The sequence below is a fragment of the Babylonia areolata genome, chromosome 12 (assembly GCF_041734735.1).
Source record: "Babylonia areolata isolate BAREFJ2019XMU chromosome 12, ASM4173473v1, whole genome shotgun sequence".
Lineage (NCBI taxonomy): Eukaryota > Metazoa > Mollusca > Gastropoda > Neogastropoda > Buccinidae > Babylonia > Babylonia areolata.
In genome coordinates this window covers 13,717,579-13,789,667 of record NC_134887.1, presented here as the reverse complement: position 1 = coordinate 13,789,667, position 72,089 = coordinate 13,717,579, and the positions used below count along the sequence as shown (strand labels likewise).

The window sequence follows — 72,089 nt, the reverse complement described above, 5'->3', positions numbered from 1 at the left end:
GCCAATCATGGAAATCTGGAGGAAAAACAGGAACAACTACAATTATCATAAATCATATCACAACAAATATCAGTAACATGCTGGAGTTAGTTATCTACTGCTGCTCACTCAGTAGTAACATGCTGGCACTGGAGAAATTTTCAGTTCTGTAATTACCGCTCACTAAATACTACACTTCTACCACAAAGATAGAAAATACACTGCTCTGCTAACATGTAAAATATATTCAATGCTGTGTCAAGCATATAAAGATAAGTATACTTGATCCTTGATACAAAGCTCTACCCGTAGAATTTGGCAAATCAAAATATAGAAGTATCTAAAAAAAAAAAAATCATATAGTATCATTTGCAGACACCCTGCCATTAACGCAAACAACAGACCTAGAGGAATCTGGTGATCACTTCGTTTGTGTGGTACCCCAGTGACTCTTTACACAGTAAAGACAGAAGAAGAAGGTATTCATTATCAATGTAAAAGGCTTCAAGTTCAGCAATGGCAAACAACTCACAATATTACGCACCAGCTCTGATCAGCGCCAACAATGGCTCTATTTGGGGACAGATAACTTAAGAAGATACTTATAATAAATCTGCAAGACTTCAGCTGCAGCAAACAACTCACCACATTCAAAGCAGCAGTTCTAAACAGTGCTTATATAAAACAACTCACCATACTCAAAACAGCAGTTCTGAGCAGTGCTCATAAAACAACTCACCATACTCAAAACAACAGTTACAAACAGTGCTTATATAAAACAACTCACCATACTCAAAACAACAGTTACAAACAGTGCTTATATAAAACAACTCACCATACTCAAAACAACAGTTACAAACAGTGCTTATATAAAACAACTCACCATACTCAAAACAGCAGTTTTTAACAGTGCTGATAAAACAACTCACCATACTCAAAGCAGTTCTTAACAGTGCTGATAAAACAACTCACTATACTCAAAGCAGCAGTTCTGAACAGTGCTCATATAAAACAACTCAACATACTCAAAACAGCAGTTCTGAACAGTGCTCATATAAAACAATTCACCATACTCAAAGCAGTAGTTCTGAACAGTGCCAATAAAACAACTCACCATACTCAAAACAGCAGTTCTGAACAGTGCTTATATAAAACAACTCACCATACTCAAAACAGCAGTTCTTAACAGTGCTGATAAAACTCACGATACTCAAAGCAGTAGTTCTTAACAGTGCTTATATAAAACAACTCACCATACTCAAAACAGCAGTTCTGAACAGTGCTCATATAAAACAACTCACCATACTCAAAGCAGCAGATCTGAACAGTGCTTATATAAAACAACTCACCATACTCAAAGCAGTAGTTCTGAACAGTGCTGATAAAACAACTCACCATACTCAAAACAGCAGTTCTGAACAGTGCTTATATAAAACAACTCACTGTACTCAAAGCAGCAGTTCTTAACAGTGTTTATATAAAACAACTCACCGTACTCAAAACAGCAGTTCTGAACAGTGCTTATATAAATTAACTCACCGTACTCAAAACAGCAGTTCTGAACAGTGCTGATAAAACAACTCACCATACTCAAAACAGCAGATCTGAACAGTGCTCATATAAAACAACTCACCACACTCCAAACAGCACTTCTGAACAGTGCTTATATAATACAACTCACCGAACTCAAAACAGCAGTTCTGAACAGTGCTCATATAAAACAACTCACCGTACTCAAAACAGCAGTTCTGAACTGTGCCGATAATGGCTTTGCAGGCGGACAGAGAGCTGGACACGGAGATGATGGGCAGCAGCTGCATGAGCAGCCGATCGGGCGGCACCATCAACCCTCGGCGCACGCATGGCACCTGCGTGAGGTTCATCAGCACGGTGGACACGGCGCTGAATGAGGGGCTCTTCTTGTTGTACAGGTCCCCCAGCCTCTGAACGAACTTGGCCAACCCTCCACGCTCCTCCTCTGACTCCATCACCACACGGGCCACAAACCTGGTTTTTTTTTTGTTTTTTTTTTTAAATAAACATTTTTTTATTCAAGTTTAAACATTAATAATTTATTAAGACATACAGACATACAAAAATAATATTTGTAATTATTATTGATGATATTACTTGTTATTATGCATAATTCAGGAAAACAACAACACAACATTGTTTCGATACATTTATACACAAAGAAAAACGAAAGAAAAAAGTCATACACACTGTATAAAAAAATGAATGAATAAATAAATGAAAAATGAAAATAAATAAAAGAACAAACGCTACATTTGTGGTTGTCTTTCCTCTCTGGTCTCTCTCTCTCCCCCTCTCTCTCATTTTACCCAGTATTGTGGGTATATATGAAAAACAACAACAACAACACATTCATCAAGACATCTGAGCAAATAAATCAAGTCTAGTGTCAAGATCAGTGTCCTGTGACACAGCCTTTAGCCAGTTTGTACAAGTATCTGAATGAGCATCATTAAATTTTGTGGGATCACGCATAGTTGGTATACAGCAAATACACTAAGTGGCACGTAACAAAGAGCAGACCACACCGATCCAGAACTTAACTTGCACAAAATACTAATGTGTTCAAAAATCTCCTTGACATGAACATCGATTTAAAAGAAAAATCTATTGACTTTGATGAATGAATTACAGTAAATGAAAACTTATGTGAATCCAACAAATAAATTAAGGAGACAGATATTGAAGGGGACATAAAAAAAGTCTGTGAGGCCTAGGCAGGCACTGCCAGTCCCTACACTACTACTACTACTACTACTACTACTACATACAACACTACCGTCAAAGCGGGCCACGTACCTGGCACAGTCGGCCACCCGGGTCAGGTTGGTCAGGACACAGCACAGCGACGTGTCCGTCGTCGCCGGGTCCAGGCACTGCTCCAACAAACGTGTCATCGCTTCTGTCATCGACAGCTCCAGTGACGGCTGCAGCAAAGCGAGCGCGGCACTCTCCTCCGCCGTCAGGTTGGTCATGATTTTGACTGCTTCCTTGGCAATGTGAGGGTTCTTGTCGGCCAGCAGCTGAAGCAGGCACTCCAGGAGTTTGCCGTGCTGAGTGATGAACGCACACCCTTCCTTGCTGCCTGTCATGCCCAGCACCTGCTGAACGGCCACCCCCCGAACGTCTGCCCGGGTTGAAGGGTTCAACAGTTCAAGGAGATCCGCTTCCAGGTTGTCTCCCATGATAGGTGTTTTTTTTTTTGTCAGGAAGCTTTCAAATCAAGAACTTCAGACCTGGTGACAGCAGGAAAACAAGATGATACCTTTACTCTGACTAGCCAAGAAATCAAACGTATTCATATATCAGTCATGGATTCAGTACAACTGTAGCAGTAAAGACTGAGAATCTAGACAAAACAAAATGTTATAAATGCCAAAGGTTAAATATATATAATATACAAACTAAAATAAACAGAAGTGCCTTACCCAAGTAAAACTATTTTCCAGTTTTTAAAAATGGAGATACAAAATCAACACCTGTATTTTGCCGATGAATTTTCATGTGGCTGGTGTAAGGGGCAGATACTTTGATAAAAAATTTAAGTACACACAAAAAACAAAAACAAAAACAAACAAAAAATCCTGAACAGAAATAACCATTAAGATTTGCATACATTGTTCATTATAAAAATCAAAATTGTATACTGTGTTTACTTTCACAGGTTTTAATATGTCAGAACGAACCATGCAGATTTCAATGTTGATGCAGTTTTTTGATGTCAGTCAATTTACTATTACTGTGTCAGACATGTTATCTGGGCATCCGGAGCAATCTGGGCATCTGGAGCAATCAGTATGAAAACCAAACTCCACATCTTCAACTCCAATGTGAAGTCAGTTCTGCTCTATGGATGCGAGACATGGCGGACAACACAGACGATGCAGCAGAAGATTCAGACATTATTCAACACCTGTCTGAGGCGCATCTACAAGATCCGATGGCAGGAGAAGATCTGAAACGAAGATCTGTGGGAGCGAGCGGGACAGGAACCAGTGGCCAAGCAGATATTGCGGAGGAAGTGGGGCTGGATCGGACACACCCTCAGGAAGCCAGCGTCCAGCATCACACGCCAAGCCCTGACCTGGAACCCGCAGGGAAAGAGGAAGAGAGGCCGGCCTCGAAACAGCTGGAGACGAGATACCGAGGCAGAGCTGAAGCAGCAAGGGACCAACTGGACTGGAATGGCCAGAACAGCCCAGAACAGAGTGCGATGGCGAGGGGTCGTCAATGGCCTATGCTCCACCAGGAGCGATGGGCAAAATGAATGATGAACGTGTCAGACATGTAATGATATTGTAGAACATGAAGAATTTGACATATCATTAATTGTACACAAGTAGAATGGTGGTTCAGTGGTAATACGGCTGAATAGGAAGCGAGGGAATATGTGCACACAGATTCTAATCCTACACTTGTATTTTCTTACCCTCCGCTGGACCTAACTTGAGTGGTGGTCTGGACGCTAGTCATCTGGGTGAGATGATAAACCGAGGTTCTGTGTACAGTATGCATTTAGTGCAAGCAAAAGAACTTACAACAACAAAAGGGTTGTCCCTGGCCAAATTCTGTAAAAGAAAATCCACTTTGATAGAAAAATATGTGTACACTTGCAGGCAGAAAGAAAGGCGGTGCTCTCAGTGTCTCAATGTAGTAATGTGCTCTCCCTGGAAAGAGCAGCCTGGATCTGTTGTGTCATGAGAATACAGTACATGTATCTGCCTGTATATACTGCAGTGACTGTTATAATCATAGCAGTGACACACACACACTGACACAGACATGCACACAAGAGTTTGCCAGTTTCGCCGCCAATGACTGTCATCCAGTATCTTGTGCTTCAATGTTGTTTTAGTGTTTAGTGTTAAGGTTAAGTAAACTCATTGTTCCCTGTGATTCATTTTTTATGTTCCTGCACAAAGAACAGTTCTATCTCCAAACTTGCTGACTACTGTTGTATCAGTAGACAATATTGACGAACTATATAAACACACACTGCCTGAGTGTGTATGTGTATATGCCTAAAATCTGACTGAATGACACAGGAAACAAATGATGAGCACGTAACAGCAGCCGTCAGTTGGCTCTACCCAGGTAGGCAGCCTGTTGTGCAAATGACCCCACATCTGTAAAGTGCTCAGAACTTGGTCTCCAACCAAGGATAGGGGCTATGATGATGGAGTCTCCCATCGGTCCGACGGATGAGTAGGCAGGCAGGCTTATCTGTCGTGTGTCCTCATATGGAAGAAGAGGCCGATTCTGGATGCGCAGCACTTCCCACAGGTGTTACAAAGGAAAACGTCTTCAGAAGTTGAGCCCTGCTTCCTTCGCTCACGGTTCTCCTTAATGGCCAGCATTCTCTTGTTTTCAAACGTCTTTATGCCACTAGAACACAGCATCCTCCAGCGACAGCGGTCAAGGGCATCAGTTTCCCAGGAAGCGATGTCTATGTCACAGGCTTTGAGGTTTGTCTTCAAGGTGTCCTTGAAGCACTTGCAGGGTCTTCCAAGTTCACGGTGGCCTTCCTTCAGCTGGCCATACAAAAGCATCTTCGGGATCCTGCTGTCTGTCATGCAGACAACATGTCCTGTCCAGCATAGCTGACACTTGATCAGAAGGCTTTTGATAGTGGGAGGGAGGGGGGGGGGGGATATATAAGTATCCATATCAATCAACATTTCACAAAAAAATCCTAATCAGATCCTTCACCATTCTAACCCCTTAACACTACAGCATATGGGTTATCGTGCTGTGTTGACATACACTGTTGTCCCAATACTACACACATTCTGTTTTGCCTAGTATATATATATATATAGCAGTAAAGTCATCTGCAAAGCAGGAACTGCAGAATTCATTACCTAGAACTCCTTGGTGTGGGATGGCAGGGAAGAGTGTGTTGGTGTGTGAAAATGGGTGAAAGAGGGGAAGGTGTACTGTGACCTGTATTCTGAGTGTGTGCGTGTGTTTGTGTGTGTGTATGAATGTGTGTGTACATATATGTGTGTGTATATCATATATGTGTGTGTCAATGTGTCTGTGTGTACATGTGTGTGTGTGTGTGTCTGTAACTGTGTGTGTGTGTGTGTCTGTCTGTAGCTCTGTGTGTGTGTGTTTTGTACTCAGAGAGTGTGTGTGTGTGTGTGTGTGTGTGTGTGTGTGCCTGTGTGTGTCTGTGTACATATTATGTTGTGTGTGTGTGTGTGTGTGTGTCTGTGGCTGTCTGCGTGTGTGTGTGTGTGTTGATGGCAGAAACCAATTATTTGGCATTGATTTCTTGCTAATGCTTTGTAATCATGTTTCATCAAAGTAACTGTGAGCGCATACATAATTATAGTAATCACACACACACACACACACACACACACACACACACACACACACGCATGCGCACTAGAGTTTTCCGGTTTCACAACCAACGGTTACTGTTTAGTCTCAAAAGTCTACTGTTTGGTAAAATTGTCCAGTTATCTTCATTACAACTGAGATCAGAACTCAACTGAATAAGCAGAAACTCTCTATTGTTACCGTAAGAAATCTGCAGAGGAAAGTCAACACAAGAATGTGTCGAACCTGTTCGTTTCAGTCTAATGAGACAACGCGATGTCAACACTTATGTTGAAGAATGCCTCTTTCCACGTGAAAACGACAAGCGGAAGCCACTGGAGCTACCGGAAGTTTTGTCTCAAAACTGAGAACGAAAGAAGAATACTCTTCCGGTCATTTACGGGTCTGCTAAAACGGCATCATGATATTTAAAATCCGCATTTCCGTGTCATTGCACCCTCGATCTATACATGGTTGAAAAGCTGCTTTTAACCAGACTAGTGGGAATTACTCTAATTCCTGTAGCTCCAGGAAAAGCGTACGTTATGTGATCGAGTACCAGCCCGGCGACCACACAGGTCCGTATCAGGACCGCTGGAAACACTGCATGTCAACGTAGAATTTGAAGAAAAAACAAATAAGGAAAAGAAAATTAGGTTTAAGTACAGCCATATTCACTAGTACACGTATAACCTGGAATGGAATGATATACTCTATACTGACATATTCCACGTCTTTTTTTTTCTGAAGCCACGGGAAAAAAAATCGTGATTGTGCATTATACATACACTAAACAAACAAAAAAGACACCGGGCAAGTCAGTCACACGGCTACGCGCTAATATGAACGGCACAGCATCACTCGTAAAAACGCCCTGTTATCAATTCAAGTAAAAGACAATTAACCAAAAATATCCAAGGCTTTCGGCAGACGGAGAAATGCCAGCGTATTGGTGAACGGGCGCAGTATGAAACAGTACGGGACGTATGGAACGACAGATTCAGAAGAAAACGAAAGAGCCAGACACAACTGAAGAGATCGATATATATATATATATATATAAAGCTGCATATTGTCATAACAGTTTTCACTGTATGAAGTCTGGGCTGTTCTCCCACGGGAGAGCGCGCTGCCACAGTGCAGCACCACCCTTTTTTCTTTTTCTTTTCTCTCTGTTTCAGAGTTTTTACTGATCATTTATCTGCCGTCTGCAAATGTATTTTACTTCCAACGTGGATTTTTCCACATAATCTGCCAGGGACAACCCGGCCTTTGTTGCCGTGGGTCTTTAACGTGCGCAAAATGCATGCTGCGTACGGGACCTCGGCTTATCGCCTCATCCGAACACAGACACTAATATCTAGTGTCCATGATCCGAATGACTAGCGTCCAGATCACCACTCAAGTAGGACGGTCTAGTTCGGCCAATAGCACCTTCTAACCGCGCCGGGTTCGGCCCTGACTGCTGAAGACAACTGAGATACCGGGATTTGTTTGCAAACAAGCAGTATGTTAATGTCCTAATTTCAGGTGCGCGGAAAAAGGAAGTTTTGACTTTCTGTGCTGTCGACAGTCGTCAACTGCTTGCGCGGTGGCACGCAAGGGACATCATGCTTTTCAAAAGGGGCTCATCACGAAGCAGTTACTACCCTTCCTGTAGAGCCAGTGCTTTGCAAAAATACCCTCCCATTCCCCCTCCAAGTAATCCAAGTGGAAGAGACTTGTACAGCTATTATGGCAAAAAGTGCAAGTAATAGGACTGTTTTGATGGCAATCGATGACAGCGAATTTTCGGAGTTTGCCTTTGACTGTAAGTTGATCGTGACGATTGTTAGCTTTATAAATGTCACTCACACATCAGCCTAGAATTTCTGAAGAAATTAAATTAATCAGTGTAAGCCCATCTCATTCCTAGCAACGGAGTGGGCTCGGTATGGTATAGATAGTTCAGGGCGCGCATTTGAATTGTGCAGGTTGTAATCTGCTTTGTACTGCTTTCTGTTTTTACTCAGTCAAACTAGTTAGTCATGAATATAAATAATGATAGTCGTATCCGACTATGACCATCAGAGCAGCAGAAGATGCTGCTGCTGTCCCGACGATCTGGGCTAGAATTTGGACAGAAAAGTGTTTTGCCCAAGGCACATCGCCACTCTCTCGGCTTAGAGGGCTTCGGGTTGTCGGTGTTGGGATGGTCCGCATAGTCCAAATAGCCCCCAATGCTGCTGCACTAAGAGCCAACCTTTGTGCATTCGTACTTCCTAGTTCATGAGTCACATTCTTTCAGAAAATTAAATTTCCGTTGCAGTGGAGAAACCAAAAACTTATCGCACAGCTCCCATTCTGTGGTGAATATCATTGCCAGTGTCAGACATATATCCAGATTATGCTGTCTTAATGCAAGATCATTTTGCAGGACTTGATAACCTATGTAATTAGTAAGTTGCTCCAAACAGTTGATTCGTAAGTGTTACAGAATGAATTTATCAACTCTTTGAAAATGGAAATGCTGTTTCATCTGATATGAATTTGATAAATTCATTGAAACAAACATGCGTTGATTTTTGCTTCCAGTCTATGCCCAGCATGTACGAAAGGACAGAGATGATCTTGTTCTGGTCCATGTATCTGAGTTTACTTCATTGGTGAATGCACGTAAGTTTCTTTCATTTTCTTAATATTTTCATATATATATATATATTTTTTTAAAATAAATTAAATATAATCAGTTAATCTACTGTATTGTATTGTGTTAGTCTTTTGTCACAACAGATTTCTCTGCAATTTGGGCTGCTCTGCTCTGCATGGGAGTGTATGTTGCTACTGTGCAGTGTTGTCCATATTTTTTTCTTTTTTCTTTTCTGCCTACGTGTGTATTTGTTTTCATATCATACAAATATATATATATATATATATATATATATATATATATTTGTATTTGTATTTCTTTTTATCACAACAGATTTCTCTGTGTGAAATTCGGGCTGCTCTCCCCACAGAGAGCGCATTGCTACACTACAGCGCCACCCATTTTTTTTAGTATTTTTCCTGCGTGCAGTTTTATTTGTTTTTCCTTTATGTTTGCCAGGGACAACACTTTTTATTTATTTTATTTTATTTTTAGGAGAAATCAGTGGATGCGTAAAATTTCTGCAAATGAGCAGGATAGTCTCAGCATCCTTGGAAGGTTCTTTCCCACTTTTTTTTTTTTTTTTTGTTGTTGTCCTCTCTGGGTTTTTTTTTCTTTTTTTTTCTTTCTTTTTATTCCTTGCCAGGGACAACACTTTCGTTGCCATGGGTTCTTTTTCATGTCAACATTGATTTTATTACTTGAGTATTTGTGTTGCATATTTTAATGAGTTTGCATATTTTAAAAGTGACTGTGCTTGACTGTTATATATATATAGAAGAAAAGAAATAGAAGCCAAAAGAAAAAGAAAAAAAGTGAAATTACAGACAGTAAAGTTGCTTTTGTCTTTATCACATACCATTTCCATTTTAAACTCATTTTTAAAGAGAGTTTTATTTCTTTTAAATGAAATTATGATTTTACTAAGGTACTCACTGTACTGTATTAAGATTTTATTATTTTATTTGTTTATTTTATGTCATATTTCATCTTTTACCTGCACATCTTCATAATGATTTGTTATGTGGTATTAGCTATTCATTTATTAATTTGATTAATGTGTTATATGACATGTTTTCTTCATATGTGGTCTACATTAATTTCTAAAAAGCAGTTGTACATTATTATCTTCGTTATATGTATATTTTTGAGCGAGTGCTCCGTACACATGCTTAGCTTCTGTTGTACTTTAGTGTCAGTAATATATGTGTTTTTCTTATCTAGTCAACATCAGACTCACCAGTTTCATTACATTAGTTATTGTGTTGCATATTTTGATGAATGTTCTTGTTCTACAAATGATTGTGCTTTGTGTGTTTAATGTTATATGTACTGGATCCAAAAGACAAATTTCTTTGTATAGACAAACAATAAGGTTGTATCTGATCTTAAATGCATACTAGTTTACTACACATTGGACCTTGGTTTATTGTCTCATTCCAAAAGCTAGCTTCCAGACCACGCCTCAAGGTCTAGTAGAGGGTAGAAAATACTGCTGAATGTGGGATTCGATCCTGTGTGCTTATATTCTCTTGCTTCCTAGGTGGACATGTTATCACTAGGCCACCACCATTTATGGCCAGAGGTGAATAAACTGAGATCGAAATATATATGTACACAACTGATCAAATGGTTGCACCGTTTTTTTTTTTTCTTCTTTGCAACAGAAAACATGTAGTAAAATGATGATAAAAATAATCTATGCTTTTTTTTGTGGTCAGAATTGAAATGGCTTTGTATTGCATGGCCAGGTGTGCGCACATGTATTGACTATGCAGTACACGCACACTCACACACACACACACACACACACACACACACACACATGTATTGACTATGCAGTACACACACACACACACACACACACACACACACACACACACACACACAATGGTCATGCAAATTCACACAACTGCATAAATTTAATTGGGAAATTGAGTGAGGTGAAGAAAAGCGAAAGCTACTTTTACTCTCAATGTTATAATTCAGTGGCACATAATTGGAACCATTGAACCATTGCAGTGGTTCCAGTTGAGTATCTTTGTCTTTTAAAATGGAAAAAAGTACTTTTTTGTTTAGTGGAAAACTCATTTTAAAAATAAACCTTACCAATGACAGTAGTATGCCCTTTCTGTATACTTTTTTTTGTGGGAAAAAACAAGAAGCCTTAGAGATGTCTAAATTCTAGCCATTTTCAGATTTTGTAAATACTGCTGAAAAGTATCCTGCATCATAATGTTATTATTGATAAATTAAAAATAAGTTTTTGTGAAGACTAGCCTCTGTTTAAGGATCTCACTGTCAGTAACTTAGTGAATGCATTGATGATCGTACGATGTGTTAAAAGAAAGGGGTATGTATGCTGTCGCACATGTGTTTGTGTGTGTGCGTATCTCTGTGTGTGTGTGTTTGTGTGTGTGTGTGTGTGTGTGTGTGTTTGTGTGTGTGTTTGTGTGTGTGTGTGTTGTAAATAAACTGTTATTATTTCTGAATTTTATTTTATTTTTTAAATTGAACTTACACATTTTATTTCACTCTTTCTTCAAGTTTAACTCACTCAGTACGGCCAGTCCTCTCTTCTCCTCTACACAGACCCCTCGGATGTCCAGTGGGTGTCTGAATGACCCAACCTTTAGCTTCCGTCATCAGAATTGTGGTATTCTCTGTCAACATTCACCTCTTCAGTATAGGAGCCTTCCGCTTGCAATATTTTGATGATGGTAATTGGGGTGAAATGCTGTTAATGTCGTCCCTTTCGCCGTTCGTATGGAGAGAGTTAAAGCATTAGGATGAGCTCTGTGTGTGCTTGTGTGTTACAGCAGCGTTGTTGACTGATCCAGTGGTGGTGAAGGAGCTGGTCAAAGAAGAAGAAGAAAACGTGAAATGCCTGGTTGACAAGTACAGCAAGAAACTGAAGCCTCTGCATGTATGTTTGCGTTTCCAAGATGTGTTGTTTATTTTGCGTGACCCAAGTGATGGTGTTGGTAGAAAAGCTTGAACAAATAGACCAGTTGAACTGGAAGCACTATTGTATTGTATCATACTCTATTGAATCGTATAATAATAATAATAATTGTATTTGTATTTCTCTTTTTATCACAATAGATTTCTCTGTGTGAAATTCGGGCTGCTCTTCCCAGGGAGAGCAAATACAAATACATGTCACTACCATGCAGCACCATTCATTTTGTTTTCTGTTGTCTACCTGCAAGTGTATTATTTTGTATCCCTATCACATTCGGGTATTTCTGCAGAATTTTGTCAGAGACAGCCCTTTTGTTTGTTGCCGTAGGTTCTTTTATATGTGCAAAGTGCATGCTACACCTTGGTTTATCGTCTCATATTGAATGATAAGCATTCAAACAACCACTCAAGGTCTAATGGAAGGGAAGCAGATGCTGGCGGGTGTGGGACTCGATCTGATGCCTTCAGATTCTCTCGCTTCCTAGGCAGCAGACGCTTTGCCACTAGGCTACCACTCATGCAGTTGTTTTGACCAGCAAAAGAATAATTCCACCAATATTACGATAAGCGGTTAGCATTATGGAGGGTTTGGAGAGTGAAGGTTCGAACCCCCGTCAGATTCTGGTGTTGGGTCTCGTGGGTCTGTTTGACCCATAGGAATTCAGTGTGGCAGAATCGGTGAGGTGTTTTGGTCCAGTGCTCAACGGGCGCACAACCAAGTGGTTAAAGCATTGGACTTTCAGTCTGAGGGTCCCGGGTTTGAACCACGGTGACAGCGCCTGGTGGGTAAAGGGTGGACATTTTTACGATCTCCCAGGTCAATATATGTGCAGACCTGCTAGTGTCTGAACCCCCTTAGTGTGTATACGCAAGCAGAAGACCAAATACGCACGTTAAAGATCCTGTAATCCACGTCAGCGTTTGGTGGGTTATGGAAACAAGAACATACCCAGCATGCACACCCCCGAAAGCGGAGTATGGCTGCCTACATGGTGGGGTAAAAACGGTCATACATGTAAAAGCATACTCATATATATATACGAGTGAACGTGGGAGTTGTAGCCCAGAAACGCAGAAGAAGAAGGAGGTCCAGTGCTCACCAGTGATTAGGGTTCGAGGCCCTGTTTTGCCCTGGTGTTGTGTTCTTTGGAAAGGCACTTGATGTGTTTTTTTTAATTCTGATTTTTCTCACGGAGCGGGTACCTGACTTTGGTTGGGGTAAGTTAACTCACTCTGGACTAGTTCTCTCCCTTGCGTTTCCCTACAGACGACCCATTTGTTAGGGTTAGGGAAAAAACCCAAAAAAAACCAAAACATAAAGTAACTGAATGAAACTCACTGTACTTGACCCACTGACCCCTCCCCTCACGTCGTGTGAATGCCTACCCCCCTCCCTCTTCACTGCTCTCAGAAGCTGAATCACTATCAGTACCTACTTGCTGGTAGCTTTTTTAACTACAGATACTTTATTCAAAGTCTTCATCATCCTCGTTGATGTCGAAACCTTTAGTTTGAAGCATTTCAGTCACTTCAGCCGTGGTAAAAGCCACTGTCGTAATCTAGTTTGCTCCAAAAATTTCCACTTGTATTGCCTGCGACACCATTTTCGATACATATGCAGAAGAGCTTTCTCTTGTGGGGTCCTGAACTCGCTGGCTTGCTGCGGAGTTTGTTGTTATGGAATCTCATGAAGAAACTTTCCATTCGACCCTTGACACGTTCACAATGCCCGGTGTATCTGCGATTTTTATGCTACCCCATGAGGAAAACGTGGACACATTTTTAATTGTCGAAACCGCTGTAGTGTTCCGTCATCCGGAATGCTACCTTACGTCAGGAACGCTATAGCGTTCCATTGTCCGGAGTGAGTTAAAAATGTCAGAAGGAGAAGATTTTGGCCTGGCCACCTTCTTATGCAGAGTTTTATACACAGTTGGATATGAAATCATTGTCGTGTTGGTCGCAAAAGGCTGTGAGACTTTTAACCTATTTACCTTAAATCATAGTAAAGGTGACACAGGAATCAGTTTAAAAAAAATAATATTTCATTGCATGCAGCAAAATAAGGCCAAATGAATACGCTTAATAGCCAAAAAAAGCGTAAGACGAGACAGAGCGTAAACCTGACAAAATGGCGTGGAGAGCCTTGGCCAAAGGAATGATTCAGCGCTTATAGCTTTTAGAGGCGTTTGATTGGCTGAGAAGCGGACCGGGGCAAGACGGCTCGTCTTTTCACTGTTAGCCGCGCAAAATTTGGCCAAGCAGAGCAAACCGATAGGCCTAGTTTGCATCAGTTTGACATGGTAAGTATATGTAACACCAAACATGGAGTATAATACAAACTCCTCCTTTTCATTGACATGTCAAGAGTGGTGGTCTTTTGGATGCGGTGATAAACATTGGTTCAGTGTGCAGTGACATTCTCAGAGCACAGAAAAGAACCCATGGCACCTGTCATACAAATACACACTGGCAGACAGACAGACAGACAGACAGACAAACACACACACACTCACACACACACGCATATGCAAACATACAGATGCAGACACACAAGATACACAGGCAGATGCACACAAACATTCAGACACACAAGCACAGAGAAACAAACACACAGAGACAGAAACACTGTCATGCACACACACAACACAAACACAGACACACACACAGAGATAATGCAATAAAGTATGTGCATCACATTTACCAACTTTCTTTATCAGCAGGCAGACACTAGCACAAATATACACACACCAACACACACACACACAAACACACACATACAGACAACACACACACACACACACACACACACACACACACACACACACACACACACACACACACACACACACACATACAGACATACAGACAACACACACACACACACACACACACACATACATACAGACAACACACATACACACACACAGACATACATACACACACAGGCACACACAGACAACACACACACACACACACACACACACACACACACACACACACACACACACACACACACACAAGCACAGGCAGAAATAGCAGTTGGACACACACATCACATGCACAACAGGCTGTGTACCTGGGTAGAGCTGATTGACGGCTGCCATTGGACACTCTTCGTTTGTTTCCAGTGTCGTTCAATCAGATTCCAGGTACGCACACATACACACTCAGACATGTAACATTTTACTTGTATGACCGTTTTGTATATTTACCCCACCACATAGGCAGCCATACTCTGTTTTCGGGGGGGTGCATGCTGGGTGTGTTCTTGTTTCCATAACCCACTGAACGCTGACATGGGCTACAGGATCTTAAACATGCATATTTGATCTTATGGTTGCGTATACACATAAGGGGGTTCAGTCACAAGCAGGTCTGCACATATATGTTGACCTGGGAGACTGGAAAAATCTCCACCCTTTACCCACCAGGCGCTGTTGCCGAGATACAAACCCAGGATCCTCAGATTGAAAGTCCAGCGCTTTAACCACTTGGTTGAATGTGTGTCTTCATGTTTTACATTTATTTGCTTATTCATCATTGTTGTCTTATTTATTTATTATTATTATTTTTTTATTATTATCATTACTACTTCCCTTTTTTTTTATATCATAATTATTATTTATTTATTTATTTATTTATGTAAGCTTATCTATTATTTATTCACCTTTTTTTTTTTCTCAAGGCCTGACTAAGCGCGTTGGGTTACGCTGCTGGTCAGGCATCTGCTTGGCAGATGTGGTGTAGCGTATATGGATTTGTCCGAATGCAGTGACGCCTCCTTGAGCTACTGAAACTGAAACTGAACCACTTGGCTATTGTGTCCGTCAGGATTGTTGATCAAATGTTACTGTCAATTTGGGTTGTTGTTTTTTTTGTGTGTGTGGATTAAGTGTTACTATCATTGTTAGTGTGGAGCATGTTGTTTTATCATCGCCAGGCTGGAGCCAAGGTGAAGCAGATGGCGGGGAGGGTGGGGGAGGCCATTGTCCTGGCCGCCAAGGAGGAAGGAGCCTCGCTGGTCGTCATGGGAACGCGGGGCATGGGTCGAGTGCGGCGCACCCTGCTGGGCAGCGTCAGCGACTACGTCCTGCACCACTCCCACGTGCCCGTGCTCATCTGTCGGCACCAGGACCATCAGGTGGAGCACCTCCACTGAGACGACAGACAGACAAGGCTGGGCAGGGCAGGGCAGGGCAGGGCAGGGCAGGGCTCGAGTCACTCAGCCATGTTGCACATGAGTGATGATCTTTGCAGTGCTAAGTTAAGTTCGCTAAGTGCTATGCATGTTCCGCTTCTTCTCCGAGTTGTTCGGCCATGTTGCACATGAGTGATGATCTTTGCAGTGCTAAGTTAAGTTCGCTAAGCGCTATGCATGTTCCGCTTCTTCTCCGAGTTGTTCAGCCATGTTGCACATGATCGATGATCTATGCAATGCTAATTAGAATTTGCTGAGCGCTAAGCACTTTCCTCTTCTTCAACTTCTTCTTTGTGCTAAGTTTGCTGAGTGGTAAGCACGTTCCTCTTCTTCACCTACTTCTTTGCTTGTATTCATGAGTTGGCTTTTATTTGTATTCCTGTTTGTTTTTGTTTTTTTACCCATACCGTCTCTAGGCTGTCATACTCTGTTTTCGAGGGGATGCGTGCCAGGTATATTCTTGTTTGCATAACCCGCCGAATGCTGATGTGGATTACAGGGTCTTTAATGTATGTGTTTGATCTTCTCTGTGTGTGTATGCACATGAGGGGGGTTCAGGCACTGGCAGGTATGCACATCTGTTGACCTGGTAGATCGGAAAAATCTCCACCCTTTACCCATCAGGCGCCGAGACCGGGATTCGAACCTGGGACCCACAGATTGAAAGTCCGTTGCTTTAACCACTCGGCTGTAGCGCCTGTCAAGCACGTTCCTATCCCTTAGGCTAAATCCATAGGCTTGGGAACAGTCTTATCTCTAAAGCAAACTTAGCACTGCATAGATCATTCATGCACCCTAGCCCTGGTGTTGCAGAAATCTCCACGGGTACCGTGGCGGTGGTGCTGTATGTTCTGTAAAGAAAAAGATGATTTTGATGGAGTGCTTAAGACACAGGTTGGCTTGGGTCACTGGAGTGGAAAATTCTCCACAGGTACGCAGCACTGTATGTTCCATAGAGAGGAAATGGATGAGGTTGATTTAAAAAGAAAAGCAAACGATGAAGACCCACTTTTCTACTTGGTTGTGAAAATTTATTGCTGGTTGTTTTTTTTGGTTGTTTTTTTTTGCTGTAGCTTCTACAGTGACATATCAGTCATGCTGCACAGAAAAATAATAAGAAGAAAAAAACAAGGACAGTTTATTGCAGAGTAGCTTTAAGATAATTCCTCCATCCCAACCATCGAAAGGACAGTTTATGTGGAATAGCTTTGAGTAATTCCCTTTCAACCATCAAAGGAACAGTTTATTGCAGAGTAGCTTTGAATAATTCCCTCTTGACCATCGAAGAAACAGTTTATTGCAGAGTAGCTTTGAATAATTTACCTCCTAAAAACCATCCCATGGTGGTGTGGTGATATTATCGTAGGAATGAGTTGTTTTGCACGGCTACTGTTTCCCCTCTTCCTTTTCACGATAGGTCTTGTTATAGGAAGTTTGAGGACGTGTGTGTGTCGTGGGATTCTTCTTCTTCTTCTTCTGCGTTCGTAGGCTGCAACTCCCACATTCACTCGTGTGTACACGAGTGAGCTTTTACGTGTATGACTGTTTTTACCCCCACCATGTAGGCAGCCATACTCAGGATGTTTTCGGAGGTGTGCATGCTGGGTATGCTCTTGTTTCCATAACCCGCCGAACGCTGACATGGATTACAGGATCTTTAATGTGCGTGTTTGATCTTCTGCTTGCAGTAAACACACGAAGGGGGTTCAGGCACTAGCAGGTCTGCACATATGTTGACCTGGGAGATCGGAAAAATCTCCACTCATTACCCACCAGTAGCCATTACCGAGATTCGAACCTGGGACCGTCAGATTGAAAGTCCAGTGCTTTAACCATTCGGCTATTGCGCCCGTTGTGTCGTGGGATGAGTCAGGGTCTGTAACTTGGTAGCCGTTCCATGTAGTGTACTCATTGTTACTTTTTCTTGCTAACTTTAAAAAAAAAAAAAAAAAAAAAAAAAAAAAAAAAAAAATCCATTCCCACCTTATATTCTTAACAAGTTGATGATCCCAATGTTTTTTTCCCCCATCTATTTGTTGTTGCTTTTCTCTCTCTCTTTCTCTTAGCTTTTGTGTGTGTTTATGTGTGGTTGCCTGTCTGCATGCCACTTTCCATGGACTATATACAATAATCATTTAGTGTTTGTACGATCTGTATCCTTAGAATATACAACAATCATACTTTTGATATATAAAATACTGTCTGTAATCTCATTTGGTTTATTATGTGGCACAGCCCGATTTTTTTTGATTTTTTTTTTATACCCGAACCGGAATAATTTTTTGTGTCGACTGATTGTTTTACTATTTTGTTCTTTCTTGTTATTCTGTGTTCAACTTTACACATTATATTAGAAATGTAATTAATACTTTAATTATTTTATTTATTTTTTTTTTTTACTGTGTTGTGGAAAAGTACACCTTTCAGTGTTCAGATTCTTTCCTTTGCTATATGATACTGAATACAGGAAGAGTCTCAAAGAAGCAAAGCAACAGGGGGGGTAGTGGGGGGGAGGGGGGGTGTCGGTGGTAAGTAAGCAGGGGTTATTATTTCTTGCATTTGATTTGAAATTGCGAAGGTGTAAACAGAATGTATGTTGTAACCATTTGGTTTTTTTTCATTTTTTGAAAAGTTGGCAGTTGGCTGTGTTCTTTATTGTTTTATCTTTTTTTATATATTTTTTTTATGTGTTTTATGGTACAGCTTTACCAGTGCTTGCAGGTGCTTAAATATATTCTTGGAAATCATTTAGTTAAAAAAAAAAAGAAAAAGAAAAAAAAAGAGAAATGTTTTTTTCTGCTTATCACTATTTTGCTGGTGACAAGTTCAAGAGATTAGTTGTTGACAGTGGATGAAGTGATAAAACAAAAAAAAAACCTGCAGTTTTTCATGTTTGTGGCAAAAAGATATTGATAGACGTCTGTGATGTTGTTGGTGTTTATGGTAATTGAAATGGAAGTGTGTGCAATTGTTATTAAGTGTGTGTGTGTGTGTGTGTGTGTGTGTGTTTGCACAGTGAGGAAAATCTTTTATCATGGTTACAGATGTAATGGAGAGGTTTTGTTTCGGTAGACAGAGTTTTTAAGTTGACATGTTTGAATTTTCCTCATCAAGTCATTCTGTGATCTCGCTGAGAAACGTTCTGCAGCTTCCTGTTTGCTCTCTGATTTCCGTGTCTCTCTGTCTGTGGCTGTCTGTCTCTTCACGAAAAGAATTGTTCCCATTATATGGTTATATCCGTAAAGAGGGAGACACCCTCACAGTTATATTATTTTGCTATTTTTCAGTTCTATTACAGAGGGAGACACCCTTACAGTTATATTATTTTGCCATTTTTCAGTTCTATTACAGAGGGAGACACCCTCACACAGTTATATTATTTTGCCATTTTTAGTTCTATTACAGAGGGAGACACCCTTACAGTTATATTATTTTGCTATTTTTCAGTTCTATTACAGAGGGGACACCCTTACAGTTATATTATTTTGCTATTTTTCAGTTCTATAACAGAGGGAGACACCCTCACGGTTGATTTTATTTTGCCATTTTTAGTTCTATAACAGAGGGAGACACCCTCACGGTTGTATTATTTTGCCATTTTTAGTTCTATTACAGAGGGAGACACCCTCACATTTATATTATTCTGCTATTTTTAGTTCTATAACAGAGGGAGACACCCTCACACAGTTATATTATTTTGCTATTTTCAGTTCTGTGTAAGTGTGTTTTGTCCTAACCAGGGATTGTGGAATCATACAGCGCGGTTGTAACGTCTCAAATTGTCCCCCACACCCTTTCTGTTGGTACACCATGGGATGAATCTTGTGTTCTAAATTGTGTCCAGTGTCCAAAGCCGTTTTGGTCTCCCACTAACATTATTTGAAAATCTGTGTCAAATCGTCGCCCCCACCCCCACCCCCACCCCCCACTCCACCCAAGGTGCCCTATGCACACAAATGTGTTTGCTTTTATTCTATATTTTAATGCATTCTGTGCAGCATATTTTGACATGTATATGCCATGATATGACCTCTTGACAGGTTTTCACTACTGACCATTATTGTGTGGCCATAGTTATAGCTGACCACTGCGGAACATTACCCAAAACTGTTCAGATTGTGTTATTTTGTTTAGGCTGTGCGTTATTATGACGTCTCTGCTGTTGTTGTTTTTTTTTTCTTTTTGACATCTGTTGGTTGGTTGCTGAATAGACATGTTCAAATTGCATTATTTTGTGATGGTTATGGAGTATTAGGACTTCTGGACAGGAATTGACCATCAGCTAGGCACTACTGACTGCTGCTGACCATTACTGACCACCACTTGCCCATACTAATAACTAACCGCAACTCAGAAGTGTTCACCTTGCATTGTCCTGTCACATTTTTGCATTACCGTGACGATTGACAGGTTTTTGACCGCAAACTCAACACAGCTGACCACTATCTGGCGGTTCAGATTCTATCATTTTGTGACAGTGATGCAGTATTAGGATTTCTCGACAGTATTTGCCCATTGATTAGGTGTAACTATCACTGACCGCTGCTGACCACATCTGCCCACTACCCAGAAGTTTTCAGAATGTGTCATTTTATCATGTTCATGCTACATTAAGACTTTCTGACTTGGTTTGACTATTCACTGACCAGTACTGACCAGTGCCCAAAAGTTAGCGCCTGAGGTGTCGTATCTTTGAATAATATTGAAGACAGGCACCTGATCTTTGACCTTTTAGTTTCAAAATAATATTTGGGCCATTTGCTAATCCTGTCACTGAAAGGTGTTGTCTGCTAAAATTGAAAGTGGTAAGTTGCAGCCAATAACGAGATATCTTTGGTGGGTGAAACACACACACACACAAGCACACGCACAGAGGTGCATGCGTCCGTGCATGCACCCATTCACACCCACATGTTAGTGGCATAAAGTGCACTCAAAAGAAAAAGAAGCATCTTTTTAGTGGCTCATGAATTATTTATTCTTTCCCCACAAACACCCTCATTAGATTTCTTGTTGGAGTGTGCATGCACTTAACTTTTTAAGTCTGCTGTAAAATATACAAAAAAAGTAAACAAAAGACACCACACACATGTACACACACACACACAAACACACACACATATATATATCACTCAAAATGAAAAGACATTAAAGAATATATGTATATATGCATATTAATAAAAAAATTTTCAGAGATAGATCGATAAACACACACACACACCGATCCAAGTGGTATAAAATATACCAGTTATACAGACATAATCCCCCCCCCCCCCTGCCCCCTATTCTTAATAATTAAGGCCACTGTTTCAACCCACACCACCTTTATTCTATTAAAAAAAAATATGAAAAAAAAAAAGTTCATTAACATGTGAACTCATTCATGACTAAATAAAACCTGGTGCAAAATAGACAAATTAAAGATAAGAGAAGCGGTTTAAAAACAAACAAACAAGCACTCATTAAAAGCCTATTGTTCTTTTATTGATGGTTTTTTTTTTTTTTTAGGGTTGATAGGTGGGCCTTGTTCAATGTCTCCGGTTGTTTCAAGTGTTGAGCTTCACCTTTGCTGTAGTTTCAATCCAGTATTGCACCAAGGGAAATAAATGTAAAAAAAAAAAAAAGAAGAAAATGAAACAACAATGGTATATATATAAAAAAAATCAACCAAACAAACAAACAAAAAAACAACAGAATATAAACAAATAGACAACAAAGAGACGGAAATGCGTCAAGTGTTGATGCAATGAAAAAGAAGAGAGAAAAAATTGCGACCAGTGTAGTAGCCTATTCTTACTACCTGCATTGTTGTTGTTTTTTTTCCCACAGAGTCTAATCTGGTTAGCCCACATTAAACCCAAGCCTAGTTCTGACTAGTTGAAGTTAACCTCGAAGGGTCATTGCAGGCTAGTCTACATGGACGCCAGGTTTAATGTGGGCTGAGCACTTATTGGCCCCTTTTCATTGTACCTCTATAAAGTAAATCTACAAATCCCAGGGAATACAAGAAAAAGAAAAAGGAAGCAAAAAAGTAAATATATACACAGCATAGTTAAAACAACAACAAATAATGCACACACACACACACACACACACACACACACACCAGTGACATACAGACACACGCACACAGATGAGCAAATGAAAAGCAAATTTAGTGGGGTGGGAGGGGGGCGGGATGTTTGGGACAGGTGCTTCGATGAAGTCAGAGGGAGACCAAAACAGAATGGGCGGGGGGAACTTCCCAGAACGTCTCCTGGGGGACGCTTCAGGTGCCAGTTGCATTGCTTGGTTCTAACTTTTTGACAGTTACACGTGACTAAATGCCTACGTTGACCGAACTACGCCATTGGTCAGTTCCATACTACTACACACAGTTAGTAGCGGGTTACAACCATACTAGGCTCTTCCGTCCGAGCAATGCAACTGGCTCCAGGATCCTTAAAAGTTCCCCAGGGGACTAATGGAATGGGGGGGATGATTTGGGACGTTACACTGGTTTACAGTGCAAACAAAGGCTTTTTCATGTAAATGTGTGTACATGTCATGTCTCAGTGTAAGTTTATGTATGTCCCATGTGCATACATTTGCAAAAACATTGTTCAGTGAACAGGTACTTACTTTGTCGTTGATGAGAGTGATAATGAAATTTTGTTCTTTTGCTCAGTGAACAGGTACTTGGTCATTGATAAGAGTGATAATGAAATTTTGTTCTTTTGCTCAGTGAACAGGTACTTAGTCATTGATGAGAGTGACACTGAAATGTTGTTGCTGGTTTTTTGTTTGTCAACAATCAATTCAGTAATGAAGCATTAACCTAATACTGTATATGTAGTTGTACTTGGTATTTGTACATGCAGGCAAACTTGCATTTATGTACGTGTGCATATAAACAACAAACCCCGGCACATGCATTCAAACACAAACCTGTAGTAGAAATGTGAAAAAAAAAAGTTGTTAATACATTTTTTTAATAATTTATTGTGGACAGATAATATTTCTAAAAATAAAAGAGATAAAACAGCCAGAGTGTACCAGCTTCAAGATGCACATGTCTTTCATATATTATTTGCTCAAGCTTGGATATTTGTTTTTAAGCGACAAAAGTGATAATGATGCACAGTTCAGTTCTGATAACTGTAACTTGTTCTGTCTCAGGCTTTTTCTGACTCTGAGCCTCTCAAAAATGGTGCACTTGTACGATGATGTGTGGAGATTTGAGCCAAGACTAAGTCACATAATGCTAATAGCAAGGCACTGTCAGCATTCTGGGTAATATATTCATTCGTCTCCGACTATGACCATCAGGACAGCAGAGGAGGCAACTGCTGTCCAGGCTATCGGGACGAGATCTTTATTATTATAGTGGTGAGTGTTTTGACCAAGTTACAAACCCCCACTTTTTTCAGCCAAGATGGTTTTAGAACAGTCGGCACTGGGATGGTTGCCAGAAGCCAACTAGCCCTCAATGTTGCGACATTAAGAGCCAGTGCAGTCGTGCCTCCAAGTTCAAGAGTGATAGTCCTTCACAAAAGACGAAGCTGTAAATGAATTCCCTTTGCAGTGGGGAAACCATTGATTATACAGCTGTCACGTTGCTGTTGGCCCAACTTATGTCTGTCTGTGCTTGGTGTGCATGCAAAACTGCTTGGCCTCTCTCATGGGGGAGCTAGAGTCTCTTTCAACGTAAATAGTATCCCCTCCACCTGGAAATTATGTGCAAGAATGTTTTTGTTTTGAATGTCTGGTATGCCAGATGTGTTTTATTATTCAAAATCTGATTTTTTGTTGGAATGAGACATTCCTGAAATACCTCACTGTAGATTAGTCTGTCAGATGTTTACAGTGTTTTTTTTGTGTTTTTTTAAGAAATGATTAATTGTTTATTTATTTAATTAATTTATTTATTTTAACATGATTGTTTTTGAACTACTTGGTTTTCAGACTTTGCATCACTTTGTAGCCACTATAGTCTGGTTTTGAAGAAAGACAGCTTAAAAGATAATCAAATGTCACAGGTACATTTCTGTACAAATGAAATGGGACTCATTTTTAGATGGAATGTCAAATATATTGTTAATCATTTTTAGATGGAAAGTCATATTCATTTTTCTACAGCTGGTATTATTCAGAAACCCAGAACAAGGCCTTGATCTTAAGAGATGGCGGGAGTGAAGGGGTCTTCTCTGATGGGTATCCCTTATAGCGCAACAGCAACTGGAATGTAAAGAAAGAAAATTCCTAGTTTTCTGCTCACTAGAATTTGCCATCTTGTGTGTGAACCTTGATTCTGTTACTGTTAGGGTTTGACAAAAAAAATCAAAAGTTGTTTTTTTTTTCTTTTCTTTTTTTGATTACTGCATGTTTATTTAACCTGTCTGTTTTTGGCGGTGACAGACTGCTGGTAATGAACGGGAATAAGCTGTGCTATAAAATTAATTGATAAGTGATTGACTAATCAAATAGTAAAATTCACAATATGTCCTTTCATTGTGGGTTTATTCTTTAAGCCTTAAGTGATTGATTAATAGTAAAATTCTTGATACATCCTTTGACGTTGTGGGTGTATTCTTTAAGCTTTTGATCTATCTGCTTTTTTAAATATCTTTTTTTTTTTAGTATATGTCAAAATTTGTTGCCTTAGCTCTTGTGTGTGGTGTTGTTGGTTTTGTGTTTGTTTCTGTTTTCTTTTTTGCCACTGTGTGAATTTGGCCACAAATTTCACTCCTTGGCAGACAAGATGCTCAGAATGAAAACGTTCCTGTTCTTGCCTCATTGTCTCAGGGCCGTTTGGGTTCCACAGTTATCACTTGTTTATTTATTATTGTGTGGTATTTTTTATTATTATTATTTTAATGTACAGATGTGAACAAAGTGAGTCAGTGTGATCACCCAGCCCAGCTGTGTGTGGATACAAGCTGGAATGTTGGTGTGTGTCCATAGTAAACTCCGTGGTAGGAATTTTATTAGCAAGTGCTAGTAGTTCTGGAACTGAACTTGGTAGATGTACATAAGACTTTTCTAGTCATTCCTTTTATGACAAACGGGTGAACAAGATGAAAGGTCAAGGTCGTTATTTGAGAAAACAGAAAAATGATTAATAGAGCCAGTTTTCATCAAACTTGGTGTATTGACTGGCCATGTTGACAGCATTATCTGCAATTACATTCATGGTTGGATGTTAAAGGTCAGGCCACAACTTGACATATGATACGAATAGGAAAAGCTCGTAAGTGCAAAAGAGATTTGGTCTTTCTGTTCCATAGTTCCCCATTGCTGATCAAGTGGCAGTCACATGCAAGTCTTGAAGGCCTTGCCTCTCTTGTTTTCAGTGGTCGTTGGGGTTGTCTGGTCAGCATTATGTCTTTCCCGTATGTCGTGGGTGTGAAATCACCCAGACAAGTGTTTTTGCTCTGTAACTCAAGTAATATTGAAGCCACTTCCACATAATTTCATGACTTTGTCCATAATATAGTTTACTACATATCCACTGAACATTATTTTCTTTTATACATAAACAAAGAAGTTATTAATCAATTAATGTCCCAGTACGTCGTGGGTGTGACGACACCCATACTCCCAAAGAATAAACCTTGCACGCCGTACGTCATGGGTGTGGAGCCACCCATGCAAAGCTTGCGCGCCACGCGTTGTCGACGTGACGTCACTTGGGCTCGCTACAGAGAGAGATCAGAGTGACCTTGTCTTTTGTTGATCGTATCCCGGTTCAAGTCTGCGGCAAGTTTTACTCTAAAGTTGTAACTAATTTCAGAAAACAATATTTATTGCACTAGATATCTTCAACAATATTGAATGAACTGTTTTTCTTGTAGAGAATGATCGGGAGCAACTGATTGATAGCTTTTTATCTAGTTGGAATTAAAGAACTGGATATTTTTGTAAGTCTGAAATCAATGGATCTAAAATCTAGTTGATGTAGAAATTTTATTCTTATCCTAATCTGTTCAAAGTAGAGAAAACCCTACTATGGCTAAAAAAAGAAAGATAGTTGATATAGAAATTTTATTCTTATCCTAATCTGTTCAAAGTAGAGAAAACAACACTCTCTTCTCATGGGCAAAACTTATTCACAATGCGCCTGGTCAAGCACTGGAGTAAATAGCCTACACGCACAAGTGGAAACTGCGCATGCAAGTCTGCTGAAGAAAAGTCAAATTTGCTTTACGGACAGGTGTGGGTTACTGTGCACCCACGACGTACGGCAAGGTCTTATTTCTTCAGTGAAACCATGGGTGCCTACACACCCACGACGTACAGCGAAGGGTTAGTTCGTACACAGAAACCATGGGTGCCTGCACACCCACGACGTACAGCGAAGGGTTAGTTCGTACACAGAAACCATGGGTGCCTGCACACCCACGACGTACAGCGAGGGGTCATTCCTTCTTAGAAACCATGGGTTTCTGCACACCCACGATGTACGGCGCGCAAAATTTTAGGCGACGTACGGGAAAGGTTAACCAGATTATGCCAGATGTTCTTGAAAGTGGTAACATATCTCTGAATGATCTGTTTATTCCTTTGCTCAGAAATTGTTTTGCAAGTGATACAACAATATCCATGAAAAGATAGGACTGAGTTTTATTGGGTTTTTGCAGGTGAAAGCATATGCTGTAAGTAGTTCTGTGGTGGTTTTTGTGGATGAAAGTGTCTGTGCATGCATTGAGTTCTGTGTTGGGTTTGCAGGTGCAAGCTTATAAATATATGCGTGTGTGTGTTTTTAAGTTGGTTTGTGTTGGTTTTCCAAGTGGAAATATGTGTGTGCATGTTTAAATTCCTTTGTGTGATTTTTCCGTGTGTTTCAATCTTGTCTTCATCAAGAATTCTTTAAGAAATATACTCTTTCTTTCTTTTTGTTGGTCTAAGTTGTTAAAATCAGTGTCAAAGTCATCTTTCTTGCTTATATATATATATATATATATATATATATATATATATAACGTTTTGAAATGTCCAGTATTTTAAAATCAAATCGATTATGTTTGATATTTTATTGTCATTTTCATTAATTTTTTTTCTTTCCATTTGAATCAAATCAGTTATATATATTATAGCCTTTTTTTTTTTTCTTTTTCTATAACTTAAGTTTGAAATCTTCAAAATGTCCAGTACTTTGAAATCAAAACAGTTGTGTGTAATGTGTCATAGCCACTTTTTCTTCTATATCTTCAGGTTTTTTTTTCTATTTCTGTGATTTAAAACTTTAAAAATGTCCAGTATTTTGAAATCAAATCAGTTATATCTATAATTGTAATGCCTTTTTGATTTTTTTTCTTCCATGACTTCAATTTAAAACTGGAAAAAATGCCCAGTATCTTTAAATCATATCAATCATGTCTTACAATTTATAGCCACTTTGCTTGCCTTTATTACTATTATTATTTCTTACAATGACTTAAATATAGAATGTAAAATGACCAGTATTTAAAATCAAATCAGTTTTGTTTTGAAGCTTTTAAGCCACGATAATGGCATGCCAGGCTTCAGATCTATTTTACAGCAACCAATGCAAAAAGAAAATAATAATTTTTGGCCTTATTTACAAGTTTTGATAATTACCTATTTTAAAATAGTGAACTGAAAAAAATGCAAAATAAAATATTAAAAAAAAAGAAAAAAGAAAAAAAAAGGGATAGAGGGTTGGAGGGGAAGGAATGAAGGAGGGGGAAGGGTGGGGGGTGGGGGTGATGGGCCGGGTGAGTGTTGAATCAAAACAGTGAAAACCCTGTGAACTTTTCCAGAGACATGCAAGTAGTGCAGTTATCCTCCTCTGGCAGATGACCCAGTGGCAGATCGTATTGTATTGTATTACTTTTTGTCACAGCTAGTTTCTTAATTATAAGATTAAGAATACCGGCTCAACCGCCGATATTTTCTCCCCCTCCACTAGACCTTGAGTGGTGGTCTGGATGCTAGTCATTCGGATGAGACGATAAACCGAGGTCCCATGTGCAGCATGCACTTAGCGCATGTAAAAGAACCAACGGCAACAAAAAGGTTGTTCCTGGCAAAATTCTGTAGAATAATCCACTTCGATAGGAAAAACAAATAAAACTGCACGCATGAAAAAAAAAAAGGGTGGCGCTGTAGTATAGTGACGCGCTCTCCCTGGGGAGAGCAGCCCGAATTTCACACAGAGAAATCTGTTGTGATAAAAAGAAATACAAATTAATGATCTCTGAGATTCCGGTTTTCATGTAATGATGGAATTGGAGATTATTATTTACATGTTAGCATCTGTTGTTATGGTAAAGGGATTGGAGATTAATTACCTATTTGCTTATGATTTCCATGTTATGGAATTGGAGATTATTATTTACATGTTAGCATCTGTTGTAAAGGTAAAGGGATTGGAGATTAATTACCTATATGCTTATGATTTCCATGTAATGGAATTAGAGATTATTATTTACATGTTAGCATCTGTTGTTATGGTAAAGGGATTAGAGATTAATTACCTATTTGCTTATGATTTCCATGTTATGGAATTGGAGATTATTATTTACATGTTAGCATCTGTTGTTATGGTAAAGGGATTAGAGATTAATTACCTATTTGCTTATGATTTCCATGTTATGGAATTGGAGATTATTATTTACATGTTAGCGTCTGTTGTTATGGTAAAGGGATTAGAGATTAATTACCTATTTGCTTATGATTTCCATGCAATGGAATTGGAGATTATTATTTACATGTTAGCATCTGCTGTTAAGGTAAAGGGATTAGAGATTAATTACCTATTTGCTTATGATTTCCATGTAATGGAATTGGACATTACTATTTACATGTTAGCGTCTGTTGTTAAGGTAAAGGGATTGGAGATTAATAACCTATTGGCTTCTGATTTTAATGTAATGGAATCAGAGATTATTGACCTATTAGAAAAACAAGAACAAGCTTCTATTGTTAGGTCAAGGGATTGGATATTATTGACCTGTTAGCTTTTGTTGTTAAGGTCAAGAGATTCGAGATTAACTATCTATAAATTTCTGTTCTACGGATAGCAGACTGAGATTTATGTTCAGGTGGTGTCTGTTGTTGAGGTCATGGAATTGGAGATAATTAATCATGTGATATGCTTTAAGAAACAGTGTTTGTATAGATTGTCAAACAAAACTGACCTGATATTCATGACTTGGGGAGGTTGGATCACGTGCGTGTGTGTGTGTGTTTTATCATTATGATTACTCTGGTTTTTTTTTTTTTTTTTTGCAGTGTTATATTCTTAAGGGAAGCTTTGTCCTCATGTAATGATTTGTTAACCCACTGTATGTATGAAGCCTTCAGACATTTGTTTCCTTTTGATGCTCTTTGTGATTGTTCTCAACACCTGACCTCTTGAGATTTCTGTGTTATTTTATTTATTTATTTATTTTATTGCAGCACAGACTAAGCAGTCACAGCTTGGCCTTTTTTTCTTCTTTTTTTAAAAAGCATTTAATAAAGTTATCTGTTTTAAGTCAAGGTGAAATTGTGGTACCTGACTTCCACCAATCACATTTACTTGCATGACGACCTGTACCATTTTGTTATAAATGTGTTCAGAATTTCAGTTTGCTGTTGTTGCTTTTGAAAATGCTTTATATATTTTAACAAACTTTTTTTTCAGTTTTGTATTCCACATTTTCAACAGCATTGATTGCTGTGTTATAGGCTGTCAATCAATGTGTGTCAAATAGACTATGTCTCAGATAAAGTGTTCCAGTATAAGAATAGGCTGAAGAAATAGTTCTGGAGAAGAATGGACAGTTAGTATTGGGCAGGAATAGCACTAATAATGCTTTGATGTTTGTCATGCTTGAGCACACAAGGATTTTAGTGTATTGGATGAAATTGTTGTAAAAATGATACATGCATTTTTGGTCATCGTGGCTTTTTTTAAATTTTTATACCGATCTTCATTTCTTTTATCTTAATCTGTTATTTTCTTCTTTCCTCCTCCCATGTTCACTCGTATCCTCCAGTTTGCTTTTATGTGTATGATTGTTTTTACCCCACCATGTGGGCAGCCATACTCCATTTTCAGACATATGTATGCTTGGTACGTTCATGTTTTCATAACCCACCACCAACACACTTACGTGGATTACAGGATCTTGGACATGTGTCTGATATTGTACATGCATATACACACAACAGGGAATAAGTCACTGGCAGACTGACACAGGGTTACCTGGGACCTAAAAAGAAACAACGAAAAAAGACCATGAACCCACAATGTGCCAATTCTAGGATCCCACCTCAAGACCCAAGACCCTCAAGTAAAGACAATGAACTTTTGAAACAGTGGAAAAGAACCTTAGGACAGGGTGGGGTGGGAGGCAGAGAGAAAAAGAAAAAAAAGAAGAAAAAAAAGGACATTTTATTTTGACAATAAGTAGGCATAAACAGGGATTAATTTATGTGTGGATGACAATCTGATGTGAACTGCAATTTTTTTTTTAAAGACTGCTGGATTTTAGGTGGGTGGCGTGCTTGCGAGGGTCATTTCTTCACTGAGAATATGAAGAACATGACAAGTTTGGTCTGCTGCGTAGAGTGTTTTTTGATGGCGCATGCTTGGTTTATCCTTCTTCACACACACATATATATATATATATATATTTTTTTTTTAAAGTAAAAAATCCAAACTGAATTTTTAATAAATAGTGTTTTTATTGAGGGTTTTTTGGGTGTGTGTAGTGTTTTGGGGTCAAGAAAACTTCTTGCTGAATCTAATATAACTTTTTGGGGGGTATGTTTTCGATATTATGTAATGATCTGATAATTGTGATTTCCCCTTGTCCATTTTATTTCTCTTTATATCAGTTTGGGTTTTCTGCTCTTTAATCATCGTTTGTAGTGTAGATGTTTGCATGGCTTTTTGTTAGTTTGGTATGATACTGCTTAGTATATCAATGCATACCACAGCTGAACTCTGTTTTTTTGAAATATTTAACAACATTTAACCGTTTGAATATAATATATATATATATATATTAAAGATCTTGAATGAGAAACCGTAACTTTTGTTCTTTTTGTGTGAGAATGAAGTTTTGGAATGTGTGGCTTGTTCATTCATGCTGCTGCTGTATATTATTTCTCACCCTCTGTGCACATTCTGAATCGAGAAAATTCCCACTGACTTTCGAATCTAAAAACCTGCAACTCTTTAGCTCTTGGTACTGGCTCAACATTAATAGTAACAATAATAGTTATACATAGCTTGTATATAGTACAGTTTCAAGTACAAAAAATGCTGCTCAAAGTGCCTAACATGATTCAGTTATAAGCAAACATGACATCACAGAAGTTCTCAGTCAACAAAAAAAACAAAAACCAACATCCAATGCAAACAAAATAATTCTCGCACACAAAAATACAGTAGCACATTTCCAGACCCTTCAACAATAAAACTGTCATGTAGATGCAACTCCCATATTCACTCGTACACACAAGTGGGTAGCCATACTCTGTTTTCAGAGGTGCTCATGCTGCTCATTTCCAGACCCTTCAACAATAAAATTGTGAAGTAGATGCAACTCCCATATTCACTTGAACACACAAGTGGGTAGCCATACTCCGTTTTCAGAGGTGCTCATTTCCAGACCCTTCAACAATAAATTGTGAAGTAGATGCAACTCCCATATCCACTCGTACACACAAGTGGGTGTAGCCATACTCTGTTTTCAGAGGTGCTCATGCTGCTCATTTCCAGACCCTTCAACAATAAAATTGTGAAGTAGATGCAACTCCCATATCCACTCGTACACACAAGTGGGTAGCCATACTCCGTTTTCAGAGGTGCTCATTTCCAGACCCTTCAACAATAAAATTGTGAAGTAGATGCAACTCCCATATTCACTTGAACACACAAGTGGGTAGCCATACTCCGTTTTCAGAGGTGCTCATTTCCAGACCCTTCAACAATAAATTGTGAAGTAGATGCAACTCCCATATCCACTCGTACACACAAGTGGGTAGCCATACTCCGTTTTCAGAGGTGCTCATGCTGCTCATTTCCAGACCCTTCAACAATAAAAATGTGAAGTAGATGCAACTCCCATATCCACTCGTACACACAAGTGGGTAGCCATACTCTGTTTTCAGAGGTGCTCATGCTGCTCATTTCCAGACCCTTCAACAATAAAATTGTGAAGTAGATGCAACTCCCATATCCACTCGTACACACAAGTGGGTAGCCATACTCTGTTTTCAGAGGTGCTCATGCTGCTCATTTCCAGACCCTTCAACAATAAAATTGTGAAGTAGATGCAACTCCCATATTCACTCGTACACACAAGTGGGTAGCCATACTCCGTTTTCAGAGGTGCTCATTTCCAGACCCTTCAACAATAAAATTGTGAAGTAGATGCAACTCCCGTATTCACTCGTACACACAAGTGGGTAACCATACTCCGTTTTTGGAGGTTCTCATGCTGCTCATTTCCAGACCCTTCAACAATAAAATTGTGAAGTAGATGCAACTCCCATATCCACTCGTACACACAAGTGGGTAGCCATACTCCGTTTTCAGAGGTGCTCATTTGCAGACCCTTCAACAATAAAATTGTGAAGTAGATGCAACTCCCATATCCACTCGTACACACAAGTGGGTAGCCATACTCCGTTTTCAGAGGTGCTCATGCTGCTCATTTGCAGACCCTTCAACAATAAAATTGTGAAGTAGATGCAACTCCCATATCCACTCGTACACACAAGTGGGTAGCCATACTCTGTTTTCAGAGGTGCTCATGCTGCTGGGGTATGTCACTGTTTCCATAAACCACTGAACGTGGACATGGATTATGATACCTGAAAGACGAGCATCCGATCTCCTGCATGCATGTGCATGCAGACAGTTTCAGTTTTCAGTAGCTCAAGGAGGCGTCACTGCGTTCGGACAAATCCATATACGCTACACCACATTTGCCAAGCAGATGCCTGACCAGCAGCGTAACCCAACGCGCTTAGTTAGGCCTTGAGAAAAAAAAAAGAAAAAAAGAAAAAAAAGGTGAATAAATAATAGATAAGCTTACATAAATAAATAAATAAAATAAATAAATAATAATTATGATAAAAAAACAAAACAAAACAAAAAAAACAAAACAAACCCCCCCCCCAAAAACCCAGAACAGACAGAGCTCAGACACCACCAGGTCTGCACATCTGTTGACCTGGGAAACTGGAGGGAAAAAAAAAAAAAAAAAAATCTGCACCTTTTGATTAACCCACCAGGTACTGTGATCCAGGATTCGAACCCAGATTTGAAGTCCAACGCTTCGACCACACTGCTGTAGTGGTGGTCATCCCTTTCTGGATGACAGCAATCATTCCTGTCGGTAATGAGGGAACCCGACCTGCAAAGTGTTGCCCTTACCTCTGTCGGCTCTGTTCCTCCTGTGAAGTTCTCTCCAAACAGGACAGCAGGCTGTCAACAAACCCAGCTTAAGACTAAGACGAGTGGGTTCAGAACTTCTCCGATTGTGGGCTGCAACTCCCATGATCACTTGTATATGTACGAGTGGGCCTGTACATGTTTTGACTCGTTTTTTTTTACCCACAGGGATGGGGATTCAGAATTGACTTCCAAAGTCTTGTCAGAATAAACTCCCTTGTTCACTTGTATATATGTACAAGTGGGCCTATACATGTTTGACTTGTTTTTTTTTTGTGTTTTTTTTTTACCCTGCCCATGTAAGCAACTCCGTTTTCAGGGGTTAGGGATTTAGAACAGTCACTTCAAGTCTGTCAGAATTAACTCCCACGTTCACTTGTATACATGTATGAGTGGGCTTTCATGTGTATGACTATTTCTTCTCTCTTTTTCTCATTTGTCAGATGGACACCCCAGTTTCTGGGATGAAGGCAGCTGTATGCTGCTGGTCCTCCACACAGCCGTAGAGCTTCCGGGTCACTAGAGTTGGACTGTTTTTACCCTGCCATGTGGGCAGCCACACTCCGTTTTGGGGAGTGGATTCAGAACAGAATACTGTGAAGACAAGACTGGCGTTACAGCTGGAATTCACGATGAAGCCAAGTCAATGTGTGCTGTCAATGATGTTGCCTGCAACAAAACAAAATGTATGCGTACAGTCTTGGTTAAATTTTTTTTTTTTTTTAAATCAGCCAAACTTACTCTATAAATGATGGGGAAAAACAAAAACAAAGAGAGAAACAAAAATATGGAGACAGATTTCTGATGCTTTAAAAAACAAAACCCCAAAGTTCTCTTGATAATGCAATGATGGTTTTTATTTCTTTCTTTCTTCCTTCATAAAGACAGCTGGTATGATCATGATCTGTCAAAAGAGAACACACTTTCATCACAAAGTCTGGTGTTCGTTTATACACCAAAATTTTTCCACTCCAAGAAAATCCCTTTTTTTTTCAGTTAACAAAAGACCCAATGCAATCTCCTGCCTAAAGTCTTAAAAGCGATGAAAAAAAAACAAAAAAAAAACAAACCCAGACACTGTCAAAACACTCTTTTCGTGACCAGGTCTAATGCAATTTAAAGAACCTTCATACTTTTGAGACTAGCTTTGTTCATTCCTTCAAAGATGACAGTTCACTTTTCACCTATTAATGATTATCCATTTCTCCATCCGAGTGTCCAAATCAACTTCATTAGTCAAGTCGTGGAGGGTGAGAATTATATCACCATACTAAGCACGACAGGACAGTATGTGAACACTAAAAACAGGCAAGACCTATGCATGTAGGTATGTTCATATGTATGTGTACGTGTGATGTATGAATGTATGTATGTACTCATGTATGTATGTACATAATTACTGGTATGTTAGTATATATATACATATACATGTGTGTGTGTGTGTGTGTGTGTGTGTGTGTGTGTGTATTTTGATGGATGTAGCCATGTATGTAAGAATGTATTCTAAGTATTGTATGTTATGACGGGATGTTTTATCATGCAGACATTCCGTACATATTGTTCTATCAAAGCTTCATTAATATTTTCACAGTATTTGCTTCTTTTTCTGTGTTTTAAACAGAAGTGGTGCAGTTGATATGGCTCCGTACTCACAACTTTATCTTAGAATTTATTCTCCTTTCCCCCCCCCTTCAAATGTAATACACATGTGTTTAGTTTCTTTTAGCACTATTATCATAACATTATTACCACTATTATTTGTTGTATATATATAGAACATCTTTTTAAAGTGATATAAAAACAACTACAAACATAAAAAAAACAAAAAAAACAGGCAAGACTTCAAAACTACACAGTCAAAGATTTACATAGCATTATATGGACACTGGAGCAGTGAATTCACATCCATTGCGTCCAGGGCTCAACACAGGTGGGCAGGGCTCCTCTGCCGCCTTTTAACCTTCCCCAACCAAAGTCAGGTTAACCCCTTTCATACCTGGGAGGAGTGAGAAAAATCAGAGGGGGGTCGAAGGGGCCTTTCCCAAAGAACACAACCACCACCATGCCGAGACGTGGACCTCGAACAACGATCACTGCTGAACAAACACTGGATCTGAAGTCCAACACCTATCAGATCGTGCCACTTACATCGCTTCCACACTGTGGTAGAAATCAAAACAAAAAAACCCCAAAAAACAAACATACAAAAGAAACATCAAAACGAAACCCCAAACAAACAAACAAACAAACAAAAAAAAACCCACACAAAAACAGAAACGAAACGAAAAATCAATGTTCCTGCTCACCGTGCGCACACTTTTGACCAGGGTGGCCTTCCTGAAGGGGGAGGCAGCAGCAGCAGCGGAGGCCAGGGCCGACCCGGACGGGTACCTCTCCAGCAGGACCCGGGTGTGAGGGGTGTGGGTCCACACACGACCCAGACTGGGCTGAGGGTCCCCGCTCACCGCACGGGTCACATTGTTGGTCACCTGCACATCACCACACACACACACACACACACACATCCTCCGTTCACATAGAAACATAAATCTAAGTAGAGGGGTGGCTAAGTGGTAATGCGTCCACATAAGAACCGAGAGAATCTGAGCACAGGGGATCAAATCCCTCACTCACGAGTATTTTCTCCATCTCCACTAGATCTTGGGACAGGCAGATAAAAAAGAAAAAAAAAAGAAAAGAAAAAAAAAGGATGGCACTGCACTGTGGCGATTTGCTCTCCCTGTACATTACAATCTATGCTATATCAATACTATACAGTATACTTTACTATGTAGTATACATTACAATCTATGCTATACCAATACTATACAGTATACTTTACTATGTAGTGTACATTATAATCTATGCTATATCAATAGAGCAGATTTCTGGATAGTGTGCTATATAAGTATCCATTATTATTATTATTATTATCAATACTATACAGTATACTTTACTATGTAGTGTACATTACAATCTATGCTATATCAATACTATACAGTATACTTTACTATGTAGTATACATTACAATCCATGCTCTATCAATACAGTACAGTATACTTTACTATGTAGTATACATTACAATCCATGCTATATCAATACTATACAGTATACTTTACTATGTAGTGTACATTACAATCTATGCTATATCAATACTATACAGTATACTTTACTATGTAGTATACATTACAATCTATGCTATATCAATACTATACAGTATACTTTACTATGTAGTGTACATTACAATCTATGCTCTATCAATACTATACAGTATACTTTACTATGTAGTGTACATTACAATCCATGCAAAAACAGTATTATACAGTATACTTTACTATGTAGTATACATTACAACCTATGCTCTATCAATACTATACAGTATACTTTACTATGTAGTGTACATTACAATCTGTGCTCTATCAATACTATACAGTACATTTTACTATGTAGTATACATTACAATCTATGCTATATCAATACTATACAGTATACTTTACTATGTAGTATACACTACAATCTATGCTCTATCAATATTATACAGTATACTATGTAGTATACATTACAATCTATGCTCTATCAATGCTGTATATCACAATCTTTTCTCTCTCAATACTGTACATTTCAAATCATGCTCAATTAATACTGTATATTACAATCTATACTCTATCAATACTATACATTACAATGTATATTCTATCAATCCTGAACATTATTATCTATGCTCCATCAATCCTGTACACTACAATATGTACTATATCAATACTGTACACTAAAATCTGTACTCTATCAATACTGTACACTACAATCTATACTCTATCAATCCTGTACATTACAATCTGTACTCTATCAATCCTGTACACTACAATCTATTCTCTATCAACACTACACTACAATTTATACTCTATCAATCTTGTACACCACAATCTGTGAAATACAAGCAATGTTAACCTTGGTGTGTTTCAATATGCTTACAATAATGATTAATACATTTTAATGAAGTGAATATATGCAATAGATTTTATATTAATGTCTTATATGTTACTGATTCTTTTTAATTAAGTCCATGATTATGTTTTTGTGTTGAGTAATTGTCTACATTTGTTTTGCTGCATCCTGATGTAATTTCTCTTCATGAGATAATAAAGTCATTCTTATCTCATCTTATCTGTACTCCATCAATCCTGTACACTATAATCTGCACTCCATCAATCCTATACATCTCTACTCTATCAATCCTGTACATCTATACTCTATCAGTCCTGTACATTACCACTGAAAAAGAACATGGAGCAAAAAACACAGCAAGGTAGTAGAATGGTTAACTCACTCAGTACGGCCAGTCCTCTCTTCTCCTCTACACAGACCCCGCGGATGTCCAGTGGGTGTCTGAATGACCCAACCTTTAGCTTCCGTCGTCAGAATTGCGGTATTCTTTTGTCAACATTCACGTCTTCAGTATAAGAGCCTTCCGCTTGCAATATTTTGATGATGGTAATTGGGGTGAAACGCTGTTAACGTTGTCTCTTTCGCCGTTCGTATGGAGAGAGTTAAGATGCTAATCTGCCAACACAGCGTCTGTGAGAGCCTGGGCTGGAATCCCACTCTCGCCCTTTCTCCCGAGTTTGGCTGGAAAATCAAACTATCTCTCTTTTGGATGAGACAATAAACCCGAGGTTCCATGCACTTGGTGTTTTGAAAAAAGAACCCATGGCAACAAAACGTGCTGTCCTCTGGCAAAATTCTGCAAAAAGGAACCCACTATGACGGGAACACAAACATATATGCATGCACTCAAGGCCTGACTGAGTGTGTTGGGCAATGACGCTACTGTCTGGCATCTGCTTGGAAGATGTAATGCAGCGTATGAAGGTTTTGTCCGAACGCAATGACGCCTCCTCAAGAGACTTGAAACTGAAACTAGAAAGACGCGGGTGGACAGCGACTTACCACAACGGCCAGGCTGCATTCCACGGCCAGGGATTTCAGCTGAAGGCCCAGCTGTTCTAGCAGTGCTAGACCTGCAACACAGTTTCAGTTTCAGTAGCTCAAGGAGGCATCACTGCGTTCAGACAAATCCATATACGCTACATCACATCTGCCAAGCAGATGCCTGACCAGCAGCGTAACCCAACGCGCTTAGTCAGGCCTTGAGAAAAAAAAGGAAAGAAAAGAAAAGGTGAATAAATTATAGATAAGCTTACATAAATAAATAAATAATAATTATGATATAAAAAAAGGTAGTAGTAATGAAAAAAAAAGAAAAAAAGAAGACAACAATGATGATAAATAAGCAAATAAATGTAAAACATGAAGACACACATTCACACATACACCCACACATGCATAACAGGTATGCACCAAACACGCAGTTTCACAGATATGAAAGCACAGTCAAATACATATAAACGTACATGAGCTCCAACACACACACACGCACACACACACCACACACATTACCCTGCACCTCCTCTACCCCCCTCCTCCACACACTCATTTCTAGTTTATGTATCGCAGCTTCGACGGCACACACACACACACACACAAACACGTGCACACACACACACACAGATGAACGCTTACTTGTACAAGCACACACACACACGCCCATATCTCCCAGCCCCAACCCCACACACATATATACAAAGATATATATATAATATATACGTTCCAATATCCTGTTGCTCCCACAGTGTAGGCATGCATACACTCACATACCTCATCCTCTGCAACACAACACACACACACAAACACACACATGCACACACGCACACATGCATGCGCGCATGCACACACACACACACAATCACAGTTATTTGACTCTCATTTAAAAAGTGATATTATCTTCCCCGAATGTTTTTTTCTTTTTACAGCAGTTACAGCATTGGACTTTCTTTCTGTGGGTCTTGGGTTTGAATCCTGGTCATGGAAACCCAGTGAGTTTATTCAGGGTGTGGAGATTTTTTCTGATCTCTCAGGTCAACATAATTATCCTGTACAGACCAGCTAGTGCCTGAACCCCCTTGGTGTGCATACCAATGCAGAAGATATAAAATATATACGTTAAAGATCCTGTGATCCATGTCACACAACTACAGCTCAGTGGGCTACGGAAGCAAGAACATACTCAGCATGCCCTCACCCGAAGACGGAGTGTGCAGGGATGCCAACCCCTGTCAAGTGTTTGAAGGAACAATCAGGAAGTGTGGCAGGAACATTTTGAATTTCGTTGGAACACTCAGGACTTTGAGCCACATCAGCAAACGTACACTTTATCTACAAGGCATACATACACTCCATAGCTTTATCCACCAAACACAGACGCTGTTTGACCAAGACGCAACTTGATTTCGCCACATTCTCTCTTGTTTGGGCAAACGATTAAACTGATTGGTCCACTCAATACTGTTTCAATGAAACCACGCATGCCATTAGCTGAGCATCATCAATGAGACCAAGGTCAGCAGTGACTGCCTTGGCCTCGTGATCGATAGTTCACTCACTGTCAATCCACTGTCGCTAACTACCATTCCATTGTCACATTGTCACTCACAGTCAATCCATTGCCATTCACTGTCACTCACTGTCAATCCACAGTCACTCACTGTCAATCCACTGTCACTCACTGTCAATCCACAGTCACTCACTGTCAATCCATTGTCACTCACTGTCAATCCATTGTCACACACTGTCAATCCATTGTCACTCACTGTCAATCCATTGTCACTCACTGTCAATCCACTGTCACTCACTGTCAATCCATTGTCACACACTGTCAATCCACTGTCACTCACTGTCAATCCACTGTCACTCACTGTCAATCCATTGTCACTCACTGTCAATCCATTGTCACACACTACCAATCCACTGTCACTCACTGTCAATCCATTGTCACACACTGTCAATCCATTGTCACTCACTGTCAATCCACTGTCACTGTCAATCCTATCAATCCATCGTCACTCACTGACACTTTCAATCTGTTGCTACTCACTGTCAATCCATTGTCATTCACTGTCACTCCACCGTCACTCACTGTCAATCAACTGTCACTCACTGTCAATCCACTGTCACTCACTGTCAATCCATTGTCACACACTACCAATCCACTGTCACTCACAATCAATCCACTGTCACTGTCAATCCATTGTCACACACTGTCAATCCATTGTCACTCACTGTCAATCCACTGTCACTGACAATCCTATCAATCCATCGTCACTCACTGACACTGTCAATCTGTTGCTACTCACTGTCAATCCACTGTCACTCACTGTCAATGAATTGTCACTCACTGTCAATCCATTGTCACACACTGTCAATCCACTGTCACACACTGTCAATCCACTGTCACACACTGTCAATCCACTGTCACTCACTGTCAATCTGCTGTCCTCCCTGGATGGGAGCAAAGAGGGCAGCGACACAGTCGACCACCACCAGCCTGGCACCGCTGTACTGGCTCTGGCTCTGTGCGAAACAACACCGATTCACAATGATAATGATAATAATAATAATAAAAATAATAATAACAACAGTGTTAACATAGCTACTGAATCTCACACAGTGACAAACCAAAGAGCTTACATGCCAGTTATTCACACACCATGAATATCTCTGATTCAGGAGACTGAAGGATAAAACGTATAAAACAAACATGCGTAGACAGAAAGCCAAGGCAAAACTGTGTAGGTCAGGAAGGGGGAGGCGATGGGGGAGCTACTTTGGGCAGGAGTTTGGTTTTCAACTCATTCAACCCTGCACCCGAGCGATGCTCTCGATCGCGTCGATACTTTGTTTGGATAAACTGGTTTCCATGTCCACCCCCACACACATACACACACACACATATATATATAGATAGATATAAATATATAGCTATATATATATATATATATATATATATCTGTCTCTCTATATACACATATAACACCTACTTTTTTTCATCCAGCCGTCAGGGCAAAGAGATTAAACAAGCATACAAAACAAAAAATACAACAACAACAACAATAATAACAACAATAAGAACAAAAACAACAACAATAATAATAATAATAACAATAACAAGAATAATAACCACAACAATAATAATAAGTAAATGAAAATGAAAAAGGAGAGAGAGAGAGAGAGAGATAAACTGCAAGCAACGTGAACTAACTTCTGCAGTTTTGCCAGCTGTATCCACACATGTCAATTTGGAGGAAGAAATGGATGGTTTCTGTATGTTCCCTGCGTTCCCCACCGCCTCCACCCCCCCCCCCCCCGCCCCCCCACCCCACCTCCCCCGCCACGCCCCCATCAGTATAGCAGGGAAGCCTGCCCTGGCTGTAAATTCCCCAGGTGTCGAACAGGTTAAAAGCCTGACTAGAAACAGCTGGGTGCAGAGATCTGATAAAAGCAAAAGAAGGGAGCTTATTCCAAACGTTAACCCTTTCACTGCCAAACTCGCATTATTTTATGCAGCAGCTAGGTAGAGGACCCATGTCACTGAAGGGTGACCAGATCATGGGTCTGTCATCCATGAACCTACCTCTCTTTATGGTGGTAGGATAGGCCATATTTTCTACACATCACAGGGGGAATCCCCACTCTAAACTGACTGGCGGTGAAAGGGTTAAGTCCAGGGACATGCAGAGAGAGCAAACAGCCAACTGCGGAGCATTCTGAGGAAGATGGAACAACTACTGGACATGTCCAACACAGTGGTATGGGAGCCTGGGTATGGCTGCTTAGTCCTTCAGATGAGACGATAAATTCAAGTTCCTTGAAAACATGCAAGTAGGCCTACTTGTTGGCGTATGTGAAAGAACACAGCAGCAAGAAGGGTCGTACCTGGCCAAATTTCGAGGAACATTTTTTTGTCAGGAAACCGATATACATAATCGCATATACAGGCAGTAAAAGAAAAAGATAAAACAGGGGGGAGCACTGCACTGTGATGATGCGCTCTTCCAGGGGAGAGCATCCACAAATCCACACAGAGAAATCTGCCGTAATCCGGAAAGTGACGCAATGAACTTACACGCCTTTGGCGTGTTTCTCCTCTACTATATATATATATAAAACATTATGTGGAGACAAGGTCTATAATGCACTCACTAACAGTAAGCCTTGCAGGTAACTAACCTTAAATTAGAGCTGATATCAAGAAGAAATTACTCACAAAAAAACCCCAAACAAACTTAAAAAACAACAACAACAAACAAACAAAAAAACCGTTTTGTAAAAAGGTGTGCAGCATAAGTTCCTACACAATGTAAATATATCAATGGATATATGATATATGGAACCCAATTTAATGATAATCATAATGATAATAATAATAATAATACAAACAACAACAACAGCAATAATATCAATAATAATGATAACAACAACAACAATAATAATAATACCCAATTTAATAATAATAATAATAATAATTCAAACAACAACAGCAATAATATCAATAATAATGATAATGCTAACAACAACAACAACAATAATAATGATAATAATTTGTACTAGTAGTAGTAGTAGGAGTAATAATGATACTCCAAATAACAGTATTACTTATAATAATAATACTCCTTAGAATAATAATAACACAACTGTAACACTGCAGACTGACACTCACACCTCCCAGGTATGAAGCTTAAGGCCTTTATAACTAAAAAAAACAAAAAAACCGTTACACTTACATAAACATACACGCATAGTACACCATACATAAACAAGCGCATGCACACAAACACAAAACAAGCGCACCCACAACCAGCAATGTTTCCAGAAGCACATTAGTCAGAAAGATGGTAGAAAGAACAGAAGACGTGAGTTTTCAGAGACTTCTTAAAAGCTGAACCGCTCTGACAACCAATGTAATAATAATAATAATAAAGTACATTTATACAGCGCCCTTTCTCTCTAAGAGCTCAGGGTGCTTTACATGAAAGAAGAATATTACAAGTTACATAAAACATTCATGACCACTCTTTCTCAACCCCCCACCTTCCTCCCCTCCCACTCTACATACATCCAAAGTGAGCTGACATGGGTGGTGTTGAAGAACAAGGAAGCTGAAAGTGCTTATGATAGGTTTTAAAAAGATGAGTTTTTAGTGATGAGCGAAAAGCAGAAACAGAATCAGATGCACGGATATGATGAGGAAGGTTGTTCCAGATGTAAGGAGTAGCAGCAAAGAAGAAAAAAACGTTCACCATAGGTTCTTGTGTTGACACGAGGAAGTTTCAAAAGGTAACAGTCAGAGGGAAAAGCAGAGATTTCTTGCGGGCAGTGTAAACACTGATAAGGTCAGAAAGATATGTAGGTCCTGCGGAATGGAGAGAAAAAAAAAAAAGCAAAAAAAAAAAAAAAAAAGCAATGTAAATCTAACCTGTGTTTTCAAGGCAGACCTCAGATCATCCAGAACTGACAGCAGAGAGTAAACGTCAGACGCCTGTACACAGCAGATTCTGCTCAGGGTGTCTTCCAGAAGTTGTGACTGAGAAAAACACAACAACAAAAAAGCAAACAAAAATCAGGCACCTGCTCCCTTAAAATTCTCTCTCTCTCTCTCTTTTTTTTTTTAAGGCCAGACACTACAGTCAAATAACGACTTTTTTCCTCTCTGACTACATCTCTTTTTTTTGTCTACTAGGTGTATCATCACTTGTGGATCACAAAAAAAGTGTTCTCAGATTTCTGTGAATACCCGTTGTTATGGAAACAATGGCCGCCAAACAATGTATCAAAGAAATCGGGTTTGTGGTCCATGCGGTGCATGCAGACACTTTTTGTTATGTGGACTTCATACACAATGACATTATCTTCATTTTCACTTGAGATTGTATTGATTCTTCAATTATTGTACTTTTTATGAATTTTTGAAATTTTGGGTATTGGCAATTCCAAGGTATGTTGTCAAGGCCACAAACTTGACGACTTGTGTCGAAATTGAACAAAAAATTATTAATAAACACTTTCGTGATTAAGCAAGCAATCTTTATTGGCAATTTGTTTCATTGTTAAAGACATCTTTACAGTGGAAAAACTTATGCATATGATAGATGAGATTTTCAAGAATCAAAATCCATCAAAAACCCAAATCATGAAAAATCATCATTTTGGTCTCTTTTGCACTGCCGTGTCCCCCCTTAAAAGTAGACGTAGAGTGGTTGCCTAGTGGTAACATGTCCGCCTAGGAAGCCAGAGAATGTGAGCGCACGGAATCAAATCCCACACCAAAAAGTATTTTCTCCCCTCTGGACGCTGGCCATTCAGATGAGACAACAAAACGAGGTTCCATGTGTAGCATGAACTCAGCACATGTAAAAGAACCCACAGCAACAAAAGAGTTGTCCCATGGCTAAATCCTGCAGAAAAAATCCACTTTGATAGGAAGACAAATACACATGCACGCAGAAAAAAAAAGGAAGAAATTCTGGCGCTATACTGAAGCGACGCAGTCTCCCTGGGCACAGCGGCCCAAATTTCAGGCACCTACTCCCTTAAAATTCTCTTCTTTTAAAAAATTTTTTTTTTTTATAAAGCAGATGTACAGTGGTTGCCTACTGGTAACATATCCGCCTAGGAAGCGAGAGAATGTGAGTGCACGGGATCAACTCCCACATTAACAAGTATTTTCTCCCCCTCCACCAGACCTTGAGTGGCGGTCTGAACGCTGGTCATTCAGATGAGACAACAAAACAAGGTTCCATGTGCAGCATGCACTTAGCACATGTAAAAGAACCCATGGCGACAAAAGAGTTGTCCAATGGCTAAATTCTGCAGAAAAAAGACAAATACACGCGCACGCAGAAAAAAAAGGGGAAAAAAAAAGGAAGAAATTGTGGCGCTATACTGTAGCGATGCAGTCTCCCTGGGCACAGTGGCCCAAATTTCACACAGAGAAATCTGTTGTGACAAAATGGAACACAATACATGGATCAGTGTGAATGCTTTGATGTCTCCTTGAAACAAACTGGAGACAGCAAACAAGATTCAACATTTGATTTCCTTTCGTCTTCTTTTAGGGGGAAGGCAGGAGGGGGGAGGGGGATGGGTTGGGGGGATGTGGAGGATTACAAACAAATGAACAAAAGAACATGAAAAAAAAACCAACTAATAAAGGAACTGTGTAACAGCAATCACCCATAGGATGCTATCTCTCTTTCTCTGTACACACACACACACACGCACACTAATGCACACTCAATAACTCACACAGTGGAGTGATGGCCTAGAGGTAACGCGTCCGCCTAGGAAGCGAGAGAATCTGAATGCGCTGGTTCAAATCACGGCTCAGCTGCCGATATTTTCTTCTCCCCCTCCACTAGACTTTGAGAGGTGGTCTGGATGCTAGTCATTCGGATGAGATGATAAACCAAGGTCCCGTGTGCAGCATGCACTTAGCACACGTAAAAGAACCCACGGCATCAAAAGGGTTGTTCCTGGCAAAATTCTGTAGAAAAATCCACTTTGATAGGAAAAACAAATAAAACTGCATGTAGGAAAAAAAAAAGGGTGGCGCTCTCAGTGTAGCGACGCTGTCTCCCTGGGGAGAGCAGCCCAAATTTCACACAGAGAAATCTGGTGTGACAAAAAAAGAGAAATACAAATCCCCTACTTCCCCAACTAATTTCTCAAAATGCTTACACACGTTCAAAGCATATCAAAATAATCAAAAAGTTCAGAAAACAATAGCTGGTCGAATGGTGTAAAAAACAGGATAATGTTGCCTTAGTAAATATGTGTGTGTGAGAGCACAAAAATGCATGAGTGTGTGTGAACACATTATTGAAATGCATGCATGCATGTTGTGTGTGTTTATTTTACCCCTGTATATGTGGTGCTTATTTTACCAGTGTATTTCTTTCTGAGAATATTAACGTTTTTTTTTTCTATATGCATGTGAAACTGTTGCAACTAGACAGTCTGTTCATTTTTATTTCAGAAAAAGTATAGGTTATGCTTTCTTTCAGAAGTTCGCATGCCAGAATTTTTATTTCATTGTTACCCCCGATGACCATAAATGATTAAATCCCTTGGGAAATAGTTGTCACTGAGCATAAAAACAGTCTTGGCACTGAAAGGGTTAAAGTGAAACTGAAGACTAGTATTATCATCAACATTATGATGGGCACAACAGCCGAGTGGTTAAAGCAGTGGACTTTGAAACTGAGCGTCACGGGTTTGAATTCTGGTCATGGCGCCTGGTAGGTAAAGGGTGGGTGAAGGTTTTTCTGATCTCCCAGGTCAACATATGCGCAGACCTGCCAGTGACCAAACCACCTGTGTATGTATAACCATGCAGAAGATCAAATATGCACGTTAAATATCCCGTGATCCATGTCAGCGTTTGGTGGGTTATGGAAACAAGAACATACCCGGCATGCACTCTTTTCACCCCGGCCCCCTCCTTCAAAAACAGTATGACTGCCTACATGGTGGGGGTAGTAAAAATGGTCATACCCATAAAAGCCCACTTGTGAACTTAGGAGTCACACACAGCTCACAAAAGAAGAAGAAGAAGAAGAAGAAGAAGAAGAAGATCAACATTACAACTTCCAATCTGTCATCCAACATTACAACTTCCTGTCTGCCATGTCCAACATTACAACTTTCAACATTACAACTTCCAATCTGTCATAAAACATTACAACTTCCAACATTACAACTTTCAATCTGTCATCCAACATTACAACTTCCAATCTGCCAATTCCAACATTGCAACTTCCAATCTTTCGTTCAACAGTACAATTTCCTGTCTGCCAAGTCCAACATTACAACTTCCAATCTGTCGTCTGACATCACAACTTCCTATCTGCCAAGTCCAACATTACAGCTTCCTATCTGCCAAGTCCAACATTACAACTTCCTAAATGTCGTCTGATATTACAACTTTCAATCTGTCGTCCAACATTACAACTTCCAATCTGCCAAGTCTATCATTATCTATTCCTCTCTGTCGTCCAACATTACAACTTCCAATTGTCCAACATTACAACTTCCAATCTGTCGTCCAACATTACAACTTCCTAAATGTCGTCCAACATTACAACTTCCAATCTGTTGTCCGACATTACAACTTCCAATCTACCAAGTCCAACATTACAACTTCCTATCTGCCAAGTCCAACATTACAACTTCCTATCTGTTGTCCGACATTACAACTTCCAATCTGTCATCCAACATTACAACTTACATTACAACTTACTGTCTACCAAGTCCAACATTACAACTTCTTATCTGCCAAGTCCAACATTACAACTTCATCCGACATTATGACTTCCAATCTGTCGTCCAACATTACAACTTCCTATCTGTCGTCCAACATTACAGTTCCAATCTGTCGTCCAACATTACAACTTGCTATCTGCCAAGTCCAACATTACAACTTTCAATCTGCCAAGTCCAACATTACAACTTCCAATCTGTTGTCCAACATTACAACTTCCAGTCTGCCAAGTCCGTTGCAACTTCCTATTTGCCAACTCCAACATTACAACTTTCAATCTGCCAAGTCCAACATTACAACTTCCAATCTGTTGTTCAAAATTACAACTTCCAGTCTGCCAAGTCCATTGCAACTTCCTATTTGCCAAGTCCAACATTACAACTTTCAATCTGCCAAGTCCAACATTACAACTTCCAATCTGTCGTCTGACATTACAACTTCCTAAATGTCGTCTGATATTACAACTTCCAATCTGTCGTCCAACATTACAGTTCCAATCTGTCGTCCAACATTACAACTTGCTATCTGCCAACTCCAACATTACAACTTCCAATCTGTTGTCCAAAATTACAACTTCCAGTCTGCCAAGTCCATTGCAACTTCCTATTTGCCAAGTCCAACATTACAACTTTCAATCTGCCAAGTCCAACATTACAACTTCCAATCTGTCGTCCAACATTACAACTTCCAATCTGCCAAGTCCAACATTACAGCTTCCTCTCTGTCGTCCAACATTACAACTTCCAATTGTCCAACATTACAACTTCCAATCTGTTGTCCAACATTACAACTTCCAGTCTGCCATGTCCTATATTACCCCTTGAAGATCCTCACAGCCTTCAGACTGAGGGAGGAAGCATGATACCGCCTGAGTGGAGAAAGAGCCACAGGTGTCAATGAACACTACGTTCTGAGCGTGGGTCCCCGCCACCGTTACCGCACAGCGTAAACACACCTGCATTGACAATGACACACTCAGGTGAACACACCTGTATCAACAATAATACAGTCAGGTGAGCACACCTGTATCAACAATAATACAGTCAAAAGTGAACACACCTGTATCAACAACAATACAGTCAACATACCTATATCGACAATAATACAGTCAGGTGAACACACCTTCATCGACAATAATACAGTCAGGTGAACACACCTGTATCGACAGTAATACAGTAAAGTGAACACACCTGTATCAACAATAATAGTCAGGTGAACACACCTGTATTGACAATAATAGTCAGGCAAACACACCTGTATCAACAATAATACAGTCTGGTGAACACACCTGTATCAACAATAATAGTCAGGTGAGCACACCTGTATTGACAATAATACAGTCAGGTGAACAAACCTGTACTGACAATAATACAGTCAGGCAAACACACCTGTATCAACAATAATACAGTCTGGCGAACACACCTGTATCAACAATAATAGTCAGGTGAGCACACCTGTATTGACAATAATACAGTCAGGTGAACAAACCTGTATTGACAATAATACAGTCAGGCAAACACACCTGTATCAACAATAATACAGTCTGGTGAACACACCTGTATCAACAATAATAGTCAGGTGAGCACACCTGTATTGACAATAATACAGTCAGGTGAACAAACCTGTATTGACAATAATACAGTCAGGCAAACACACCTGTATCAACAATAATACAGTCTGGTGAACACACCTGTATCAACAATAATAGTCAGGTGAGCACAACTGTATTGACAATAATACAGTCAAGTAAACACACCTGCGATGACAATAATACAGTCAGGTGAACACACCTGTATCAACTATAATACAGTCAAGTGAACACACCTGTATCGACAATAATACAGTCAAGTGAACACACCTGCAATGACAATGCAATCCAGTGAAAGACACATGCAACAAAAATAATGGAATTCCATTAACAGACAAACGATGACAATGGAGTCCACTGAACACACCTGCAATGACAATAATGGAACCCTGTAAATACACACGCAATGACAACAATGGAATTCCGTAAACACATCTGCAACAACAATAACGGAATCCAGTGACCAAACCTGCAATCAGAATAATGGAATCCCATAAACAAGTATGCAATGACAATAATGGATTTAACTGAACACGCCTGCAACATCGGTAATGGAACTCTGTAAACACACCTGCAACAACAGTAATGGAAACCCATAAACACACCTTCACGTCAATCATGGAACAATATAAACACACCTGCAACAACAGCAATGGAATTCTGTAAACACCTGCAACGACAATAATGGAATCCTGTAAATGCACATGCAATGACAATAATGGAATCCCGTAAACACACATGCAATGACAATAATGGGATCCCGTAAACACACATGCAGCGACAATAATGGAATGGAATCCTGTAAACACACATGCAGCAACTATAATGGAATCCCGTAAACACACCTGGAACGAAAGAATGGAATCCAGTAAACACAACTGCAATGGCAACAATGCAATCCCATAAACACACCTGCAACAACAATAATGGAGATATTGCTTTTTGATATTTTCCAACTTAATTGTTCTGTTGACCTTTTTAATGTCAATGTAATTTCATGTGATATATTCATAAATATTCAAACAGGTACATATGTCTTAAGGGTTGATACACTTAAATGGTCTTAATATGCACAGTGTCCATAGATGTGTCAGTGTAATGTAACATCATAACTATGCCATCTCTTCATTGTTCAAACACAAACTTTGTCTCTTAAATGCATATCTGATGTTTGTATCATGAGCAAGAGCAACACGATCACATGTGTGAATTTCTCTTTGGAGATAACAAAGTTGACTCGACTTGACTTGATGATACTTGACTAAATATCTTTCTTTTTACCTCAGTACAGTACACGCCAACTTACCTGAGTTTTACCTGATGCAGCTTCACCCGTCAGTTCACAAAGTTCCCCTGAATAAAACCCACCTTCCAGCAGTTCATCCAAGCTGTGCAAACACACAGAGCCATATCTGATATATAAAAAAACATGCATTCACCTTCAAGTGATACAATCATTAACATCACCATGTTTGCTCTGAAGCATTTAATCTGTAAAGCAAGAACAACAAAGATGTATTCTTAAAAATAAAAAAAAAGAAATGAAAAAGAAAACACAAACAAAATCATCAGCTGGTTACAGAACTTATTGCTGCCATGAGATTTAAGAATGTATAGATATATAGATCTATTAAAGGAGGAAGACTGAAAGGTGGCTTCAACATTCATAAACATTTACAATTATTCATTTCATTCTGTGCAGCGCCGGCTTTTGCCAGTATCAGTATGCCAGTATTGTCATGATTAAGTTATTTACTCTTTCACTGCTAATTTTCTGTGTGAATAATACTCCCCAGGGCCAAATATCTTAGAACTGACACTTTTTATCACATGATTTGGTTCGTGTTAAAACAACACCAGTGGATTTGTTGACTTCAAACTTGGTCAAGGGAGGGGGAAGGTTTGTCAATTTCCTGTCGCGTGGGAAAGTTGGATGCAGCTGTCAAGCTCTGTTACAATGTGAAAAACGGTTGTTTAAACATGAACCCTTAAAGTTGACTGAAGTTCCCAATGGTGTTGACTGTCTAGTTGATTGAAGTCACCTCTGGCAGCAAAAGAGGTAAAAATATGACATAGTACACAAGCTGTGATGCACTACTACTACTACCAGTATGTGCGATGGGACATTAAACAAAATTCCTCCTCCTGTAATCCATAGTACATGTATTCGATGTGCATAATACAAACCTTCCATTTCTACATAAACCAATACATGTGCATAATATAAACCTTTCAATTTCATTTTTACATGAACCAATACATGTGCATAATACAAACCTTCCATTTCTACATAAACCAATACATGTGCATAATACAAACCTTCCATTTTTACATAAACCAATATATGTGCATAATACAAACCTTTCAATTTCATTTTTACATAAACCACTGTATGTGCATAATACAAACCTTTCATTTTCACACAAACCATTATATGTGCATAATACTAACCTTTTATTTTCATACAAACCCCTACAGTATATGTGCATAAAAGAAACCTTTCATTTTCTCACAAACCACTTACCATGATATGTGCATATTCAGACTTTAAATTTTCACACAAACTACTACAGTATATGTGCAAAATAGTTAATACAAACCTTTCATTTTTACACAAACCACTGTAATATCATCTGAATACCACTATAATATCATGCGCATGATACAAACCTTTCAGTGTCACACAAACCACCTATCATAATTATTACGTGCGCACAAAGCACTAATGTGCATGATGCAAACCTTTAATTGTCACAAAAACCACTGTAATATTTATTATGTGCACAAAAACCACTACATGTGCATAATACAAACCTTTCAATTTCACACAAGCCACTATATATGCTTGATACAAAACTATCATTTCCACACACAGTACTGTAATATTATACGAACACAAACCACTATAATACTATATGCATGATACAAACCTTTCATTGTCACTCAAACCACTATATATGTTTAATACAAACCTTTCATTTTCACAGTAAACCATTATTATAATTATAATGTGCACACGAAGCACTGCATGTGCATAATACAAACCTTCCATTTTCAAACAAACCACTATCATATTATCATAATTATGTGCACATAAAGTGCAATACGTGCACAACACAAATCTTTTATATCCACCACCACCCTCCACCATATCATATGTGCATATATAAGCCTTTCATGGTCACGCAAACCCCAACAGTACCTGGTGAAGCCAGTGGAGAAAATGGCCTGTGAAGACATGACGGCGCTATACAGCTGTGCAGCAGACACTGGAAACGCTGAGTACTGCGCCAGTAACACACGTCCGATGGACACCACATCCTGTCAACACAGCACATGGAGTGATGGCATAGTGGTACACTGTCAGTTTAGAAAACAAGAGAATCTGACCACAAGGGATCAAATCTTACCCTTGCCAGTATTTTCTCCACCTCCAATGGACCTGGAGTGGTGGTCTGGACAGGAGTCATTCGGATGTGATGATGAACCCAGGTCCCATGCACAGCATGCACTTAGCGCACATTGAATTCAAAGGACCCATGGCAACAAAAGGGTTGTCCCTGGCAAAATTCTGCAGAAAAATCCACTCCTATACTTGTGTATTAACACGCATGATTGGAGCCTGACTGAATGACACAGGTCATGAATGAAGAGTACCTAAAGACAACTGTCAGGTAAGCACCTTGTGCAAATGTCTCTCTCTCTCTCTCTCTCTCTCTCTATATATATATATATATTCCCCCCCCCACCCCCCACACCCCTTGCAATGAAGGCTATATTTTCTCTTCAACATCATCACCATGACAATTTTCCTGTGATAAGTTGCATATTACACAAGCATGGTAATAATTAGCAAGGGTCACACACACACACACACACACACGAAAAAGAAAAAGAAAACAAAAGAAAAAACAACAACAAAAAAACACCCCATAAAAAATCCACTTATAATGTGACACCCTGATTCCCAACTAGCTGCACACATTTGACAGTCAAATAACATAGTTCACAGGAGACATCATAGAGCTACGACTGCCCCATATTGTTACCAAGTTAACATATGGTGAATGTTTTCTAATATTAGTAGACAGAATTCTTCTTTTAACTAATTAATCATGTCAAGTTATCATGAAACAATAGGTCTCTATATTTTTTGTAAGGCGCTTAGGTTTTGATTCCTGACTGGATAGGCGCCATGTAAGTATTCATAATAATATAGTATAAAATCACATGGCCCCATTTCTTCACACTCCTACATGTACTTTCTGTAACCTGCATGCATGTGTGCCCATATATATATAGGATGTGTCAAAACTTGTATATATAATATAGGCTTCACTATTTAACTTAGCAGATTGTGTAAGTGTAATATCTGATTGATGCCTTTACAAAATAATGAAAGAGATAAATATATAAAACTACACACACACACACATTCTACACGTTACAGTCTTGCAAAACTGTTTACTTTCTCAGTTGACTGGGAGAAGCATAAAAGTTTGTCGGGTAGTCAATATTACCAAAGTAGATTTGTTCGTATGATTTTCTAAGTGTATCATCATCTTGTTCATACTCTTTTAAGGTTACTTGATTCGGACATGTTTACTGAAAGTAAAAATAAAGCTGATACTGATTTAAACAGCAGGATTGATGAAACTGAAAGCAAAAGAAACCCAAACTGCTTTGAGTTCGGATGTCAAACTTACCTTGTAGTCAATACCGCAGGTTCGTGCAATATCCTCCTTGTCTTTTGAGAGAAAATCCGTCACCGTCACTATTTTTGCCTGACGCAAAGAAGTAAATACGTCCTCTGTCATGGCTTTACAAATGAAAGGCCGCAGAACGGACATCATCTAAACCTTGGTAATCTTTCAGTGTCTTGGAAACTTGCATCGCCCGCCTTGGGGTTTAGTTTAGTTTATCCGTTTAAAGACTGTCCATTTGAAACTGGGTTATTCTTGAATGGAACGCATTCGTATATTTGACACTGCATACAACGTGCATGCTCTTCTTTGAAGGCGTGCTCTGTGTGTGTGTGTGTGTGTGTTCTTTCTTCAGTTTAACGTCATTTCACTATGTCGTTATATTAGAGCCTCGATCCGGTCACCCTACCACCCACCCCGTAAAATAAACAAACAAATCCTAGAATATGGAAACACTGTATGGTACCCAACGCAAATAAAGCAGTCACAAGCCATAGAAAGGGCTCAAAGAAGAGCAACAAAGCTGGTCTATAGCATAAAAGATTATTCATATCAAGAAAGATTAAAGTACTTGCAACTACCATCACTTAAAGCAAGAAGAGTAAGAGGGGACTTAATACAGACGTATAAAATATTAAATGGGTTTGACGATGTAAACAAAGCATGCTTTTTTTTGTACTCCAAAGGTAGACACTACAAGAAACAGTACAGACAAAATATTTAAACAGTATTCCAGAACAAATCTCAGAAAGTTTACATTTAGTAACAGAGTAACAAATCATTGGAACAAATTAACAAACAATATCAAACGTGCACCTAGTGTAAATACTTTTAAGAACCGCATAGATAAACACGAGTTATTGACAAAAGCGAAATGTGACTTTGATGGATAAAATGACTGAGCTAGTCAACGACCTGACCAACAATGTAAAGGAGTAAATTTGAAGGGGCATAAAAAGCCAAAAATGGCTAAGTTGTTGTTAAAAGGGGGGGGTAGTGTAGTGGTGGGGGTAGGGGTTGAGTAGGAGTAGGTGTAGAAGGTGAAGAGGTAGAGTAGGATAACAGCAGAAGATAGGTGCACAATCCACTCTCTCCTCGTACCACAGCAGGGTCTTTTAGAAAGATGAATTGAGGTGTTTATTTCTCTAACTTAACAGCACACCTGGAACACACACAATATTAAAACCCAGGTTAAATCAATACCAAAACATATGCTAAACATAATTGCACTGATGTAACAGAACATCATTATGTTGTCTGGACAAGTAAACAATTCCACAAATAACCTTTCTCCATTCTGACACTCAATGTCTAGCCGTACACTCTCTCCTCAAAGAGATCTATGTAAAAATGTAAAACAAGCTTCATATAGCTTCATATAGCTTACCATCAACAATCAGTGGCACATAAGTTAATGTGCACCAAATATATGACTAACAAATACTAACTCCCAGTGTTTAACTCCTGTCAAACCACCATAGAATAATAGCTGTCACACCAAGTATGTGGCAGACAATTACAAACTCCTAGTGTTTAACTTCAGTTAAATCACCATACAGTAATAGCTGTTTCCATTAAGACTGAACAAATCTGTACTTTGTCTCTGCAAAGTATCTCACTGGTAAAATGTTTACATGGGAATCATATAGTTACCCAGTAATTTGGTAAATATATAGCAACCTGTGTGCACCAACATAGGACTGCCTCTCAGTGGTCTCAAATCTTATTGAACACATACAGCTATGTGTTACCCCACTGGCATACAACACATGACTACAGCACATGGTAATCACAACTAACAAGTCACACATGTTCCTTCCCCATGTTGCATTATCACCCATGTGCACACACACATGGAAACACATGAACATACAGTTAGTCTGTAGATTTGTTCACCTTGAATATAACCATCACCACCTAACATACTAAATAGGTATGTCATGCCTCAAAATAATTCCAACTGTTACAACCAAAACATTCTACGCAGATGCAACACACACATAATCTGTGTTTCTTTGTGACTGAATGCTTACATTGTTCCCACAGTATGTCAACAATTGACACACCACTGACATGTTACTGAACATTATCATTTATGTAAGCCAAGATGCACAACATGTAAACCCAAACATGATGTCCAAGCATCATACCATAATATCAACCTGCAGGAAAGGGGAAGGGGTGGGTGGGGGGGTGGGGGGGGGGGGGTGATACCCTAAACCAGTACTCCATTTAGTCATGTATTGGCTACATTATGTATTTTAACCACTTTTCCCTCAGTCACTAGCCTCAAATACAATTAAGCCATACACATGCTGGCTATGCTCTCTCACAAGTCATGGTATCTGCATCAACACATTCCAGTTACATTAACTGTGCAATACCACATCAGCTAAAAAGGATCTCTCAATGCTCTTGTGACACAACATCACAATTCTACAAACTCCAAACTGTTTCCAAAAAACCAAAAAGTAAATTGCCAACAAACCAAATTACCAGTACAAGCATTACTCACAGCCCCCAATGTTTCAGGGTTCACTTTATATTCATGTAGCAGAACACAATCCCACTGAGCCAGTGTATTAGTCACAGAATCCAAGTATACCATAAATCAAGCATTCAACTAAGTCCGAAAAATAGATGCTAGTTTGACACTCACAGCCCCCATGGTACTGTCTTGACCGTCCGGCTCTCCTGGCCTGCTTCAAGGAAGGAAAAGAAAGAAACCCCACTTGCCTATTCATTTTATCCTCTTCACAAGCTGGCGCCATATGCAAACTATCTTCCGACCCAGAACGTTTCCAATTGGCTGAAGTTAACAGACCAATCTGGGACCAACAGTGCTGGATTTGCACATCAGCACTTTTCTCACAGAACCCAGCATTGTCAAGGAGAAGGGGAGGGGAGGGGGGGGGGTGAAAAGAGGAAGGGAAGGAGGAAGAAAGATTGCCCAGCCCTGATTCTGTTCTAAACAGCTCATGATAAACACACCACACCATGTGGTGACCATTGAGGCAGATGCCATCCTGCCAGAGATCAACATGGATAACACACACACACTACTGGTAGTGTCATGTGTGGTAAATATCAGAATCAGAGAGGAAGGGTCAACAAAGGAGAAAGCAGGTTTGATGTTGATGGAAAGGAAATGAAAAAGGGCAGGGGACTGTAAACAGCTGTGGCCTGACATCCCAGGAGACATCACATTTAATTAGTATTTATATTCCACAATAACTTGCTTCCTCTGGGCTCAGTGCTAGAGGGGGTGAGGAGAGGAGGGGGAGGGGGTGTAAGCAGAGATAGATGCCAGGGAGGGGGGCCTGTAGGGGGTAAGGGGGTGGGGGGGTGAAAAGGAGAGGGGGGGGGGCTTAGGATAAATGGGGTGCCATACTATGAAGTATCAACCCCCATAAATTCTGGTCTTGCTATCTCGGCACTCTGTGGCCAAGGGTGAAGGGGATGGGGGAAGGGAGAGATGGTAGAAAAGGGAGGGGGAGGGGAAGGGGGGTTGGCGGGGTTTACAGCCTGTCCTGTCCGAGGAAGGAGTTCATTTAGTGTATTGGTAAGAAGAGAAGGGGGAAGGAAGGACAGGACGGGGAATGGGAGTAGGAGGGGTCTGTCAGTAAGCAGCATGTGCTGCAAAATCTCTACCATTGGTGCCTGACACACTATAACATCCACCCCTTGCTTTTGAAAGCAATGTCCTCATTGCTGCAGATTGCTTACAAATCAATCACTTCATGCAAATGGCGAGACAAGTTCCCTATCCAAGAGCATTTGCGAAACATTAATACATAAGGATCTAACAGGAATCCCTGTCATCATACATTATCTGATGTATGTCACCCTTACATATTGCAAATAAATGCAGAACATTGTCAACAACAAAAAAAGCAATACCTAAAAACCTTCAAACAAGAAAGCCCAGTATAAAAATTGTAACTTCAACAGACTAAATAACCATAAAACATAAAAAGCAGCATTAAACTTCCAGCTGAAACACCACCCTGTACGCAAAATACCAGATACACTAGCAGGCTACAGCAGCAAGTCTACTCACTGACAGGTGGTTCACATTAGTCTTGTACATAGCACTACATTTTGGGAGTATTGACCCTGTCAGTCTCCCATCCCAGTTCCTATCCATTTGAGCCGACATTCTAGCACCTTTTGAGCCACAAGACATGTGAATTTCAGGCTTCAGATGAAACCTGGTGCTAGTCTCACACAAACCAGTGCACACTGATTTGCATGATGGTCTGGGAGTCTTGACTGCAGCTTGGCAGTCTAAGTCATTCTCCCTCTTCCAACATTGACCAGGAATCCCTGGATCAGGTGGCATGGGTAGCAGCACCCATTCATCCCGGCATGGATCATCACCACTGCAGCCACCTACTGAATGGCTCTTCATCAGTTTATCTGAAATCCTTTCTTTGAGTTTGTGATCCCGCCCCTTGAGACCATTGTGGAAGTCTCTGTGTATTTCATTGTGGGAAACCTTGCTCTTTACTTTGGGGAAATCCTTACCCTTGTTGTGGTTTGGGGAAATCCTATTCCCCACTGCTGACTGGATTTTTCCTTTCCTGACTTTCTTCTTTTTCTTTTTGCCCACAGCCCTGTTCTTAACTAAAACCTCATCTCTCTGACCAACTAGACCTGACACTAGCCGCTGCATAGACCTGACTTTTCCCTCTAACAACAACAGTTTGTCCCCCAGTCGTGCCATCTGTTCCCTGGGCTGTTGCTGTTGTTGGTCCTCTTCCAGCTCTCTCTGCAGCCTCAGGGCTTCATCTCTGGCCTGGATGAAGGTGGTTTGAGGCTCTTGCCTCACTACCTGGCGCAGCTCCCTTTTCAACAAGGCATTCCGGAGGCCACTGATGAAGTGGTCCCTCAGCATGTCAGCGGTGAGGGCCCCAGTCGTCTTCATCTGGATGGTTCTCTCCATGCTGCGCAGAGCATGAGAGTAGTCCATGATGGACTCCTCCGGCTGCTGTACCCTGCTGAAAAGTATGGACAGTAGTGTGGTGACACGCCGTCCATCACCGAACACCCCCAGCAGAATGCCGGTCACCTTCTCTGGGGTGTTGGTGTCCTCCAGGTCCCGCAGCATCAGCTCCCTGCGTGCGGTTCCCTGCAGATGGCTGTAGATGAAGTATGCAGCCATCTCGTCTCCCATGGGGTATGCGGCCAGGACCCTCTCCGCCTCAGTGACGAAGTCCTCAGCCGACGTCTCGCCTGGCTCACCAGTAAATACTGTCAGTGTGGGTGCCGCACACCACTGCATGGGTGACTGCTGTGCTGTGGTAGTAGACATGGTCATCCTTGGGCTGGGTTGGGCTGTGTGCTGCTAAAGCTAAGAGACACCTCACCTGCTGATCCTGTCGGCGACGCCAAGTTGTTAAAAGGGGGGGGTAGTGTAGTGGTGGGGGTAGGGGTTGAGTAGGAGTAGGTGTAGAAGGTGAAGAGGTAGAGTAGGATAACAGCAGAAGATAGGTGCACAATCCACTCTCTCCTCGTACCACAGCAGGGTCTTTTAGAAAGATGAATTGAGGTGTTTATTTCTCTAACTTAACAGCACACCTGGAACACACACAATATTAAAACCCAGGTTAAATCAATACCAAAACATATGCTAAACATAATTGCACTGATGTAACAGAACATCATTATGTTGTCTGGACAAGTAAACAATTCCACAAATAACCTTTCTCCATTCTGACACTCAATGTCTAGCCGTACACTCTCTCCTCAAAGAGATCTATGTAAAAATGTAAAACAAGCTTCATATAGCTTCATATAGCTTACCATCAACAATCAGTGGCACATAAGTTAATGTGCACCAAATATATGACTAACAAATACTAACTCCCAGTGTTTAACTCCTGTCAAACCACCATAGAATAATAGCTGTCACACCAAGTATGTGGCAGACAATTACAAACTCCTAGTGTTTAACTTCAGTTAAATCACCATACAGTAATAGCTGTTTCCATTAAGACTGAACAAATCTGTACTTTGTCTCTGCAAAGTATCTCACTGGTAAAATGTTTACATGGGAATCATATAGTTACCCAGTAATTTGGTAAATATATAGCAACCTGTGTGCACCAACATAGGACTGCCTCTCAGTGGTCTCAAATCTTATTGAACACATACAGCTATGTGTTACCCCACTGGCATACAACACATGACTACAGCACATGGTAATCACAACTAACAAGTCACACATGTTCCTTCCCCATGTTGCATTATCACCCATGTGCACACACACATGGAAACACATGAACATACAGTTAGTCTGTAGATTTGTTCACCTTGAATATAACCATCACCACCTAACATACTAAATAGGTATGTCATGCCTCAAAATAATTCCAACTGTTACAACCAAAACATTCTACGCAGATGCAACACACACATAATCTGTGTTTCTTTGTGACTGAATGCTTACATTGTTCCCACAGTATGTCAACAATTGACACACCACTGACATGTTACTGAACATTATCATTTATGTAAGCCAAGATGCACAACATGTAAACCCAAACATGATGTCCAAGCATCATACCATAATATCAACCTGCAGGAAAGGGGAAGGGGTGGGTGGGGGGGTGGGGGGGGGGGTGATACCCTAAACCAGTACTCCATTTAGTCATGTATTGGCTACATTATGTATTTTAACCACTTTTCCCTCAGTCACTAGCCTCAAATACAATTAAGCCATACACATGCTGGCTATGCTCTCTCACAAGTCATGGTATCTGCATCAACACATTCCAGTTACATTAACTGTGCAATACCACATCAGCTAAAAAGGATCTCTCAATGCTCTTGTGACACAACATCACAATTCTACAAACTCCAAACTGTTTCCAAAAACCAAAAAGTAAATTGCCAACAAACCAAATTACCAGTACAAGCATTACTCACAGCCCCCAATGTTTCAGGGTTCACTTTATATTCATGTAGCAGAACACAATCCCACTGAGCCAGTGTATTAGTCACAGAATCCAAGTATACCATAAATCAAGCATTCAACTAAGTCCGAAAAATAGATGCTAGTTTGACACTCACAGCCCCCATGGTACTGTCTTGACCGTCCGGCTCTCCTGGCCTGCTTCAAGGAAGGAAAAGAAAGAAACCCCACTTGCCTATTCATTTTATCCTCTTCACAAGCTGGCGCCATATGCAAACTATCTTCCGACCCAGAACGTTTCCAATTGGCTGAAGTTAACAGACCAATCTGGGACCAACAGTGCTGGATTTGCACATCAGCACTTTTCTCACAGAACCCAGCATTGTCAAGGAGAAGGGGAGGGGAGGGGGGGGGGTGAAAAGAGGAAGGGAAGGAGGAAGAAAGATTGCCCAGCCCTGATTCTGTTCTAAACAGCTCATGATAAACACACCACACCATGTGGTGACCATTGAGGCAGATGCCATCCTGCCAGAGATCAACATGGATAACACACACACACTACTGGTAGTGTCATGTGTGGTAAATATCAGAATCAGAGAGGAAGGGTCAACAAAGGAGAAAGCAGGTTTGATGTTGATGGAAAGGAAATGAAAAAGGGCAGGGGACTGTAAACAGCTGTGGCCTGACATCCCAGGAGACATCACATTTAATTAGTATTTATATTCCACAATAACTTGCTTCCTCTGGGCTCAGTGCTAGAGGGGGTGAGGAGAGGAGGGGGAGGGGGTGTAAGCAGAGATAGATGCCAGGGAGGGGGGCCTGTAGGGGGTAAGGGGGTGGGGGGGTGAAAAGGAGAGGGGGGGGGGCTTAGGATAAATGGGGTGCCATACTATGAAGTATCAACCCCCATAAATTCTGGTCTTGCTATCTCGGCACTCTGTGGCCAAGGGTGAAGGGGATGGGGGAAGGGAGAGATGGTAGAAAAGGGAGGGGGAGGGGAAGGGGGGTTGGCGGGGTTTACAGCCTGTCCTGTCCGAGGAAGGAGTTCATTTAGTGTATTGGTAAGAAGAGAAGGGGGAAGGAAGGACAGGACGGGGAATGGGAGTAGGAGGGGTCTGTCAGTAAGCAGCATGTGCTGCAAAATCTCTACCATTGGTGCCTGACACACTATAACATTGTATAAAACAACGCCCCAAATCCTGATCTCGTGAAATAACGAATGAAGAACTAAATAAACAAACAAATAAATAAATAAATAAAATGAAAAGAACATTACTGATTTTGTTGTGACCCCGGCAGTCATTTTGCTTTGTGCAGATTCGATGAACTCTGTGTGTGTGTGTGTGTGTGTGTACGTGGGTGGGGGTAGGGGTGAGCGCGCACTCGCGGCAAGAGAGATTTTGTTGTGACCCCGATCGTCATATTTTACTTTGTGCTTTGATCCCGGCGGCAGATTCGATGAACTTGTGTCACTCGTGTGTGTCAGTGCTAGTGTGTGTGTGTGTGTGTGTGTGTGTGTGCGTGCGTGCGTGCGTGACTGCGTGCGTCAGTGTTTCACTGAGTTGTGAATACTTTCCTTCTTTCATGTTACTTGTGAACGAAGGCTTAATCAGCGGAAGCATGCTGTTTCATCTCGAACGAACAATACGTCCCCTCTTGGGGGTGGGGGTGGGGTGTGGGGGGTGGGGAGAAAAAAAGCCCCCCCCCCCCGCTCCCCCTGCCCCCCTAGTTCCCATCCCTACACCGCCCACGCCCTGTCCCCATTCCTGGTTTTAGCTACAGTTCCGGTCTTGCTTTCCATTCAGTTTACATACTTATACATGTTTATGAGTTTCAGCTTTCATCATTCCTTTGATGATGACGACGATGATGATGATGAAGTTTGTTAGTTTCATGTCCCGTCACACATACTGGTGACTATAGACATTAAAGATTTTTGTTAGAGTATTGATTTTTTTCTCCATTTTAGTGTTATCGTTCATATCTAGACAGGGCAGCAAAAAGGGGAGCAAAGAATCATATATAGTATAAAAGTATATTGCCCATTGTCATATAAGGAAATAAGCAATATACTAGAAAAAGACTTTTATAGGTGCTTGAATTCAAGTCCAAAACCTCGTCAGTTGACTCTCTCAAACTTTGGTCCGATTCGCAGACCAGTTCTGAGTTTAGCTCTCAGACTATCATCAAATTCATTACGGACCAAGTATTGTTCTAATGTCAAGTGCTTATGCTTTAGTAACCTGACAATTAAGCATATAATTTTTGACTGTAGCTTGATGAAGCCTTATGTACACGAAAGTGTGTCTTCACAAGTGACTGAGAACGTTGATGTTTCAGTTGCACTTTTTGCATTCATTATCAGTTGTTTCGCTTGTCAGTTTAACGACTTCTCTTTTAAGAAGTCCTTTAAGTAATTTCCTGTAATTGTATTTAGAATTTTTTTCAAATTTCACCTTCATTTCACCCTCATTTGCCCAATTTTCCCCAACCCTCCATTCATTCACATCTCCCACCCCTTCTAACCGATAATACTCAAATGTATTCATAAATACTTTAACAAAATGTCTTCTATGTGTGACAAAATTCTTCCTCCTCATATCTAGAAGAGTACGAGGAGGGGAATGAATGGTGAGTTTGGGGAAAACTAGGTAGATGCAGGATGGAATTTGAAATGAATATTTAAGTACAATTACAGAAAATCACTTTATGGACTTCACTCATAAAAGAGAAGTCGCACTGAACTAACAAGCGAAACAACTGGTAACGAATGAAAAAAAAAAGTATTAAAAAACAAAACAACTAAAACAAAACAAAACAAAACAAAACATCAACGTTCGCAGTCACGTGTGATGAAACATTTTCATGCAGGAAGGCTTCATTAAGTCACAGTAAAAAATATATACTTAACTGTCACATTACTGAACCATATGCTCTTGACTGTAGGGGAATGTTTAATCCGTAATGAAGTAGACAGAAGTCTGAAAATCTAGACTTTGAACTGGACTACGAATCGGACCAAAGTCGGAGAGAGTCCTCTAACGAGGCTTTAGAATTGAATGAAAGCACTTGTTAAAGTCTCTTTCTAGAATATATTACTTATTTCCTTGTATGACAACCGGCAATATACCTTTATGCTACCTGTAAAATTCTCTGTTCCCCAATCACACTGTTTTTACTGCTCTGTCTGCTTGGTCGTTATATAGAAATCCAGTATGTGTCGGTCATCCAATAAAAATTAACATTTGCACCTTTCATCAATAGGGAGTGTAATAAATACTTAATTTCAAACAATAAATCTCCTCTCTGATTATTCTCAAAAAAGGAGCAAACTTTTTGGAACTGACTGAGAATCAACACAAAAAAGGATATTACTTACCATTACTGGTATTTGAACAAGATTATCTATTGCCATTAGGATGGCCACCAACTCTGCTGTAAAAATGGAATGCCCCTTGCCTAAATAATCAGATTTCTTTCTGTTTTTAGTCTAGGAATCACAAAAGCAGACCCAGCACTGCCATCATCTAGAACTGAGCCGTCAGCTAGTGTAAGCGTTTGAATAGTTATCAATTTTTTCTTCTAATTCAATTCTGACTGATGTTGCTATTATAATTATGTTGTGTCAGAAGCACATATTTGTTGACGTTTGCTTTTGTTAACTCCCAGGAAGGGACAGGTGGCACCAGAACACTAGGTGCCATATCATGTAAATCAATCTCTGAGGAATGTAGAATTTCTGACACATATGTGCGAATGGTTTGCAGATTTGAATTATTTTGTGCATTTTTTGGAAAATCAATATTAGACCTAATATCTAATTCCTCGATCAAAGTCTTCCACAGCTGTACATCTCACTGTGTATCTAGCAGAACTCCATTTTCTGGATTTCATCGTGTGGTAAAATACCTGCAAGTATATAGGCTTCGGAGGTCTTAGTATGCACAGCCAAGGTACTCCTGAATCAGAGTGTGCATGTGTGCGAATGACTGAAGTGTGGGCACTTTGATGTGTCTCAGCATGCATGAGATTCATCGCGATATGATTGCTTTTACTGTCATTAAGATGATGATGGTCATCATGATGAGGCCGGTGTGAATAAAAAAAACACACCAACCAAACAAAAAACCCCACCTATATACTGTCGTCAGTCTTTTGTTTGTTTCATCGTTTTGTAGCACACTTCCAGTTCCTCAAGGAGGTGTCACTGCGTTCGGCCACATCCATATAAGCGAAATACGACAACTGCCATAGGCAGATGCCCGACCAGCAGCTTAACTCTTTCCATACGAACGGCGAAAGAGACGACGTTTACAGCATTTCACCCCAATTACCATCATCAAAATATTGCAAGCGGAAGGCTCTTATACTGAAGAGGTGAATGTTGACAAAGAATGCCACAATTCTGACGACGGAAGCTAAAGGTTGGGTCATTCAGACACCCACTGGACTTCCGAGGGGTTTGTGTAGAGGAGAAGAGAGGACTGGCCGTACTGAGTGAGTTAACCCAACGCGCTCAGTCAGGCCTTGCATGCATATATATTTGTGTACCAGTCGGAGTGGAATCCTTCCACAGATTTTTGCAAGAGGACAAGACTTAGAATAATCATACTGGCATGGGTTCTTTTTCAGTGCGCCAAGTGTGTGCTGCACATGACCTCGGTTTGCCGTCTCATCCGAATGACTACAGACGCTCAGTTTGATCTTTCAGTCAAACTCGGGAGAAAGGACGAGCGTGGGGTTTGAACCCAGACCCTCAGGGACACTGTCACAATGGCAGATAAGCGTCCTCAACCATTCTGCCAACTTCCCAGCATACGAGGAAGCATGCTTGCACATGGACATGTACGTGGTGATATATTCAGTCACACGACAGTGGTAATTCTATCATTTTCCCCCGTTTCCGTGGTGTTACAAGTTTCCATAATCCACCCCACAGCATAACCTATTACTCAGAGACAATCAACTGTGTCTTCAGCGTGCTACTGCATAGTCTGCCCAGTATGCTGTATCTGTTTCTAGTGGTTGTTGCTTTTCAAATTGTACATGTTCATTCTGATGCGATGCTGTGGTTATACCTAAAAACAAGAAGTACCGTGTTTCTTCTTCTTCTTCTCGATCGTTAGATGGACACCCCAGTCTCCGCGATGAAGGCAGATGTACGCTGCTGAGGTCCTCTCTACACACAGCCATAGAGCTTCAGGGTCGTTGAAGTTGGGTCAGGCCAGTACCTCTTCCTGAGCACCTCATGGAGGGGGCAGGACTGCAGCAGGTGTTTTGTTGTCTGGCTGTCAGTCCCACGGGAGAACCGTGCTCTGTGACCAATGCAAAATTTAGTGTTCAAGTGGTGGTTTAGGCGGTTGCGGCCTGTCCTGTTCCTGATCGCTCACACATGTTCACGCCTAGTCAGCAGGTAGTGGGCGGTCTGTCCTTTTGTGGCGTGGATGCTGGTTTAAAAAATTTTTTATTTTGTTTATATTAAAAGTTTTGCTATTTTTACTTATTTTATTTTATTTTTATTGTTATTTATTTTTATTTTTTCTATTTATTATTCTTTTATTATTCTTTTCTTTTTTTCTATTTATTATTATTTATTTTATTTTATTTTATGTTATTCTATTATTATTTTTTTTAAAATGAATTTATTTATTTAATTTTTGTTATTTTTACTTTATTTATTTATTTATTTATTTATTGTTTTTTTTTTTTTTTAATAATTTATTTTATTTTATTTTTTTAATAATTTTTTTTCTCAAGGCCTGACTAAGCGCGTTGGTTTACGCTGCTGGTCACTGAGGCATCTGCTTGGCAGATGTGGTGTAGCGTATATGGGTTTGACCGAACGCAGTGTCGCTTCCTTGAGCTACTGATACTGATACTGATACTGGATGCACCTGTTGCTTGGCCCTAATGATGGTCTTCACCTATAAAGAACTGTGTTCAAATGTGAGATTTTCACTGTTGCAAACTGTTTATCCAGCTAGCCAAGAACGTGAAACTCTTTCTTCGCCTCAGTTTAGCTCAAACGTAGGATGCCAGTTTGCTGCTAGAACGTTACCTGCCTGTGGCGAATAAACGTTTGCATGAATGAAAACATGTACACTTATTTATTAACATATCATTAATTGAATGTCGAGGGTTATAGACAACCTGTCTTTTGTTATCGTTGTTGGAGTTGGTGTTATTTACGCAGTCTTCACCCTGAATACAGTCAACATTACATGACACTAACTGATAAAGGCGAAAGGAAGCTGGGAATTAAAAACACCAGGATTCATCAATGAAGTTGTTGGGGAGACAGACATCAATAGTGAGTCTGATAGACGAACAGACTGAGATGGTTAGACAGACAGGCAGACAGGCAAGCAGGTGGATACACGGACTATAGAAGACAGAAATGATGTGGAGTGATGGTCTAGATGTAACGCGTCCGCTTAGGAAGCGAGAGAATCTGAGCGCGCTGGTTCGAATCACGGCTCAGCCGCCGGTATTTTCTCCCCCTCCACTAGACCTTGAGTGGTGGTCTGGACGCTAGTCATTCGGGTGAGGCGATAAACCGAGGTCCCGTGTGCAGCATGCACTTAGCGCACGTAAAAGAACCCACGGCAACAAAAGGGTTGTTCCTGGCAAAATTCTGTAGAAAAAGTCACTTCGATAGGAAAAACAAACAAAACTGCACGCAGGGAAAAAAAAGAAGAAAAAAAAAAGAAAGAAAAAAAAAAAGCAATTTTACTTTCACTTTTTGAGGGGGTCTCTTATCTACCCTCTATTAAACTATTTCATTCCTTTAGTTTATTAATTATTCATTCTTACTATTTTCTTTATTTATAAGATTTCTAAGTGCAAAAGAGAAGGAATAGTGAATTGTCTGTACTGCTGTTGCTGTTGCTGCTGCTGCTGCTGCTACTACGTATGGGGGAGGTGGGTGGGAAGAAAACATCACATGTACAAGTGACAACCCTATGATTATCACCACCACCTCTGCCACCATCAGTGATGATGATGACAATGTTAATGCTTCTATCCATCTGTCTAGCGACGACAACGTTAACCCATCTATCTGTCTATCTATCTATCTACCTATGTCCTGTCTTGCCCACATTCTCATTGTTCAAGGCAGAAAAAGTCATCAGAGCTGTCTATCTATCTCTCTATCTCTCTATCTATTTATCTATCTATCTATCTCCCACATTCGTATTGATCAAGGCAGAAACAAGTCATCAGAGTTGTCTATCTATCTATCTATCTATGTCCTGTCTTGCCTACATTCTCATTGTGAGGCAGAAAAAGTCATCAGAGCTGTCTATCTATCTCTCTATCTATCTCTCTCTCTCTCTATCTATCTATCTATCTCCCACATTCTTATTGATCAAGGCAGAAAAAGTCATCAGAGCTGTCTATCTATCTATCTATCTCCCACATTCTTATTGATCAAAGCAGAAAAAGTCATCAGAGCTGTCTATCTATCTATCTATCTCCCACATTCTTATTGATCAAAGCAGAAAACGTCATCAGAGCTATCTATCTATCTATTTATCTATGTCCTGTTGAATATTTGTGTTGACTGTTTTGGGCGATATGGTTGATATTGTGCGAACAATTTTTGGTTGATTTGAATTGTCTACTTACTGTGTCATGTCATTTTCTAATTATTATTTATCAATGAATCCCCCTTCAGTAAGGGGCTCTGGCCTTATCTGAATAAAACATTCGTTCGTTCGTTCGTTCGTTATCTATGTCCAGTCTCGCCCATATTCTCATTGTTCAAGGCAGAAGAAGTCATCAGAGCTGTCTATCTATCTATCTATCTCCCACATTCTTATTGATCAAAGCAGAAAAAGTCATCAGAGCTATCTATCTATCTATTTATCTATGTCCTGTTGAATATTTGTGTTGACTATTTTGGGCGATATGGTTGATATTGTGCGAACAATTTTTGGTTGATTTGAATTGTCTACTTACTGTGTCATGTCATTTTCTAATTATTATTTATCAATGAATCCCCCTTCAGTAAGGGGCTCTGGCCTTATCTGAATAAAACATTCGTTCGTTCGTTCGTTCGTTATCTATGTCCAGTCTCGCCCATATTCTCATTGTTCAAGGCAGAAGAAGTCATCAGAGCTATCTATCTATCTATCTATCTATCTCCGACATTCTTATTGATCAAAGCAGAAAAAGTCATCAGAGCTATCTATCTATCTATTTATCTATGTCCTGTCTCCCACATTCTTATTGATCAAAGCAGAAGAAGTCATCAGAGCTGTCAATCTATCTATCTATCTATCTATCTATCTATCTATGTATGTCCTGTCTTGCCCACATTCTCATTGTTCAAGGCAGAAAAAGTCATCAGAGCTGTCTATCTATCTCTCTATCTATCTCTCTATCTATCTATCTATTTATCTATCTATCTATCTCCCACATTCGTATTGATCAAGGCAGAAAAAAGTCATCAGAGTTGTCTATCTATCTATCTATCTATCTATCTATCTATCGATCTATCTATCTATCTATCTATCTATGTCCTGTCTTACCCACAAGGCAGAAAAAGTCATCAGAGTTGTCTATCTATCTATCTATCTATCTATCTATCTATCTATCTATCTATCTATCTATCTATCTATGTCCTGTCTTACCCACATTCTTATTGATCAAGGCAGAAAAAGTCATCAGAGTTGTCTGTCGTTCTATTATCTATCTATCTATCTATCTATCTATCTATCTATCTATGTCCTGTCTTGCCTACATTCTCATTGTTCGAGGCAGAAAAAGTCATCAGAGCTGTCTATCTATCTATCTATCTATCTATCTATCTCCCACATTCTTATTGATCAAAGCAGAAAAAGTCATCAGACCTGTCTATCTATCTATCTATCTCCCACATTCTTATTGATGAAAGCAGAAAAAGTCATCAGAGCTATCTATCTATTTATCTATGTCCTGTTGAATATTTGTGTTGACTATTTTGGGCGATATGGTTGATATTGTGCTAACAATTTTTGGTTGATTTGAATTGTCTACTTACTGTGTCATGTCATTTTCTAATTATTATTTATCAATGAATCCCCCTTCAGTAAGGGGCTCTGGCCTTATCTGAATAAAACATTCGTTCGTTCGTTCGTTCGTTATCTATGTCCAGTCTCGCCCATATTCTCATTGTTCAAGGCAGAAGTCTATCTATCTATGTCCTGTCTTACCCACATTCTTATTGATCAAGGCAGAAAAAGTCATCAGAGTTGTCTATCTATCTATCTATCTATCTATCGATCTATCTATCTATCTATCTATCTATCTATCTATGTCCTGTCTTACCCACATTCTTATTGATCAAGGCAGAAAAAGTCATCAGAGTTGTCTGTCTGTCTATCTATCTATCTATCTATCTATCTATCTATCTATCTATGTCCTGTCTTGCCTACATTCTCATTGTTCGAGGCAGAAAAAGTCATCAGAGCTGTCTATCTATCTATCTATCTATCTATCTATCTATCTCCCACATTCTTATTGATCAAAGCAGAAAAAGTCATCAGACCTGTCTATCTATCTATCTATCTCCCACATTCTTATTGATCAAAGCAGAAAACGTCATCAGAGCTATCTATCTATTTATCTATGTCCTGTTGAATAATTGTGTTGACTATTTTGGGCGATATGGTTGATATTGTGCTAACAATGTTTGGTTGATTTGAATTGTCTACTTACTGTGTCATGTCATTTTCTAATTATTATTTATCAATGAATCCCCCTTCAGTAAGGGGCTCTGGCCTTATCTGAATAAAATATTCGTTCGTTCGTTCGTTCGTTATTTATGTCCAGTCTCGCCCATATTCTCATTGTTCAAGGCAGAAGAAGTCATCAGAGCTATCTATCTATCTATTTATCTATGTCCTGTCTCCCACATTCTTATTGATCAAAGCAGAAGAAGTCATCAGAGCTGTCAATCTATCTATCTATCTATCTTTGTATGTATGTATGTCCTGTCTCCCACATTCTTATTGATCAAGGTAGAAGAAGTCATCAGAGCTGTCTATCTATCTATCTATCTGTGTCCTGTCTCGCCCATATTCTCATTGTTCAAGGCAGAAAAAGTCATCAGACCTGTCTATCTATCTATCTATCTCTCACATTCTTATTGATCAAGGCAGAAAAAGTCATCAGAGCTGTTAATCTATCTATCTATCTATCTATCTGTGTCCTGTCTCGCCCATATTCTCATTGTTCAAGGCAGAAAGGTGTCCCACATTCTTATTGATCAAAGTAGAATAAGTCATCAGAGCTGTCTATCTATCTATCTCCCACATTATTGATCAAGGCAGAAAAAGTCATCAGAGCTGTCTATCTATCTATCTATGTCCTGTCTTGCCCACATTCCCATTGTTCGAGGCAGAAAAAATAATCAGAGCTGTCTATCTATCTATCTATCCATTTATGTCCTGTTTTGCCCACATTCCCATTGCCCGAGGCGGAATAAGTCATGAGAGGAAGAAACATCCACCAAGTAATGGGTGACAGCGAAACAATGACGGGCTTTTTTTTTCTTGCTTTTCTTCCCTGTATTAATTTTGGTCCGAAGGGGCAGCTGGCGAGGAGGAAACTGAAAAGTTGGGTTTAACGGCCTGTTGTTTGACTCAGCGCAGGTCAAGTTATTCAGGACGTGGGTCTTAAAAGGAAACAGCTACACTTGAAGTACAGTCCTCTGTACCGGAAGTCCAGATCCCTTTGTTTCATTGTTGTCTCACTGCAGCCGGGCCACAAGGGAGGTCACTACAAATTGAGGCGTAGCTCGTAACAGTTAAAAAAAAAAAAAAAAAAAAAAAAATTTTTACTTACGTCACCAACGCACGTCTGAGTGTGGGTTGGGGGCCGCTGGTAAATGGTATAACAGTGTTCGAACAAGGTTTCTGTTCATTTCCTCTGTCAGGAGTGTGATTATGAGAGTCTGGTTAAACCTTGTGAAAGTTTGGATTAGTGTTTGTTTTCTGTTCAGTAGTGTAGTCGGGTTGATAAACCTTGTGAAAGTTTTGGATCCCCCCCCACCCCCCACCCCTCCTGTTCAACGGTGTAGTTTGGTTAAACATTTTGCAAGTTTGAATTTGATTTCTATTCATTAGTGTAATCTGGTTAAAGCTTACGAAAGTT

General features: G+C 39.9%; 4 protein-coding genes across 9 annotated transcripts in view; 2 read left to right on the top strand and 2 right to left on the bottom strand.

Annotated features, from left to right (window-relative positions):
* LOC143288398 (protein HGH1 homolog) overlaps positions 1–7,909 on the bottom strand; it is a 12,050-nt gene extending 4,141 nt beyond the window's left edge. The window contains exons 1-4 of one of the 5 annotated variants that reach the window (XM_076596820.1): positions 7,774–7,909; positions 2,812–3,248; positions 1,709–1,986; positions 1–15 (exon numbers count right to left, since the gene is read on the bottom strand). The exon at positions 1–15 is cut by the window's left edge and continues 176 nt beyond it. In XM_076596820.1, coding sequence (XP_076452935.1) covers positions 1–15; positions 1,709–1,986; positions 2,812–3,197 — 679 coding nt within the window. In that variant the 5' untranslated portion in view covers positions 3,198–3,248; positions 7,774–7,909. Of the gene's footprint in view, positions 16–1,708; positions 1,987–2,811; positions 3,249–4,441; positions 5,487–6,540; positions 6,802–6,881; positions 7,207–7,773 lie in introns of those variants that run through there. The other 4 variants (XM_076596821.1, XM_076596818.1, XM_076596819.1 and 1 more) reach the window with 4 other exon arrangements.
* Positions 7,910–8,017: 108 nt separating this feature from the next.
* On the top strand, positions 8,018–18,083 carry LOC143288072 (universal stress protein YxiE-like). The gene is made up of 4 exons (XM_076596342.1): positions 8,018–8,149; positions 8,914–8,994; positions 11,788–11,894; positions 15,876–18,083. The coding sequence occupies exons 1-4, from the start codon at positions 8,074–8,076 to the stop codon at positions 16,092–16,094; spliced, it is 483 nt and encodes a 160-aa protein (XP_076452457.1). The 5' UTR covers positions 8,018–8,073; the 3' UTR covers positions 16,095–18,083.
* A 15,282-nt stretch (positions 18,084–33,365) lies between these two features.
* On the bottom strand, positions 33,366–54,264 carry LOC143287836 (DNA repair protein RAD51 homolog 4-like). Its single transcript, XM_076596074.1, has 9 exons — positions 54,038–54,264; positions 52,534–52,652; positions 50,638–50,719; positions 48,561–48,698; positions 43,901–44,008; positions 40,908–40,998; positions 38,479–38,549; positions 35,838–36,020; positions 33,366–34,200 (listed from the first exon to the last, which is right to left on the bottom strand). Exons 1-9 carry the CDS (start codon positions 54,182–54,184, stop codon positions 34,159–34,161), a joined length of 981 nt encoding a protein of 326 aa, XP_076452189.1. The 5' UTR covers positions 54,185–54,264; the 3' UTR covers positions 33,366–34,158.
* A 17,576-nt stretch (positions 54,265–71,840) lies between these two features.
* LOC143288070 (uncharacterized) overlaps positions 71,841–72,089 on the top strand; it is a 10,595-nt gene continuing 10,346 nt past the window's right edge. For both annotated transcript variants that reach the window (XM_076596341.1, XM_076596340.1), the window contains exon 1: positions 71,841–72,089. This exon is cut by the window's right edge and continues 859 nt beyond it. The gene's annotated coding sequence lies outside the window, so the exon portion shown is untranslated.

What these genes read in the sequence shown, in the direction of transcription:
- LOC143288072 (XM_076596342.1), top strand. Translation starts at nt 8,074, where the DNA reads ATGGCAAAAAGTGCAAGTAATAGGACTGTTTTGATGGCAATCGATGAC. An exon ending in TTCGGAGTTTGCCTTTGACT is followed by an intron (nt 8,150 to 8,913) that starts GTAAGTTGATCG and finishes TTTTGCTTCCAG; the next exon opens with TCTATGCCCAGCATGTACGA. An exon ending in TACTTCATTGGTGAATGCAC is followed by an intron (nt 8,995 to 11,787) that starts GTAAGTTTCTTT and finishes TGTGTGTTACAG; the next exon opens with CAGCGTTGTTGACTGATCCA.
- LOC143287836 (XM_076596074.1), bottom strand. Translation starts at nt 54,184, where the DNA reads ATGATGTCCGTTCTGCGGCCTTTCATTTGTAAAGCCATGACAGAGGAC. An exon ending in CCTGCGGTATTGACTACAAG is followed by an intron (nt 52,653 to 54,037) that starts GTAAGTTTGACA and finishes CTGTGTTGACAG; the next exon opens with GATGTGGTGTCCATCGGACG. An exon ending in TGGTCAAAAGTGTGCGCACG is followed by an intron (nt 34,201 to 35,837) that starts GTGAGCAGGAAC and finishes GTTTTGTTGCAG; the next exon opens with GCAACATCATTGACAGCACA.